This window comes from Eretmochelys imbricata, chromosome 1, assembly GCF_965152235.1.
Source record: "Eretmochelys imbricata isolate rEreImb1 chromosome 1, rEreImb1.hap1, whole genome shotgun sequence".
NCBI classification, from domain to species: domain Eukaryota; kingdom Metazoa; phylum Chordata; order Testudines; family Cheloniidae; genus Eretmochelys; species Eretmochelys imbricata.
In genome coordinates, this window is record NC_135572.1 from 6010383 (window position 1) to 6082471 (window position 72089).

At 45.4% G+C, this 72089-nt stretch overlaps 3 protein-coding genes across 3 annotated transcripts; 1 reads left to right on the top strand and 2 right to left on the bottom strand.

The window, feature by feature from the left end:
- Positions 1–7551: 7551 nt before the first annotated feature.
- LOC144278759 (olfactory receptor 52P1-like) lies at positions 7552–8490 on the bottom strand. Its single transcript, XM_077840098.1, has one exon. The coding sequence runs from the start codon at positions 8488–8490 to the stop codon at positions 7552–7554; it is 939 nt and encodes a 312-aa protein (XP_077696224.1).
- A 24130-nt stretch (positions 8491–32620) lies between these two features.
- LOC144278768 (olfactory receptor 52P1-like) lies at positions 32621–33529 on the top strand. The gene has a single exon (XM_077840107.1). It carries the CDS (start codon positions 32621–32623, stop codon positions 33527–33529), a length of 909 nt encoding a protein of 302 aa, XP_077696233.1.
- A 16018-nt stretch (positions 33530–49547) lies between these two features.
- LOC144278774 (olfactory receptor 52P1-like) lies at positions 49548–51015 on the bottom strand. Its single transcript, XM_077840121.1, has 2 exons — positions 50972–51015; positions 49548–50550 (listed from the first exon to the last, which is right to left on the bottom strand). Exon 2 carries the CDS (start codon positions 50502–50504, stop codon positions 49548–49550), a length of 957 nt encoding a protein of 318 aa, XP_077696247.1. The 5' UTR covers positions 50505–50550; positions 50972–51015.
- Positions 51016–72089: the final 21074 nt, after the last annotated feature.

The window sequence follows — 72089 nt, forward strand, 5'->3', positions numbered from 1 at the left end:
GACCAACCCCTGGGGCACTCCACTTGATACCGGCTGCCAACTAGACATGGAGCCATTGATCACTACCCGTTGAGCCCGACAACCTAGCCAGCTTTCTATCCACCTTATAGTCCATTCATCCAGTCCATACTTCTTTAACTTGCTGGTAAGAATACTGTGGGAGACCGTATCAAAAGCTTTGCTAAAGTCAAGGAACAACACATCCACCGCTTTCCCCTCATCCACAGAGCCAATTATCTTGTCACAGAAGGCAATTAGATTAGTCAGGCATGACTTGCCCTTGGTGAATCTATTCTGACTGTTCCTGATCACTTTCCTCTCCTCTAATTACTTCAGAATTGATTCCTTGAGGACCTGCTCCATGATTTTTGCGGGGATTGAGGTGAGGCTGACTGGCCTGTAGTTCCCAGGATCCTCCTTCTTCCCTTTTTTAAAGATGGGCACTACATTAGCCTTATTCCAGTCGTACGGGACTTCCCCGGATCACCATGAGTTTTCAAAGATAATGGCCAATGGCTCTGCAATCACATCCGCCAACTCCTTTAGCACTCTCGGATGCAGAGCATCCGGCCCCATGGACTTGTGCTCGTCCAGCTTTTCTAAATTGTCCTGAACCACTTCTTTCTCCACAGAGGGCTGGCCACCTCCTCCCCATGCTGTGCTGCCCAGTGCAGCAGTCTGGGAGCTGACCTTGTCCGTGAATACAGAGGCAAAAAAAGCAGTGAGTACATTACCTTTTTCCACATTCCTTGTCACTAGGTTGCCTCCCTCATTCAGTAAGGGGCCCACACTTTTCTTGACTTTCTTCTTGTTGCTAACATACCTGAAGGAACCCTTCTTGTTACTCTTAACATCTCTTGCTAGCTGCAACTCCAGGTGTGATTTGGCCTTCCTGATTTCACTCCTGCATGCCCAAGCAATATATTTATACTCTTCCCTGGTCATTTGTCCAATCTTCCACTTCTTGTAAGCTTCTTTTTTGTGTTTAAGATCAGCAAGGATTTCACTGTGAAGCCATGCTGGTCGCCTGCCATATTTACTATTCTTTCTACACATCTGGATGGTTTGTCCCTGTAACCTCAGTAAAGATTCTTTAAAATACAGCCAGGTCTCCTGGACTCCTTTCCCCCTCATGTTATTCTCCCAAGGGATCCTGCCCATCAGTTCCCTGAGGTTGTCAAAGTCTGCTTTTCTGAAGTCCAGGGTCTGTACTCTGCTGCTCTCCTTTCTTCCCTGTGTCAGGATCCTGAACTCGACCATCCCATGGTCACTGCCTCCTTGGTTTCCATCCACGTTTGCTTCCCCTACTAATGCTTCCAGTTTGTGTGCAGCAGGTCAAGAAGAGCACTGCCCCTAGTTGGTTCCTCCAGCATTTGCACCAGGAAATTGTCCCCTACCCTTTCCAAAATCTTCCTGGATTGTCTGTGCCCTGCTGTATTGCTTTCCCAGCAGATATCAGGGTGATTGAAGTCTCCCATGAAAACCAGGGCCTGCGATCTAGTAACTTCTGTTAGTTGCCGGAAGAAAGCCTTGTCCACCTCATCCCCCTGGTCCGGTCGTCTGTAGCACGACATCACCCTTGTTGCTCACACTTCTAAACTTAATCCAGAGACTCTCAGGTTTTTCTGCAGTTTCATACCAGAGGTCTGAGCAGTCATACTGCTCTCTTACATATAATGCCACTCCCTGACCTTTTCTGCCCTGCCTGTCCTTCCTGAACAGTTTATATCCATCCATGACAGTACTCCAATCATGTGAGTTTTTCCCACCAAGTCTCTGTTATTCCAATCACATCATAATTCCTTGACTGTGCCAGGACTTCCAGTTGTCCCTGCTTGTTTCCCAGGCTTCTTGCATTTGTGTATAGGCACTTGAGATAAGTTGATGTTTGTCCTGCTTTCTTAGTATGAGGCAGGAGCCCTCCCCTCTCACGCTCTCCTCCTCGTGCTTCCTCCCGGTATCCCACGTCCCCACTTACCTCAGGACTTTGGTCTCCTTCCCCTGGTGAACCTAGTTTAAAGCCTTCCTCCCTAGGTTAGCCATCCTGCTTGCGAAGATGCTCTTCCCTCTCTTTGTTAGGTGGAGCCCGTCTCTGCCTAGCACTCCTCCTTCTTGGAACACCATCCCATGGTCAAAGAATGCAAAGTCTTTTCTCCAACACCACCTGTGTAGCCATTCGTTGACTTCCATGATTCAACGGTCTCTACCCAGGCTTAGGAAGGGGTAGCGATCCGAGGGCTTGATAAGTCTCGGCAGTCTCTCTGTCACATCGTGAATCCTAGCTTCTGGCAAGCAGCAGTTTTCTCTGTTTAACCGGTCGGGGCGGCAGATAGATGACTCAGTCCCCCTGAGGAGAGAGTCCCCAACCACCACCACCCGCCTCCTCCCCTTCGGAGCGGTGGTCGTGGAACCCCCATCCCCAGGACTGTGCATCTCATGCCTTCCAATCGGCGGAGTCTCCTTCTGTTCCCTTCCCTCAGATGTATCATCTAGTCCTGTGGAGAGAACCTGAACATTAGTACCTGTGGAGAGAACATGAAAATGGTTGCTTACCTGTATCTGCACTGCTGGTATATGGACGCTCCCCTTTCTTCTTCTGGAGGTCACATGCTGCCAAATTTATTCACCGTCCTCCTGTCCCCTCTGCGCAGCCTGCTCTGAATCTTCAGAACGTTGTGCCCATAGAAGCATATCCTGCCGTCTGTCCAGGAAATCTTGTTTCTCTTATGGAACACAGGGTCGATACTTGTTTCTCCAGACCTTGAACCTTCTCTTCTAATGTGGAGACCAGCTTGCACTTTGTACAGATAAAGTTGCTTCTGTCCTGTGGAAGGAAGACAAACATGGCACATCCAGTGCAGGTCACAACAGCTGAATGCTCCCCATCCATATTACCTTCCTTCTCCGAGCTTCCTCAGGAGTTGTAGAAACTACTCAGAGAAGCAGGCAAGATGTAAGCCTCAGTGGGCTTTCTTCCGAGGCAAACTCCCTCTGTTAGCCTCTCTGCTGTTCGCCGTTCGAACCATCTGAACAGGAATTCTCCAGCACAGTGACTTGAACCGTGTTGATTGTCTGAATCACCAAGGGATTTACCTGATAAAATTGGAACTACCAATGTATTGGAAATAATTTACACAAATATTTGTTTTTAAGATCAGTTCCTTGTGTCTTACTGTGTCCTTATATCTGTCTCAGTAGCTTCCTTTTTTTGTGTTTTTTTCCTCTAGTTCGCTCAAGCTTTCCAATTCAGCAATTTCACTGCACTGTTAGGGAGTAGAGCCAGAGCCTATGCAGTGGGTATCCGTGTTACGGGAGGGTTCACAACAAGAATGGGCCACACAGTGGCCAGAATCTGCTGTCACATTCTGCCTTCACAGGGTCACTCCAGATTGAAAGTGGCTTCCCTGAGAGCAAAATCAGGGCCCATGCATTTTCAAATCCCCACCTTTCATGACAGATCTGAAAATGCCACATAAACTGGGGGTTTCCTTCAGGATCTCTCAGCACAGTAGCAGAAAGGCACTCTCTGTAGCAGGACCCGATGCTGTAATTATCACAGCTCAGAGCCGAAAGTTAAACACTAAGGGTTAAATCTTGGCCCCCGTTGGGATCACCCTAAATCCACATGTAGAAACTTAAATAAACTGTCTGAGTTGCATGGACCATGAGCCTCCAGTGACTTCAACTGGAGTCATCCCATGGTCTCTAAGGATGGGTGAGCTCGTTTGTACTATAGGAGAGCTGACAGGAGAGGAAAGTTTCTGAAATCTCAAACTCACAGGCTTAAAGTCTCAAAACAATTAGGATAACATTTTATTTAAGGGAGAGAGAGGGGTCTGCTCTCTCCATGCCCCTGCATATCCAGTTCTGGAGAAGATGAGAAGCACCAAAAGGCAGTAAAAATAAAAACATGTTTCTGGCTTAGAGGAAACCAGGAGGGGTTGGAAATCACATCAAGAGAGGTCCAGGAATGTACTGTGTGTGTATGTGGGGGTGCTGTGTCCACATCACAGTGGTGAATGGGCAAGATACGGTCTGGACACCCTGCCTAATGCACAGACCGAAGAGGCATAACAAGGCCTCAGGAGACAGGGGGGTGTCTCAGACTGTAACATAACAGGGACCATGCTGTAGCAGATTGTCTGTGACAGCATCCCCCATCCAGACCATCCCTCCTCTCATGAGCAATCCCACTACAGACTCATGGGAACATGAGCAATTGCCAGCATGGAAAAACAGCTCAGGAAAATGTTTTTGTGTTTCTAATGGGCTGCAATATGTTAAAGCTTTGTGTCATTTTGAGGAAGAGTTACTCATGCTGGCTCCTTTTAGTCTCTACGTCTTCTCTCCCTCCTGCCAGGTCTGTCTCTCTCTCTTTCCCTACACAGGCTAAGCTGCTGCTGGGAGCCCCGGAAAGGCAGTTCAGGCTGATCTCACCCTTTTCCCAGTGCTGGCACTGAGATTAACCTCGTATGAGGACATATTTCTGTGAGCTGTTGCTGTGGGGTCTGGCACCTTGTTTTGATCCTGAATGAGGGGTATCACTGTGTGGCAGGGGTGGGAGCTGTGCAATCTGGGAACATACATGGACAGGTGAGCAGTGTGAGAGGTTGAGGGAGCATACAAGGTGTGTACTTGGACAATCAGGGAGCAATGGAGATTGTGGAGGCAGGCAGGTGGTGTACACAAAGAAGGAGGCAGTAATGGGATTTGTTGGGGTAGGCAGAGGGGCTTACACAGAAAAGTGGGCAGTGCAAAGGGTTGGGGGGCAGGCCCGGGGGTGTACACAGAGAAGCAGGCAGCGCTGGAGGTTGTGGGGTCAGGGAGTGGGGTGGAAACGGACAGCCAGGAAGAGCTACTGAAATTCAGTTTTTCTTTGTGATTATTGGCATTTCACCAGTGGAAAGAACCATTGATCTTTGCTCCTCAGTTGGTTCAATCTCCCATCATACTGTGCCCCCCTGTCGATACTCTCCTTCCCCATCCCAGGCTACCCCGATTCCAGCAGCACCCTGGTCACCAGTGTCTTCTCCAGGCTCCACAGTCATCCCTGGCTCACACAATCTCCAAGCTGCCCCACGCTCCGCACAGCTCTTCCTCTGCAGGGAGTGAGGTGTCTCCTGTCACACCTGCTCCCTTGGCTGGGGGTTGAGGGGGAGATCAGTGAGTGTGTCTCTCCAGTGAGAAATCTCACACAGAGAGTGGCAAATGCCAAGGTACCTGTGCTATCGCTCTTGGTGCACCTATACAGCTTTGGGGACTGCTACACAGGAACAACTCACAAGCTGAGAAGTTTGCACATTGTATAATGAGAGTGGATCACTCTGGGACATGTGAGGACCTAGATAAATACAGCTGCCATGTCCAGGATACACTGGCAGCTGCCTGAAACAATGGGCCACCAGGACAGAGATGTTAAACTCAGGATGCTCTGGGAACAGTTTCTAGCCAGCTCTGTAAGTCATTTATGGTGAGGGTTGTACATACATTCTGCTGTACGGAGATTTTATGGGGTCAAATCATTACTTTTCTCACCTAAAATGTTCATCCATGTAGTGACTCATGGGATCCCTCATCCTTGTGAAATATACACCTAGTGTAACATTACCAAGACGCCACAGTCACATGAAAATTTCTCCCCTTAGGATAAATTCAACATGGTCATGAAAGGAAAAAAATGCCTTCTGTAAGCTCAGGCACGAGCTTGCAGGCAAAATGCCTCCAGCTGACTCCTGAGGACATGTATAACACAGGCTGGAGAATTTTCCCAAAATTATTCCTAGAGCAGATCTTTTAGAGAAACATCCAACCTTGATTTAAAAAAATTCAGTGATGAAGAATCCACCAAGACCCTTCGTAAATTGTTCCAGTGGTTAATTACTCTCACCGATAAAAAAATGTATACCTTATTGTGACAGATTTATGTTACCAATTTGCTTGGGTGATTAGGCTGAGGCCAAAGGATCTTTAGGGGAGGAGATGAAGGAGCAGACCAAGCGACTAAGTTTAAAGCTTTATTAACCAAATAACAGTGGTAAGTTCTGGGTGTGCCCCACGTCACTCAGAGGGAGGAAGAAAGTGCCCTAACCCACTTTCATGCTTACACATGCACAACCCAAGGCTGGCCAAGCCTGGGTATAATGTAAGAAGAAGAAGAGGGAAAGGGTAGAGGAGAGTTCTGCCCTGTGCACAGGTTGTCTAGGGTTCGCTGTAAATTTCCGACTTGCTTCAGCTTTTGGGAGGGATTTAAGCCCTGGGTTCTTCCGGGAGCATTTTTGTCCAGGGACCTTTGTCCCCCGTGCTCTCAGTACCAGTCTGAACCAGCCTTCCGCGACTCCCTTAGTTTCCCCAAAACACACTGGTTTCAGGGTCGCAAGACTGTTGTTTTTTAACTTACTAACCTTTGCAATTTTACTAGTTTTGCAACCCCTTCAGTTCTGTCTGGCTTAGTTTTCCTCTCTCTCGGCTGGCCAGGGTTGAGATACAGGCTTCTGGCTGTTTGGCAGCAGAGAGCTTGTTTGTGTGCACTGGCCTTGGGCTGCAGTTTTGTTCCTTATTTTTGGACCTAGCTGGATCATTGTTTTAACCCATTCCTTTCTCCCTTCCTCCCCATTTGGTGGTGGCAGTGTACCCTCCAAGGGCAAAGAAATTGTGTTTTGGAGAAGTTTTAACCTAAGCTGGTAGAAATAAGCTAAGGGGTTCTTTCATGCGGGTCCCCACATCTATACCCTAGAGTTCAGAGTCGGGAGGGAACCCTGACACCCTATTTTACCTGTTTCACAAACTCCAACATGAAATCTCAACACCTACTTTTGCCATCTTTGACAATGGGAACAGGTAGTGTGTATTTTGAAAGTTCCAGCTGAAAAGCGACTCCAAAATCAACTGTGAAAATTGGTAAGTTATTTGACTCAAAGTTGATGTCATAGTTTAACACAACAATCCAGTTCTCAAAAACACAGAGTTCCATAACTCTCTCCAACAAGCTCTAGTAGAATCTCCTCAATTCCTGCAACAGTTTTCCCATATTAGCACTTTCAAACAGAAACATTTGATATATTCTCCAGGCTTCCTGAAGGATTGGAAGTAGAAAAATCAGCTAAATTTGGATCACTGCAAATATGATAAAGAAGTTCAGCATTGTAATTTGTTTCTTTGTCTTTGGCTATCTGAAAGTGTAGCTTCAGTTCATCAAACAGATCAAGAATCTTGTTCACACAGCGTCTAATGGAAAGCCACCCTGTGTCGGAAATCTGCAGTATCTTCTGGTGGTCTGGAAGTCACAGAAAGGCCGAGTAACAGGGTGTGTGGGGGTGGGGGCTGACAGATAATGCTGAAAGAGGTAAGGTGATGGTCAGAGAGAGGGAACTCAGCAGTGGAGAGAGCAGTCCTTGGGGATGGAGTGATAAGACAATAGGTGTGAAGAACTTCTCAGACTGTGAACTTCCATATTGCTGAGCTCATCCAAATTGGGACAGAGTACCCTTGATTAACAAGGAGACATCTTTCCCTCTCTTGTCAGACTGGTTTAAAGTCAATGGCCTCAGGCAATTACATTCTGCAGATGTATTTGCCTACTTTTTCACGAAGCTCTTTGGTTTTAACCCCATAAATGATAGGGTTGAGCATGGGGGGGATGAGGATATAGAAGTTGCCCAAGATGATGTGAATGTGGGGAGCAATGGCCTGACTGAATCGATGGGTCACATTGGAGAAGAGGAAGGGAGTATAAGACATCAGAATCACACAGATGTGGGCTGTGCAGGTGCTGAGAGCTTTCTGGTGGGCTTCCTTAGAGGAGATTCTCAGGACAGCCCTCATGATCAGACTGTAGGACAGGGCAATGAGGGTCAGATCTAACCCAATGACTAGAAACGCCATCGCCAAGCCGTACATATTGTTGACTGTGATGTCCCCACACGATATCTTTGCCACAGCTATAGATTCGCAGTACATGTGGGGGATAATGCGGTTGGCACAGAATGGCAGCCTGCTCAGGAGCAGTGGCAGGGGCATCATGAAGAGAACAGCTCTTGTCAAACCCACTAGCCCTAGCTTAGCTATTCGTGTGTTGGTGAGGATGGTGGCGTATCTCAGAGGGTTACATATGGCAACATAGCGATCGATGGCCATTGTCACAAGGATGGCTGAGTGCATAACAGAAGCTGCATGAAGGAAGAACATCTGGATGAGGCAGCCACCCACAGTAATTCCTTTTAAATTGACCCAAAATATACTCAGTGCCTTCGGCACAACAGAGGTAGACATGCTGATGTCTGTGAGCGCCAGCATGCAGAACAGCAGGAACATCGGCTTGTGCAGGGTCTGCTCTTTGCCTACAACAAACAGAACCATGAAATTTCCCAACAGGCTGATAATGTAGAACATAGAGAAAGGGATGGAAATCCAGACATGGGCAGCTTCCAGGCCAGGGATGCCTGTTAGGATGAATGTTGAAGCATCAGAGGGGGTGAGATTGAAAACTGCCATGAGGTAGTTGATGCATTGATCTGGCTCAGAAATCTCAAGGTGCCTGTGAAGGGAGAGAGGCACATTGAGGGGGGTTAAACACTTTATAACACATAGTACAGTAAATATATTCTAGTTATCACCAATCTAGAAAGGGGGGTGAGCAGTGAGGTGGCAATATTTACAGATGGCACCCAATTATTCAGGTCATAGCCAATTACAGAAAGTCCTCAGAAGGAGATAACCAATCCAGGTGAATGGGCACAGTAACTACACATTCATTTCTACATCAATAACTGCAATGTGTCTGCCCATTGGAGGAAAAACCTTGAACTACTCAAATACCTTACAAGATTCTAATTTAACTGTATGAACTCAGTAAAGAGACCTGTGCATCATAACACATAGCTCTGTAAAACCCTACTCACCATGCAAGCATGGCCAGATATTAGGCAAAAACCTTGGGATCCAGGAAAAGTGGAATGGGGAATCATACAGAAAACTTAGTCAGACAATGTTTCACCCTCCTTTAGATTTCTCTGTGCAATACTGAGCACCCTTCTCAAACCTGACATTGAGGAACTAGAGTGGTTCAGGGAAGGGCAGTGAGAATGATCAAGGGCCCGGGGCTCATATGGACTGGGACTGGCACTGTTATCTTAGAAAGGAAATGAATAAGAGGGGAAATGAGGAAAGCGAATAAATTACTGACTGGTGGAGAGTAGATCGAGAATGTGTTCTCCCTCTCATAACACATGAACAAGAAGACATTCAATTAAGCTGAATTGTGGCAAATTCAAAACAGATAAGAAAAGAGTGCTTTCTTCACTCAATCCTAATTAGACTGAGGAACTCATTGCCACAAGAGGTAGTTGAGGCCATGAGGTAAGCAAGCATAAGGAAGGGTTTGGAGGGATAGCTCAGCGGTTTGACCAGTGGCCTGCTAAATCCAGGGTTGTGAGTTCAATGCTTGAGGGGGGCATTTAGGGATATGGGGCAAAAATTGGGGATTGGTCCTGCCTTGAGCAGGGGTTTGGACTAGATGACCTCCTGAGGTCCCTTCCAACCCTGATATTCTATGATTTACATGGATAGTGAGACTATGCAGTTACAATAATTACAGCTAAATAACCATTTTGGAAAGCCCATATGCCAATGTGTTTCAGGAGAAAAGCCAGTCTCTAGCTGTCAGGTATTAGGGTGACATCCTCATCATGGTCAAGTCACCCCCATCCATCTACTGCTGGGTTTCTTACACCTTCTTCTGTAGCTCCTGATGTTGTCACTGTCAGAGAGAGAGGACACTGGACTTCATGGGTTTGATTCATGATGCAATTCGTATGTTGGAAAGGAGCCAAGTTTCCCTGATGGAAACAGACATTATCATGCTGGGCTATGACTTTATGCTTAACTGAATGGGGATGAAGGGCACATGAGCCTTGATATTTAGGGCTACAAGCCTGCATCCCCTGTTGCTTTTTGTGAGACATTTTCTTACTGGCATCCAGCTTTGTCTGAGACATAAGTTACAGGTGTTAACTGACAAGTGTAAGCAGAAACACGTGTCAGCAACTCAGGTGTTTACCCTTCTCACGACTGAATATTTATGAAGTTTACAGGTGATACTAAAATTGGGGGATTGTAAATAATAATAATGAAGAGGGAAGGTCACTTATTCAGAGCAATCTAGATTGTTTAGTAAACCCGGTCAAAGCAAACAGCATGTGTTCTAATATAGCTATGTAGATATCTACATCTAAGAACAAAGAATGTAGGTGATGCTTACATGATGGGGGACTATCGTGGGAAATGCAATGATACTGAACAAGAATTGGGGGCATGAAGGGATAATTAGCTAAACATGAGTTCCCAGTGTGACCCTGTGGCCAAAAGAGCCAATGTGATCCTGGGATGATAACCAGAGGAATGTCAAGGAAAGGTAGAGAAGTTATTTTACCATTCTATTTGGCACTGGTGCGACTACTGATGGAATCCTATGTACAGTTTTGGAGTCTGGGATTAAAGATGGATGCTGATATTCTGAAGATGGTTCAGAGAAGAGTCACAAGAATTAGTAAAAAATTAGAAAATGTACCTTATTGTGATAGACTCTAGGAGTCAATGTATGTAGTTGAACAAAGATAGTTAATGGGTGCCTTGATAACAGTCTGTAAGTACCTACACTGATACAGAGGTGTAACAGTATCCAATGGCTGTGAGATGAAGTTAAAGAAATTCTGAAAGGAAATATGGAGTATATTTTTAAAATGCTGAGAGTAAGTATTAGACCAATTTATGAAGGTTCATGGGGGATTCTCCATCACTGAGGATTTTTAAATCAAGGTTGGATGTTTCTCTAAAAGATCTGCTCTAGGAACAATTTTGGTGAAATTCTCTGTGCTGTACCAGAAGTCAAATTAGATGATACAATGAGTCAGCTGGAGGCATTTTCCTTGCAAGCTCATGTCTGAGCTTACTGAAGGCTTTTTTTCTATTCATAACCATGGTGAATTTTACACTCTGGATAGAAATTCTCATGCATTTTTTGAGCCTTGAAAATGTTACACTAGGCTGAGGGATCCCCCTATGAGACACTTCATGGATGGAGATTTTGGAGGAAAAAAATGATTTGACCCCATAAAATCATACAAGCCTTCCCATTCATAACTAACAGAGCTGGCTAGCAAATCATCCCAGAGCATCCTGGGTTTAACATCTGTCTCACACTGGCCCACTGTTTCAGTCAGCTACCAGTGGTTCCTGCATGTGGCAGCTGTATTGATCTAGGCCCTCACATGTCCCAGGGTTGCCCGCTCTCATTATATAATGTGCATATTTCTCAGTTTGTGAGTTGTTCCTGTGCAGCAGTTCCCGAGGCCACACATATTGTGTATGGGTGTAGCAAGAACAGCAGTACAGGTGCCCTGGCATTTACCAGTCAGGTGTGTGAGATTTCTCATCGGCGAGATTAGCCCCAGCCCCTTTGATTACCCCCAACCAATGCAGCAGGTGTGATGGGAGGCACCTCGCCCCCTGGAGAGGAAGAGCTGTGGCGAGCTTGGGGAGGCTCAGAGGTGGTGAGAGCGAGGGATGGCTGGGGAGCATGGAGAAGACACTGGCGACCAGGGTGCTCTTGGAATCAGGCAGCCTGGGATGCGGAAGGAGAGTGCAGACAGGAGGTCAGAGACTGAAGGAGCTGAAGAGCAAATATCAGTGGTTTTTTTTTTTCCACCAGTGAAATGCCTGAAGTTACGTAATTAACGTTCAAGAACAACAGTTGCAAACACCCAGGCTGCAGTTCTGTGGCTTGCCACGGGAAAGAGATCTGAGACCTGCCCAAGCACACTCAAGGCAAGGGATGGTCCCTTGGACCAACAATTACAAAGAAAAAAATCACTTTCACCAGTGTTACCCACTACCCCCAGCACTACTCACCTGTGCCTTTCTACGCCCTGATGGCACTGACAACCCTTAGTGTTGCCTGTTTCTCTGTGTACGCCCCCTGCCTGCCCCCCCACAACCTCTAGTGCTGCCTTCCTGTGTACATCCCACTCCCTACCCCACAATCCCCACTGCTGCCCGCCTGTTCACGTACCCTGCCTGCCTGCCTGCCCCACAACTCCCAGCACTGCCCGCCTCTCCATGTAGCCCCCCCCCCCCCCAGCTTCCAGCCCTGCCACACAGTGACACCCCTCGCCCAGGTCCAAAACCAGGTGCCAGACCCCAGAAAGGTTTTTCAGGCTGGTTTCCCCCCTTTCCCCTTTGCAGGCAGACACTGAGTCTAACCTAGTCTGAGGAAGTATTTCTGTGAGCTGTCACTGTGGGTGAAGGAAACCCCAGCAGCAACAACAGCTCAGCCTGTGCAGGAAAGGAGAGAGGGACAGACCGGGTGGGAGGGAGAGAGGACGTGGAGACTAAAAAGGAGCCAGTGTGAGTAACTCTTCCTTAAAATGACACAAAGATTTAATGTACTGCAGCCCATTAGAAACCTGGACATACCTTCCTGAGGCTGCTTTTCCACGTTGGCAGCTGCTGACGTCACAACAAGCCTGTGGTTGCTCACAGGAGGATGAATGGTCTGGCTGGGAGGTGGTGTCAGGACAATCTACTACAGTGTGATCCACATTTTGTTACTGTCTGAGACACCCCCTTTCCCCAGGAGGCCTCATTACGCCTCTTTGGTCTGTGCATTAGGCATTCTGTCCATTCCCTAATTCACCCAGTTTCAGGTCTCCGTGCTACTGTGACCTGGATGCTACATTGTCCCTGCGCCCCGCCTTTTCCCTGCACACACACACTGTGCATTCCTGGGACTCCTCCAATGAGATTTGCAACACCGCCTGGTTTCCTCTAAGCCAGAGACATGTTTTTATTTTTATAGCCTTTTGGTGCTTCTCGTTCTCTCCAGACCCAGAGATCCAGGGGCACGGAGAGAGAAGACCCCTCTCCCTCCCTGAAAAAAATCCTTATCCTACCTGTTTTAAAACTTTAAGCCTGTGAGTTTGAGATTTCAGCAACTCTCCTCTCCTGTCAGTTCTTCCTTGGTCCAAAGGAGCTCACTCATCCTTAGAGGCCACAGGACAAGTCCAGTTGAAGTCACTGGAGGCTCATTGTCTGTGTAAATGAGGCCTTTTACTTAAGTCATTACATGTGGATTTAGTGTGATCTCAATGGGGCCAATGTTGCACTTTTAGTAGTTAACTTTCGGCTCCCAGCTGTGAATATCACAGCTTTGGGTCCTGCTACAGAGAGTGCTATTCTGTTAGGGTGCTGAAAGACTTTGAAGGAAATCTCTAGTTTATGTGGCATTCTGAGACTGGGCATGAAAGAGGGGGATTTCAAAACACGTGGGCCCTGATTTTGCTCTCAGGGAGGCCAGTGTCAATCTGGAGTGACCCACTGAAGGCTGAATGTGAGAGCAGAATCTGGCCAGTGTGCCACCCATTCTTGTTGTGAACCCTCTGGTAACACAAATACCCACTGCAGAGGCTTTGGCTGCACTACCTAACAGCGAAGTGAAGTTACTGAATTGGGAAACTTGAGCGAACCAGACGAAAAACCACACCACCCAAAAAAGGGAAGCTACTGAGACAGATAGAAGGACAAAGTGAGAGACAAGGAACTGATCTTAAAAACAAATATTTATCTAAACTATTTCTAATACATTTATAGTTCCAATTTTACCAGGTAAATCCCTGGGTGTTTCTGACAGTACTAAAATGCTGTGGTGAATTCCTGGTGAATTCCTGCCCAGATGGTTTTTGACATGCACCCTGGAATTCTTCCTGAGACCTTAGCACTAACTTTCATGCAGAAACAGGTAACTCACCAAAATCCCACTCAGCAAAGAGAGGGAGTCTCCTTAAAGCGACAGGAAGGCAGAGCACTGAGAATCAGTGTATGAATCTCACATGTCTGGCATTCGCCATGCTGGACAGCAACCTTTATGATTCCCCTGTACAGTCACTGCAGACTCTCAGGCTAGCATGGCCCCTGGACAATTCCCTCAGCTCCATGAGCAGCAGAAAAAGTAGAAAATACATCCTGGAGAACTTCAGGTTGAGAGCCTCCCCCAGGAGTGACGAAATAATTTGCAGATAGCAGGGGCTCAGATTGTCATGGCAAGCTGAGTCTTGCAGACCGTTCAGCCATGCAGTGAACTATGGCTTTCTTTTCTGTGTGTAATGTACTGCCATCTGCACTATGTGTGGAAATCCTGCCACTAGATACACTACCAAAATAATTTTCAATTGATCAGAGCAGCACAGTGCTCCCTACAGCCCATGCAGTTGTAATATCCAGTCCATTAGCCTCTGAAAAGTCACTGCCACGCTGTGGAGGCCAAATAACGTGATCTTGAATTGATGCAGGCTGAAGGGCGTGGAAAAGGCTTTCTTCTCCTAGGAGTCTGGCATCAAAGGTATTTCCCAGTATCCCTTTGTGAGATCCAAATTGGATATATATTTGGCAGCTCCCACAAGTATTAATAGTTCATCTACTATCTGCATTGGGTAATCATAAAATTTTAATACAGTGTTCATCTTTCAGAAATCGACGCAGAAACAGATTGTGTTATACTGCATCAGAATTAGTACAGTGGGACTTCTCCACTCCCGTTGTGATTCTTTCACCACTCCCAGGGCTGGAGTTCATCTCACATGGTATCCCACATTTTATGAGGAAACAGCCATGGAGTTTGCCTGATCTGTTGCCCTGGGGCCATTTCAATATGGTGGTATTTTAGGTAGGTGTACCCTGCTGGGGTGAGAACCTGGTGGTAAAAGAAGCAAACAACTACTACATCTGGATCTTCTGTTTGGGCTACAGTCCTTGCCCCGTGCTTGTGTCATAGGTGCCTGGGAACGTAATTTGGGCTCCAAAGGATATGAGTGTGACAGGTTGTCACACACAGGGTGCAGTCTGGGATCCAAGGGAACTGCTGTACCCGTCTAACCACCCAGCTGGGCTGGCCCTTTTTTCACACTTCTTCGCTGGTGATTGTATCTCTACAGGCCCTGTTATCACCCAACATGACAGCAGACGGTGCCACACACCCAACTGAGTTACCAGAGGGCTTTCCTAAACCACTCAAGTACAAACAACATACATCAACCAATTTCCCAGTTCCAAAGGCTCACCTCCACTCCCCCGACTGGAGTATAAACCCAAATGTATACTGTCTTTCAATGCACAGGGATCTGTAGAATGTAAGCTCCTTAGTACTGTTCACCCTCCCCTCGATGTGGGAAGGACATGCAACAAGCCTGTGTTAACCAAGCTGAGATTTTCCCCAGATACTTCACTCAAAGGCACACTTGTTTAGATAATGAAAAAAAGAAGTTTAACTGGAAAAAGACGGATGTTAAGCGATTATAAGTGATAGCAAAAAGATCAACGCAGATTACCTAGCAAATAAAAAAAAAACTACAGGCTACAAAAATTGGATACAAGAGAGATTAGATATGAATTAGGACGTTCTCACCCTGGCTCATCATACAAACAGTCCACCAGGTTTCCCTACAAAGGCTGTAAATGCTTTTAGCCTGGGACCAGCACTTCCCCCAGTTCAGTCTTTGTTCTGGAGTGGTAAGGAAAACCTCTGACAAGGGAAACCTTAAAAATTTCATCTTTATAAGAACATAAGAATGGCCATCCTGGATCAGAACAATGGTCCATCTAGCCCAGTATCCTGTCTTGTGACAGTGGCCAATGCCAGGTGCTTCATTGGGAATGAACGGAACAAGTAATCAGCAAGTGATCCATCCACTGTCTCCCTTTCCTAGCTTCTGGCAAATAGAGGCTAGGAACACTTCAGAGCATGGTTTTGCATCCATGCCTGTCCTGGCTAATAGTTCCATGAATTTATCTAATTCTTTTTTGAATCCTGTTATATTTTTAGCCTTCAGAACATCCTCTGTCAAGGAGTTCCACACAGTCACTGTGCATTGTGTGAAGAAATACCTCCTTTTGTTCATTTTAAAGCTGCTGCCTATTAATTTCATTTGGTTCTTGTATTATGAGAAAAAGTAATTAACATTTTCTTATTTTCCTTCTCCACACCAGACATGATTATGACCTCTATCATATTCCCCCTTAGTTGTCTCTTTTTCCAAGCTAAAAAGTCCCAGTCTTATTCATCTCTCCTCGTACGGAAGCTGTTCTCTACCCCTAATCATTTCTGTTGCCCTTCTCTGTAACTTTTCCAATTCCAATATATCTTTGTTGAAATGGGGCAACCAGATACGGATGCAGTATTGAAGATGTGGACATACCATGGATTTACATGGAGGCAAGATGATATTTTCTGTCTTATTATTTTCCTTTTCCTCGTGATATTGGGATGTTCTGGTACCACTTAATAGCGGGATTTGTTTGCATGAGTACTCAGTAGTTAGCACCTCTTAGGAATGTGTATTTCTGCAATATAAGCCCTGTTCTTGCCAAATTCTGTGAGGAGGTAGAAGGTGGAATAATCAAAATGAGCCCCAGAAAGGAGTAGATGTGATTCAGAATATCACTTGGAGGTATTTGAAATTAAGGGGAGTAGATATGGATAAATGAGATGGGAGACACACTGATGAATTGATCAAAGAAATGCAAAGGATGGAAGAAGAAATGTTTAAGGAGCAGTGTAATGCTCCCTCACTCTCCCACTCAGAGGGAGGCCACTCAGGCTGGTCCTGTCTGGCCAGGACCAAAGTCCGCAGGACAGCCAAGAGCCCACAACAGGGCTGGGTGATCAACAGTCACCGTCAGGCTTTAGCCTGGGTTTGGGTGGCTCAAGCTGTCAGCTATTAAACAGAGTCTATAACTGAGCTGGGGCCTGGGATTGAGGAGTCTCAGGCAGCCAGCAACAAACAGTCTATCAGGGCTGGCTTTAGCCTGGGCAGGTCTCCGGCAGCCAGAAAAGCAGCAGTCTGTAAGGGAGCTGGTAAGGGAGGCTCCTCTTCAGAGCTGGAGCTTCTCTGAACAGTGTAGGGAGTCAGCCACCTCTCAGTGGGGTGGCAGGGGGACACAGGACCACCCTACTCCACCACGTCCCGGCCCACGGCCCTGGCAGGGGCATGGTTGGCTGCCCCTACGTCGGCGGGGATCCAGCTGCAACATGCCTACTGAGCCACACCTGGCTCGGCAGCCGGCTGCTCTGTGGCTGCCCCGGGCCACTTCCTGCCTCCCCGGGGTTCGGTACCTGTGGCCTCCAGGCCTCCTCCGGCTCCTCGGGGTACACGGCGGCAGGCACTCCAGGCCAGTCCTCTTCGGCATCTGGGGATCGGGAACAGCCAGGTGAAGATTCCTCTTGGGGACACAGCAGAACAGGCAGAGCGTCCTTCTCCACAAGCTCTCCCTGAACTGTGTTTCAGGGCTGGCCTTTTATACTTCTGGCCACGCCCTAGTACTTCTGGCAAGGGGGCAGGGTGATCTAGGCTCCGCCCTCCAAGGGGAGTGTAATGGTCCCTTGCTCTCCCGCTCGGAGGGAGGTCACTCAGCCTCACTAGAAGCAGAAAAAGGTTGCAGCTATGCAACCTGAGGATTCAGAGAAACCTGCTCTATAGGGAAGCCCTGATGACAAGTTGCTCCGACTGGATATGGGTCCTCAGGAGTGGGAGATGGTAACTAGATTAAGATGGGATTCAAATGGGAGGCCTAGGACAACTGTCATTGTGGGAGATAATGGACCCAAAGATGGATAGTGGGGCTGGTGTAAATATTGTAAATAGAAGTTGTGATTTGAGTCGATATATATCATAGAACCATAGAATCATAGAATAACAGGGTTGGAAGGGACCTCAGGAGGTCATCTAGTCCAACCCCCTGCTCAAAGCAGGACCAATCCCCAATTTTTGCCCCAGATCCCTAAATGGCCCCCTCAAGGATTGAATCCACAACCCTGGGTTTAGCAGGCTAATGCTTGTATGTGTCAGAGATTATTACAGCAGTCTCCTTTACTGGGGAAGGAGTGACAGGCAAAATGTATCCTTCAAAATAAATAGCTATACCCAGAGAGAGAGGGGGGATTTTTGTTGTAAAGTACAAATGCTTCAGATAGATCAGGCGGCTGAGCCACTAATATTGGGGACTCCTATTTTGAAGAGGAATTGGTTAGTTTGGGGTTTAACTAAAGGAGTTCTCTGGCATGTGCCTAGCTGGATGGAAAGTGTCCTGACAGCAGGGTACATTCCAAGAATAAGTGCCACAGAAGCAGTGGAGGAGATTATACTGGATCAATGGGATGTGTGAATAAAGGAGTGTCCTGATGTATGGAGTAAGAATAAAGCATGATGTAGTAAAATCAAAGCATGTGTTAAAATTGTGGGGGATGAAGTGCCACCCCAAAGACAATATAAATATCCTGTGCAAGGAGAGGCAGGAATCTGGCCTGTATTAAAATCCTCGGGAGGTTGGAGATTGACGGTGGATTTTAGACAAATTTATAAAGCGACCCCCCCATGGTCCCAGTAGTAGCAGATCTACCTCAGGTGACGGCAGGAACACAGGGGGCCCCTAACACAGGGGTTCTCTGTCAGAGATTTGGCAAATAATTTTTTTCGCCATCCCATTGCGTCCCGATTCTTGGGCCCATTTTGCTTTTACTTTTAAGGGACAACAGTACGTGCTTAAAAGAATTCCCCAGGACCTACAGTGTGTTACGACTATTGGGCACAAACATGAGGTGCAAATGCTGGATCAATTATCCAAAGAGGATCGGGAGAATGTCATCTCAGACGTAGATGACAGATTAGTAGGGGGTGGGAGGACGACTCTGAAGAGGAGGTGACTGAGGAGTGGACTAGAAAAGGGTTGAGACTCATCCAGGAAATGGATTCAAGGGTAATGAAGAGAAAGCCCAACTAGTGCAGAGGAGAGTGAATTATTTGGGGTGGTCCTAGGGGAACAAGGAATTCAGGTACCTCAACAAAAGGTGAAATTGTTAATGCATTTACCAAGGCCAGAGGATTCCCATGTGTTGAGGGTGATGTTAGGAGAGTTTAACTATTGAAGGAAACACATCTGGAATTTTGCCTCTATGACTGGACCCTTGTGGTGTTTACTAAAAAAGAAAATGGAATGGGAGTGGGGGCCTGAACAAGAAAAAGCTTTCTGTCATTTAAAAGAAGCCTTGATGCCCAGCTTTAAAATTCCCAGAAATAAACGAGTCACTTATGATTAAGTTGGCAGCGCCCCAATGAAGTCTAGCAGCGATAGTGATGCAGGACGTTAACAGAAAGTTAATCCTGGTAGCATATGGTTCTAGAAGATTAACCCCTCTGGAGCAGCATTTTGGGATCTGTGAAAGAGAATGTTTAGCTGCTGTGTGGACCATTGAAGCTTTTGCTTTGACTACTGGCACAGTCTCTATTATAATACACACATCTCACTCTCCCCTAAAGTATATTTTATCAGGGAAACTGCAGAGGAAAGGAGGCCCAATGGACCTTGATGTTAACTAGCAGAGATGTTACTTATCAGAATAACAAACAAGCAGTGATGTTACCATATACCCTGCTGATGGAAGGAGAGGAACATGAATACCCACTTCCAGAAAATGAACTGAAGTTAATTGAAGAAGCACCCCTGGAAGATGAAGAGTTAAGCCTTGGAGAAAAAGAGGTTTGGTTTAAAGATGGTAGTTCATACCATGAGAAATCTAAGAAATATATGGGATATGCGGCTGCACAAACTGATGGGGAAACTATTTCTGATTCTGTGAGTACGACCTCATCTCAGGGAACAGAGGTCAGAGCTCTTAGTGATCTGCTTAAACAGAAAAATAAGGTTGCAGACTGTCTTTATGTTTATATGGATTCGGACTTTATGGTACACGGACTGTTATACCAGATTGGGATTTGGAAAAAAAAATAATTGGGAAACAGCTGAGGAAAAAAATTTGGTCCAAAAGAAGGATTGGAAATCTATCCATGATTGGTTGAAAAAATACCCAGGAAAATTAAGAGTAAGACATATTAAAGGTTATCAAAAGTGAGAAGGGAATGAAAAGTATTGGAATGATAAAGCAGATGCTTTTGGTAAATTAGCAGCAAAGGAACCTTGGAGAGCTATAGTAGTTACTAGGGCTCAGGCCATAAAACAGGAGGTTAAACCTGAGGAAAGATGAGGGAACTGGAATATTACAAGGTGGCTATGCGGTCAATAAGAAAACAGGAGAGGTAAAGTGGGTACCTGACAAACTTCAAAGAGAAGAGATTATTAACCTCAGTCACTCTATGACCCACCAAAGAATAGAGAATACTCCCTTTAAAGGAAAACAAATTGGAATATGGCATAACATGCAACAGGATATAGAAAACTTGGTTAACAACTGCATAAGGTGTGCAGCAGAGGGGAATAGACCACCAAATTCGGGACCCTTCTTGCACCAAAGAATTGTGAGGCAATAAAGTAGAATACAGGTTGATTATATTGATAAATTGCCTAAGATCCAAAGGGGGAATCAGTATTTATTACTGATAGGGGATTACTTTTCTGGATGGGTGGAGGCAATTCCCATCAGAAGTCATACTATAGGGAACACTGCCCAAAAGTTGTGCAAAGTAGTGTTTAGTAGTTATGGAACTCCAAATATAATTGATTCAGATAATGGGCCACATTTTGTAGAAGGATTAATTAAACGGTTATTAAAAAGTTTAGGAATAAAGCAACAACTACATATCACCTATCATAGAATTATAGAATCATAGAATCATAGAACTGGAAGGGACCTCGAGAGGTCATCTAGTCCAGTCCCCTGCACTAAAGGCAGGACTAAGACAGGTATTTGTCCAACATGCTCTTAAAAAACCCCAATGATGGACATTCCACAACCTCCCTAGGCAATGTATTACAGTGCTTAACCACTCTGACAGTTAGGAAGTTTTTCCTAATATCCAACCTAAAAAACCCTTGCTGCAATTTAAGTCCATTGCTTCTTAGAATCATAGAATATTCGGGTTGGAAGAGACCTCAGGAGGTCATCTAGTCCAATCCCCTGCTCAAAGAAGGACCAACACCAACTAAATCATCCCAGCCATGGTTTTGTCAATCCAAGCCTTAAAAACCCCTAAGGAAGGAGATTCCACCACCTCCCTAGGTAACCCATTCCAGAGCTTCATCACCCTCCTAGTGAAATAGTGTTTCCTAATATCCAACCTAGACCTCCCCCACTGCAACTTGAGATAATTACTCCTTGTTCTGTCATCTGCCACCAGTGAGAACAGCCCAGCTCCATCCTCATTGGAACCCCCCTTCAGGTACTTGAAGGCTGCTATCAAATCCCCCCTCACTCGTCTCTTCTGCAGACTAGATAACCCCAGTTCCTCAGCCTCTCCTCATAAGTCACGTGCCCCAGCCCCATAATCATTTTTGTTGCCCTCCGCTGGACTCTCTCCAATTTGTCCACATCCCTTCTGTAGTGGGGGGGACCAAAACTGGATGCAATACTCCAGGTGTGGCCTCACCAGTGCTGAGTAGAGGGGAATAATCACTTCCCTCAATCTGCTGGCAATGCTCCTACTAATACAGCCCAATATGCCGTTGGCCTTCTTGGCTACAAGGGCAAACTGCTGACTCATATCCAGCTTCTCGTCTACTGTAATCCCCAGGTCCTTTTCTGCAGAACTGCTGCTTAGCCATTCAATCCCTAGTCTGTAGCGATGCATCGGATTCTTCCTTCCTAAGTGCAGGACTCTGCACTTGTCCTTGTTGAACCTCATCAGATTTCTTTTGGCACAATCCTCCAATTTGTCTTGTCTTATCCTCAGAGGTTAAGAAGAACAACTTTTCTCTCTCCTCCTCGTAACAACCTTTTATGTATTTGAAAACTGTAATCATTTTCCCTCTCAGTCTTCTCTTCTCCAGACTAAAAAAACTCAGTTTTTTTCAATCTTCCCTCATAGGTCATGTTTTCTAGTCCTTTAATCATTTTTGCTGCTCTTCTCTGGACTTTCTCCAATTTATTCACATCTTTCTTGAAATATGATGCCCAGAACTGGACACAATACTCCAGTTGAGGCTGAATCAGCGCGTCGTAGAGCAGAAGAATTACTTCTCATTTCTTGCTTACCATGCTCCTGCTAATACATCCCAGAATGATGTTTGCTTTTTTTGCAACAGCGTTACACTGTTGACTTGTATTTAACTTGTGCTCCACTATGAGCCCCAGATCCCTTTCCGCAGTGCTCCTTCCTAGGCAGTCATTTCCTTTTTGTATGTGTGCAACTAATTGTTCCTTCCTAAGTGGATTACTTTGCTTCTGTCCTTATTGAATTTCATCCTATTTACTTCAGACTATTTCTCCAGTTTGTCCAGATCATTTTGAATTTTAATCCTATCCTCCAAAGCATTTGCAACACCTCCCAGCTTGGTATCATCCGCAAACTTTATAAGTGTACTCTCTATGCCATTATCTAAATCATTGATGAAGATATTGAACAGAACTGGACCCAGAACTAATCCCTGCAGGATCCCACTAATTATGCACTTCCAGCATGACTGAACCACTGATAAATACTCTCTGGGAACGATTTTCCAACCAGTTATGCACCCACCTTATAGTAACTCCATCTAGGTTATATTTCCGTAGTTTGTTTATGAGAGGGTCACGCGAGACAGTATCAAAAGTCTTACTTAATTAAAGATATACCGCATCTACTGCTTCCCCCTTCCCACCTCCCCCCAAGGCTTGTTACCCTGTCAAAGAAAGCTACCAGGTTGGTTTGACAGGATTTGTTCTTGACAAATCGATGCTGACTGTTATTTATCACTTTATTATCTTCCAGGTGTTTGCAAATGGATTGCTTAATTATTTGCTCCATTATCTTTCTGGGTACATAAGTTAAGCTGACTGGTCTGTAAGTCCCCGGTTTGTCCTTATTTCCCTCGTTATAGATGGGCACTATATTTGCTCTTTTCCAATCTTCTGGACTCTCTCCTGTTTTCCATGACTTGTCAAAGATAATCGCTAATGATTCAGTTATCTTCTCAGTCAGCTCCATGAGTATTCTAGGATGCATTTCATCAGGCCTTAGTGCCTTGAAGACATCTAATTTGTCTAAGTAATTTTAACTTGTTCTTTCCCTATTTTAGCCTCTGGTCCTACCTTATTTTCACTGGCATTCACTAGTTTAGATGTCCAACCATCACCAGCCTTCTTGGTGAAAACCAAAACAAAGAATTAGTATGCTTGCTCAGTAAATGTACCCCAGCAAAGCACAATTCTTTCTCGAAGCTTTTTAGGTTGCTTCCAAAAGACGTTACGGCTACCTGAAAGTGGATTTAAATGCTTGCACACCAGAAGCTTTTAGACTAAAAACTGGTATTTTCCCTCCAGACTGGCTGGTGGTTTATACTTTGAAAAGAACAACAGAAGGGTATAAAAAAGATGAATTCTCGGCAGGCCCTTTTTAACAACTGGGATTGCTGACCGAAAACATGTCTAGCTGTGTGAAGAGAAACCTGGGCCTTTTAAAATTACTTAGAAAATCGTCCCTGCAGGAAATGAAGGATATACTGTGTTAGGCCTTTGATGATTTAATAGAGGCCATCTCAGAAATAGCACTCAATACCTGTGAGAAAGAATCAAGTGTGCATGTTGAAAAAGGTTCATTGCCCTCAAGGAAGAGTCCTAGCTCAGTGGTTACATTTACATTAACACATGAGCGCCTAGTGGCAAGGAGTGGCTCAGTCAGGGGCACGAGCCTCTGCTGTCTCCTTGGTCACACAAAGGGTTAAGGTGAGCTACCCTAACATTTATAGCCTGAGATAAACAACTTACGTACCACCTTCTGTGTTTCAGGACATCTATTTGTTACCTCCCCTTGTTCCTGATATCTTGGACAAAACATCCCTATTCATTATTTTGTCAAACCATCTTATCTTGTATTAGATTGGGGAGGATCTCTAATAGCTGGAATATATTTAGGTAAATATCTAGGGCCTAGTAAACTAGCAACAATTTTCCCAAGTTCATGTACTGGACAGTGAACTTGTGAGCATCTGCTTTAATATATGGCCTGATTTTGGATCACAGCCTCTGGTTCAGGCCTCAGGCCTTGCACCAGGTCCTGTGCGCTGATGGTGCTGAATTGGTGTGGCCATACTGAATGAATGGTGAGGACATGACTTGACATGACTGTGATGCTCTGTACCTTAGGGGGACACCCTAAACCCCCCTGTTCATCATTATAAATGATTGTGTAATATCCAATGCAAAGTTCGTCATGTTAGGTGTCTTTGGAAGGCTCATGATGCACTGAGCATGGCTGTTATAGTGATGTTGTAATCATTGTTACAGTAATGTTATAGTAAGGTTGCAGGTTAAAGATCATATATATAGTTATGAAGCTGAAAATGCATCCTCATGGCTTAAAGCAAGACCATGCAAAAACTCTCCTAGAACAGAGAGACACTTCACACCGCATCAGGACATGGATGGGAGAAACCCAGCCCAGCCTCACAGGAACAATGGACACTGGCTCAGGCAGGCAGCAACAAAAAGAATCTGTTAGACCCGGAGGGAGTCACCCCCTTCCTTTGGGCAGTTCGGGACTGTGATGAGGTAACGCTCACCTGACTCTGAAGGGGGGAGGGAGGACAAAGCCAAGAGGAAAGAAAGGGCGTGATAAAAGGGAGAGACATTTTGCCATGCTCTCTCTCTCTTCCACCTACATTTACAGACACCACCACCACCACCACCAAACAATTGAAACACTGATCAAAGGGGAGAGCCTGACTGAAAAGCCAGCCTGTGGTGAGAAGCATCTCAGTATTTAGGGACATTGAAAGTGTTGAGTTTGTGCGTTTGGTTTGCAGTGTGTCAGAGACTCCCCCTGGGAGAACAAGCCTGGTACATATCAATTTCTTTGTTAAATTGATGAACATATATAAGCTTGCAGTGTCTCGTGAGAATAACTGGTCACTGCAAGATGGAGTTGTTCCTAGGGTTGCTTCTGGGGCCGGAGATATTGGCTAGTGTCATTTGCTTGCAAGTAGGTGGGAGCAGCTTACAAGCCATAGGCTGTGCGTGAACAGCCCAGGAGTGGGGGTTCTTCCACAAAGCAGGGTAAGGCTGGCTCCCAGAGTCAAGAATTGGAGTGGCCAAGCAGATCACAGGTCCAGATTAACACCAGAGGGGAAGTCACAATGACTGAACAGCGAAAGACAATTCTGGGAGTAGAATCCTTCTGTTAGCATCAGCCAGATGCCAGAGGTGAAACTGACTGGCTCCATGGTGCGTATATGATTAGTACTGATCTTTGAGGCAGCAAATATGTCCACTTGAAAGCAAACAGCATGTGTAAAACATCTTAAGTGGAGCATGGGCTAACAAGTACATCTCAACCCTGTTGAAGGACATCACGCTGGGGGCTGAAGTGAATGATTGATAAGGGGTGAATGTGGGGTAATGTTCAGATGGCACCAGTCTGAAGTCTCCTCCTAAAATATTAATTAGGCAAAAATTAGTAACCACATACCCACTGGGGATGCTTTTAAGACACGTGACCCTGTTGAGGAAAAAGAGTATAAAATCTAGCAATTTAAATTACCATTGGGGGATTCCTTAATTGACACTTGAAGAAATTGCTAGACAGAGTAGCCAAAACTCTATTTCGTGGGCTCAAGTAGAACTGTGAGCCAGAAGGGTTTCCAGGCAGCCAAGGCCTTGCCTCAAGGGGATCCAAGACAGACCAGAGGGCTGAGGAGATGAGTCCAGGAGAGAAGAAGTCATCCATAGAATTGGTAACCACTTTTTCTGTTCTCCAAGGTCACACAGGACGTCTGTGGCCGAGTGAGGAATTCACCACAACTAATGAGTTCCAGCCCAGAGCACGATCCACTAGACCACTGCGGGAGCTTGTCAAAGGCACAAAGGCAGTAGGCATCAGGGTCCCTGAAATGCACATGCACACTGGGCACCTAACTCACATCTGTGCCTCTGAATATCTCCCTCCACCCTCCCTATCCTAATTATAGCCTGTTCAGTTAATCTAGCAGTCCACAAGCTTCAGGGGACATGCTGATCACTGACGGAGCTCAGGAGACTCCTTCTGCCTGTGACACGATACTGCACTATGGGGGTTTATGACTAATCAGGGGCAATCTGTGCTGCAATTGTTCAGAGAGACCCTATGAGATGGGAGGGGCTATTACTCTGTGTTTGAAACAAGAATGTGCGAGAGCCTTTCCATTGCATATTGCATTATCAGGGATTCAGCACAGGGCTCGTCAGCTGGGAGAGGAAGAGAAGATGCTCAGATTCTATGACGATGAGCAGTAGCATGGAAATGATGATATATAAATGAGTACATCTAACCCTTTGCTCTTCCTTTTCTCCACAGTGTTTCAGTAGTGCTGGACAACTCTGTAAAGTCTGCAAGACTCAGTTTGTCCTGACAATCTGACCCTCTGTTCTTGGAAAAACATTTCTTCACTCCCAGGGGAGTCTCTCATGCTGAAGTTCTCCAGGGTCTATTTTCTGCTCTTCCCAATGCTCATTGAGCCGAGCAAATTGTCTGGGACTCCCGGCCGACCTGAGAGTCCGCAGGGAGTCTACAGGGGAATCATAAAGGTCACTCTCCAGCACAGCGAGCACATATCAGACACTGGAGACTCATATACTGATTCTCAGGGCTCTGCCTTCCTGTCACAGGAAGGAGACTTCCTCCCTCGGTTGAACAGGATTGCAGTGAGTTGCCTGTTTCTGCATGAAAGTTAGTGGTAAGGGCTCAGGAATGGTGCCAGGGTTCATGTCTAGAACCATCTGGGCAGGAATTCACCAGGACAATGACTTTAGTATTGTCAGAAACACCAAGGGATTTACTGGTAAAATTGGAAGTACAAATGTATTGGAAATAGTTTAGACAAATATTTATTTTTAAGATCACTTCCTTATCTCTTACTAAAAAGAAAAGGAGTACTAATGGCACCTTAGAGACTAACCAATTTATTTGAGCATAAGCTTTCGTGAGCTACAGCTCACTTCATCTGATGCATTCAGTGGAAAATACAGTGAGGAGATTTATATACACACAGAACATGAAAAAATGGGTGTTATCATACACACTGTATGTAGACTGATCACTTAAGATGAGCTATTACCAGCGGGGGGGTGGGGGGGGAAGAAAACCTTTTGTAGTGATAATCAAGGTGGGCTATTTCCAGCAGTTAACAGGAACGTCCAAGAAGCAGTGGGGGGTGGGGGAAATAAACATGGGGAAATAGTTTTACTTTGTGTAATGACACATCCACTCCCAGTCTCTATTCAAGCCTAAGTTAATTGTAACCAGTCTGCAAATTAATTCCAATTCAGCAGTCTCTCATTGGACTCTGTTTTTGAAGTCTTTTTGTTGTAATATTGCGACCTTTAGGTCTGTAATCGAGTGACCAGAGAGATTGAAGTGTTCTCCGACTGGTTTATGAATGTCATAATTCTTGACATCTGATTTGTGTCCATTTATTCTTTTACATAGAGACTGTCCAGTTTGACCAATGTACATGGCAGAGGGGCATTGCTGGCAAATGATGGCATATATCACATTGGTAGATGTGCAGGTGAACGACCTCTGATAGTGTGGCTGATGTGATTAGGCCCTGTGATGGTGTCCCCTGAATAGATATGTGGGCACAGTTGACAATGGGCTTTGTTGCAAGGATAGGTTCCTGGGTTAGTGGTTCTGTTGTGTGGTGTGTGGTTGCTGGTGAGTATTTGCTTCAGCTTGGGGGACTGTCTGTGAGCAAGGACTGGCCTGTCTCCCAAGATCTGTGAGAGTGATGGGTCGTCCTTTAGGATAGGTTGTAGATCCTTAATAATGCGTTGGAGGGGTTTTAGTTGGGGGCTGAAGGTGACGGCTAGTGGCGTTCTGTTATTTTCTTTGTTGGGCCTGTCCTGTAGTAGGTAACTTCTGGGTACTCTTCTGGCTCTGTCAATTTGTTTCTTCACTTCAGCAGGTGGGTATTGTAGTTGTAAGAATGCTTGATAGAGATCTTGTAGGTGATTGTCTCTGTCTGATGGATTGGAGCAAATGCGTTTGTATCGTAGAGCTTGGCTGTAGACGATGGATCGTGCGGTGTGGTCTGGGTGAAAGCTGGAGGCATGTAGGTAGGAATAGCGGTTAGTAGGTTTCCGGTATAGGGTGGTGTTTATGTGACCATTGCTTATTAGCACGGTAGTGTCCAGGAAGTGGATCTCTTGTGTGGACTGGTCCAGGCTGAGGTTGATGGTGGGATGGAAATCATTGAAATTATGGTGGAATTCCTCAAGGGCTTCTTTTCCATGGGTCCAGATGATGAAGATGTCATCAACGTAGCACAAGTAGAGTAGGGGCATTAGGGGACGAGAGCTGAGGAAGCGTTGTTTTCACCTCCCCGCTCTCCTGCTGGTAATAGCTCATCTTCAGTAATCACTCTCCTTACAGTGTGTATGATAACACCCATTTTTTCATGTTCTGTGTGTATATAAATCTCCTCACTGTATTTTCCACTGAATGCATTCGATGAAGTGAGCTGTAGCTCACGAAAGCTTATGCTCAAATAAATTGGTTAGTCTCTAAGGTGCCACTAGTACTCCTTTTCTTTTTGCGAATACAGACTAACATGGCTGCTACTCTGAACCTTATCTCTTACTGTGTCCTTATATCTGTCTCAGTAGCTTCCGTTGTTGGGAGGTGTGGTTTTTCCTCTGGTTTGCTGAATTGTTCCAATTCAGCAACTTCACTGCCCTGTTAAGAGGTAAAAGCCAAAGCCTTTCCAGTGGGTATCTCTTCTTACCAGAGAGTTCCCAACAAGAATGTGTTGCCCACTGTCCAGATACTGCTCTCACATTCTGCCTTCAGTGGGTCACTCCAGATTGACACTGGCCTCCCTGAGAGCAAAATGAGACCCCACATGTTTTGAAATCCCCATCCTTCGTGCCTGGTATCAGAATGCCACATAAACAAGGGGATTCTTAGTTTCAGCACCCTAACAGAACAGCGCTCTCTGTAGCAGGACCTGAAACCATGATTTTCACAGCAGGAAGCCGAAAATAAAACACTGAGGGTGAAATCTTGGTCCCATTGAGAACAATGGCAAAACTCTGAACACGGCCAGGAGTTCACCCTAAATCCACATGGAGGGATTTAAACGAATGGCCTGATTTCCACTGGCCAGGAGCCTCCAGTGACTTCAACTGGACTCGTCCTGTGGCCTCTAAGAATGGGTTAGGTCATTTGGACCAAAGAACTGACAGGAGAGTTGCTGAAATCTCAAATTCACAGACTTTGAGGTTCAAAACAATTAGGATAACAATATGTTTGCGGGGTGTGGGGATAGAGGTCTGCTCTCTCTGTACCCCTGCATTTCTGGTTCTGGAGAGCATAAGAAGCACAAAAAGGCAGCTAAAATAAAAGCATATTTCTTTCTTAGAGGAAAGCAGGTGGTGTTTCAAATCTCACTGCGGGAGGCCCAGGAATGCATAGTGTGTCTCTGTGTACTGTGGAGGAGGAACATGCAGTATCCGGATCACAGTGGCATGAAGTCCTGAAACTGGGTGAAATATGGCATGGACATCCTGCCTAATGCACAGACCAAAGAGGTGTAATGAGACCTCATGGGGAAGGGGTTTGTCTCAGACTGTACTGGAATGTGGATCATAATGTAGCAAATTGTCTCTGACACATCCCCCATACAGATCATCCCTCCTCCCTTGAGCAATCCCACTACAGCATCCTGGCAATGTCAGCAATTGCCAACATGGAAAAGCAGCCTCAGGAAGGTATGTCTAGGTTTCTAACAGGCTGCAATACGTTAAAGCTTGCTTAGTTGTGAGGAAGAGTTACTCACGCTGGCTCTTTTTAGTCTCCACATCCTGGCTCCCTCCCGCTGGTTCTGTCCCTCTCTCCTTCCCTGCACAGGCTGAGCTCCTGCTGGGGTTCCCTTCACCCCCAGAAAGGCAGTTCAGGCTGATCTCCCCTTTTTCCCTGCAGCAAGAAGACACTGAGTTTAACCTAGTCTGAGGAAGTATTTCTGTGAAATGTCGCTGTGGGGTCTGGCACCGGGTTCTGGTCCTGGGTGAGGGGTATCACGGTGTGGCAGGGCTGGACGTTCTGTACGTGGGGTGCCTACATGGACAGGCGGCCAGTACTGGGCGTTCTGGAGGCAGGGAGTGGGGTGTGTATTGACAGGCGGGCAGCATTGAGGATTGTGGATGAGGCAGGTGGTGTACACTGATAAGCTGGCAGTGCTAGGGCTTCTGGGGGCAGGCAGGGGGTGTACATGGACTGGCGGATAGGCTCTGGGTGTTGTGGGGGCAGGGATTAGCATGCACACAGAGAGGCAGGCAGGGCTGGGGGTTGTGGAGGCAGGGAGTGGGGTCTACACAGAGAAGCAGGCAGTGCTGGAGGTTGTGGGGGTAGGGAAGGAGGTGTACACCGAGAAGCAGGGAGAATTGAGGGTTGCGGGATAAACAGGGGTGTACAGGGACAGTCGATCAGGGCTGGAGGTTGTGGGGGCAGGGAGCAGGGTGCACACCAGGGATGGGCAAACTACGACCCGCAGGCCAGATCCAACCAATGGGATTGCCACACCCGTGGTGCCGCGTGCCCCACACCGCTTCTAGAGACAGCCGGCACCACGTCCTTGTGACCCCTGGGTCAGGGGGTCAGAGGGCTCCAAGAGCTGCCCTCACCTGCAGGCACCGGCCCCCGCAGCTCCCATTGGCAAGGAACAGGGAACCCTGGCCCCAATCTGTGCTGCTGTCACCTTGGAGCTGCTCCAGGTGAGTGGCGCCAGCCAAGAGCTGACACCCCAAACCCTTCCTACACCCCACAAGCTAACTCTTTGTCCTGAGCTGCCTGCTGCACCCTGCAACCCTCCTGCACTCAAACCCCCTGCCCTGAGCCCCCATCTCCCTGCCCTGAGCTCCCTCCCATACCCCGCACTCCTGCCCACACCCCACACCCCTGCCCCACCTGTACATTCACGGCCATGCAAGAAATTTCCCAACGCAGATGAGGCCCTCCGGCCAAAACTTTTGCCCACCCCAGTGTACATGGACAGGAAAGCAGGGCTGGAGGTTGAGGAGCAGACAAGAGGGCATACATGGAGAGGTTCGAAGCGCTGCTGAAATTATATTTTCTTAGTGATTATTGATCCACGGCCAGTGCTGGGACCTTTCCTGACTCCCTGTCTGTATGGGCTGGACACCATAGCTACATTACAACACACTTTCTTTGCTTTCACCTAGTTTACCAAGCACTCGAGATTGCGCTAAATCAGTGACCCATCTTCTTCATTATTTACGATCCCCAATTTTTGTGTCATCTGAAAAATTTATCAAAATTCAGGAATGAGAAGGGTTAGCAGCTGAGTTGCTGACACCTTTCTCTGCTTACACCTGTCAGTTAACACCTGTAAATTATGTCTCAGACAGAGCTTGGTGCCTGCAAGAAAATGTCTCACCAAAATTAACAAGGGAAGCAACAGAGGTGCTGGCCTGTAGACCTAAATACCAAGACCGTTGTGCCCCTATTGCCCATTGTGTTGAACACAAATTCATATCCCACCATGATAATGTCTGTTTTCATGGGGGAAACTTGTCTCCTTTCCAACACAGGAATAGCATAGTGGATCAGACCAATGGTCCATCTAGTCCAGTGTCTTCTTTCTGACAGTGACAGCCCCAGGTGCTGCAGAAGAAGGTGTAAGAAACCGAGCAGGGGTGGATGGGGTGGGAGATGACCTGACTGGCATGAGGGTGTCACCCTAATGCCCAACAGCTAGAGATGGGCTTGTGCCCTGAAAGACATGGGTGTATAAGCTTTCCAAAATGTTTATTTACCTATAAGTTTTGTAACTGGATCATCTCATTATCCATGTAAATGTCCAAATCATTCCTGATCCTTACTTAGCCCATGGCCTCAACTACCTCTTGTGGCAATGAGTTCCTCAGTCTAATTATACACTGAGTGAAGAAAGCATTCTTTTTTTATCTGTTTTGAATTTGTCACAATTCAGTTGCATTGAATGTCCTCTTGACGTTGTGTTATGAGACACGGAGAACACATTTTCCATGTACTGTCTACCAGTTGGTAATAGACTTTTCTCATATCCCCTCTTATTCATCTCCCACTACACACGATAGTTTGGCCAGGCCCTTGATCATTCTTGCTGCCCTTCCCTGAACTGCTCTGGTTCTGCACTATTCTGTTTGAGAAAGATGCTCAGTAGTGCACAGAGAAGTCTAGGGAAAGATGAGACATTGATTGACTGATCTCATGGCATTGAATGATTCCCCATCCCACTCTTCCTGGAACCCAAGGTTTTGCTTAGTTTCTGTCTGTGCTTGCACTGTGAGCAGGGTTTCACAGAGCTGTGCACAATGACGCCCAGGTTCCTGTCCTGAGTTCATACCGTTAAATTAGAACCTTATTAGCTGTTTGAGGAGACAAGCTTTCCACTCCAATGGACAGACAGGTTGATGTTATTGACATCCAAGTTCATCTGTAAATGTTGCCACCTCATTGCTCATCCCCCTTTCTAGATTGGTAATAACTATAAAATATTTACTATTCTATTTGTTAAGAAGTGTGTAACCCCACCACACACACACCTCACGCTGTGCTTCCCTCTCCCCACAGGCACCCTGAGCATTTCTGAGCCAGATTGATTCATCGACCACCTCATGGCAGCTTTCAATTTCACCCTCTCTGACCCTTCAACATTCATCCTAATGGGCATCCCTGGCCTGGAAGCTGCTTACATTTGGATTTCCATCCCTTTCTCTATGTTCTACATTATCAGCCTGTTGGGAAATTTCATGGTTCTGTTTGTTGTAGGCAAAGAGCAGACCCTGCACAAGCCGATGTACCTGCTGCTTTGCATGCTGGCACTCACAGACGTCAGCACGTCTACCTCCGTCATGCCAAAGGCACTGTGTATATTTTGGTTCAATTTTAAAGGGATTACAGTGCATGGTTGCCTCACCCAGATGTTCTTCCTTCACACGGTTTCTGCTATGCACTCAGCCAGCCTTGTGACAATGGCCTTTGATCACTATCTTGCCATATGTAACCCTCTGAGATACGCCACCATCCTCACCAACATACGAATAGCTAATCTAGGGCTCATGTGTTTGATAAGAGCTGTTCTCTTCGTTCTGCCCACGCCCCTGCTCCTGAGCAGGCTTCCATTCTGTGCCAACCACATCATCCCCCACACATACTGCGAACCTATAGCTGTGGCAAAGATATCATGTGGGGACATCACAGTCTATAGGATCCATGGCTTGGTGATAGCACTTATAGTCATCGGGTTAGACTTGACGCTCATTGCCCTGTCCTACAGTCTGATCATGAGGGCTGTCCTCAGAATCTCCTCCAAGAAAGCTCACCAGAAAGCCCTCAACACCTGCACAGCCCACATCTGTGTTATGCTATTGTCTTATACTCCCTTCCTCTTCTCCAACCTGACACACCGATTCGGTCAGGGAATTGCTCCCCACATTCAGATCATCATGGCCAACCTCTATTTCCTCATCCCCCCCCATGCTCAACCCTATCATTTATGCGGTGAAAACCAAAGAGCTTCGTGACAAAGTGGGCAAATACACCTGCAGAATGTGATTGCCGGGGGCCACTGATTTTAAACCTGTGTGATGAGAGGAAGAAAGGACATCTCTTCTTTAATCAAGGGCGCTCTGTCCCAGTTTGGCTGAGCTCAGCATTGTCGAAGTTCAGAGTCTGAGAAGTTTCTCACACCTAATGTCTTATCACTCCATCACCAAGCACTGCTCTCTCCATTGCTGAGGTCCCTCTCTCTGACCATCACCATCCATTAGTGCCTGTGTGAACAGGATTCTTGATCAGATCCCCTTTTGCCCCTCCTGACTGGTTTTTTGGCCTTGCCTTGCGATTGGGGTTGAGGCAATCTTAAAGTGTGCGTTCCAGTAACGTTTTAACTGCTCTTATCTGTTCCCATCTTATCACCCCCACTGGCTACGCAACATACACAATGTCTTTGATTTTTGGCTATGCTATCACATGCATTCTTCCTAACATGTGTGAACAAAGGACAAACATGCAAGCATAACCCAAAAATACTACCTCAGGTGGAAATACAGGCCTGGGTCCTACATTGGCACTCGCGCGCCTAAGAATCATATGTACAGTGATCTGGTGAACAAAATTAGTCTGATTTTCAGGAAGTCTGGAGGACAAAACCAAATATTTTAATTGGAAAGTGATAATACAGGAAAGCTGCTGCAGGAATTAAAGACATTTTATAAGAGCTTGTGTTTTCAAGAATGGGACTGTTCTGTTAAACTATGACATCACCTTTGAGTCACATTACTTACCACTTTGTGCAGTCAATTTTCATCTGGAACCCTCAAAATACACACTAACCAGTCACATTGTTAAAGACGTCAAAAGTAGGTGTCGAGATTTCATGTTGGAGTTTGTGAAACACATGAAACTGAGACTGCCAGGTGATTGAATCTCTTTCAGTACGAAGTCCTTCTACTACTCTTAGCCCTGCATGACCTAGATTTGCTGATATTCCATTTTTACCATGTTTTGTGGAGACCTTGCACTGTTGGAGGAGCAGGGAAGAGTTTTGCTCATGATTCACTGGCCTTATACACAGGATAACCAAGTTGAGCAGTCTTGGGTTGAAGTTCTTGAATGCACGGATGCCGCTGAGAACAAAGACCTCAGTGAACTTGGTTTGTTGGCTCTTTTGTTGTTGTCGCTACCTTTTAGCGATGCTGCAGTTGAAAGACTGTCTTCTCAGATGAACTTGATAAAAACAAAACTGTGCCACAAGATGAACTTTTAGAAAATATTCTTCCTGTTAGGGCATATATAAAACAATACCAAATCTGTCGTGAGTAATTTGCACCAAGAAAAGTAATTATTACACAGGTCATTGAGGATTTGTATGACCAGCAGCAGAAGCATTTTACTTCCAATGAAGATTGTGAGGAGGAAATGTTGCCTTTTAGAGACTAACAGTAGCCAACTAATTCAACGCAAAATATAGACATTGACCACCAGAATTGGATTCAATTTGAAATCAATAATATTATACTGTTCGTGTTGTTTTTGCACTACATACATTTTGGGATCATTTGTGGCTATTTTAAACCCTGTCATTCACTGTTTTTTGTTTGAAACATCTTTTCAAACCTCAATCTGGATACAATTACCAGTATTGGGGGTTTGATTTTGATTGTCATCTCATAGCTTTGTTGCTAATGTGGACAAATTCCTGATGGGGCTTGTAGGGTTGTATTTTTTTTTTTAAAAAAAAGCAAATCTATACTAGGTATCTAATCAAAGCTTTCATTTGTTACTTAATATATAAACCAATGTGTTAATTAAAAAAAAAACACTTATGTTTCAATAAATAGATTGGGCTACTTTTGGGTTAGTTTTTAAGTGACCTTCCGCTATTAATGCTGTCAAAATTTGGCAGCCACCCCATGCCAGAGAAGCAGCCCAGAAGAGTCCAAGCTGGGCTAAAGCCAGAGCACGATTGCTGAGGCAGAGCTGAGGAGCTGAAGCAGACCAGACCCAGGAGCTGGGGCAGCACAGACCAGCTGCATCTATGGGGAGTCAGCGCTGAGCTAGAACAGGGAGCTACAGAGACAGAGCCAGGATAGTGGACGCCAAATATGCCCCAAGTAACACAGCAGCTGAGTGCAATGAGCTGCTGGGCACAGCGAGGTGGGACATTGGGCAGAGGGCCCAGCACAGGGAAAGGTTTCTAGACAGGAGGACTTTGAAGGCTGGAGTCAGAAGCGGGGAGGTGAACCCGAAGGGAGGGCAGATGCTGGGAAGAAGGGTCCTGCCACCTAGAGCCTGAGGGAGTGTGGCCACTACCGGAACAGGTGTCTTATCTGTGGTATCACGCAGCACAGCCAGGGCCTGGGAGAGAGGCCTGTGATGTATGAGAAACAGAGTGTGACCTAATCTTACACCCCAGAGACAGCTGTTTGTGGAGTCTCCTATTTGTTCCTTATTTTTCGTACAGTTGCAGTTTTATCCATTCTATGTGGTTTGAACGTAACTAAGTGATCAGCGTGTCAGGGAAGCCACTGGTGCAGATAAAGTGCCCCAGAGTGGGGACACCCTCGCCACTCTCCTAAGTGATCACGATGAGACTGGGGATCAAACCCAGGGCCAGCCTTTGACATGGGCAGTCTGGGTGATGGTCCAGGGTGATGTACTGAAGGAGGCAGTCTTTGATACCTCCCACATGACCTGACCTGCCAACTGAAAACAAGCCGTGCTTATGGAGCCACCCACCTATGCGCAACAGCCAGGGCCTGTCAAGAGCCGATGCTTACCTGAAAGTCAGTGTCCAGTATTGGTCACCAGTATTTCTACCATTGCTAGAACATATTGAATATGTTAAAGACATTTCAGCAGGGCAGCACAAGAACTCCCCAACCTAGCATCGGTCTTCACTACAGAGGATGTGAGGGAGATTCCCAAACCTGAGATATTCTCTTTAGGTAACAAATCTCAGGAACTTTCCCAGACTGAGTTGTCATTAGAAGAGGATTTGAAACAGATGAATAAATTAAACACTAACGAGACACCAGGACCAGTTAGTACACTGGGATCACAATTGTTCAACAAATTTATAAACGATCTGGAAAAAGGCGTAAAAAGTGAGTTGGGAAAGTTTCCAGATGATACTAAACTACTCGAGATAGTTAAGTCAAAAGCAGACTACGAAGAGTTACAAAGGGATCCACAGAACTGGGTGACAGGGCAACAAAATGGCAGATTACATTCAATGTTGAGAAATCCAAACTAATGCACATTAGAAAACATAATCTCAACTATACCTGTAAAATGATGGGGTCTAAATTAACTGTTTCAACTCAAGGAAGAGATCTTGGAATCATTGTGGATAATTCTCTGAAAACATCCACTCAATGCCCAGCAGCAGTCTAAAAAGCTAACAGAATGTTGGGAATCATTAGGAAAAGGATAGATCATAAGACAGAATATATCATATTGCCTCTGTATAAATCCATGATATGCCCACATCTTGAATACCGCTTGTGGATCTGATCACCCCATCTCTAAATAAGATACATTGGAATAGGGAAGGGCAATGAGGTGTTGTGTGTAGTGCTTCCTTTTCTTTGTTTTAAACCTGTTGTCTATTAATTTCCTTGAGTGACTCCTGGTTCACTCAATCCTTCAGTAAGCCTTGTTTACTCCACAGCAGCTCCGGCTGACTCTCCCTGTATGCGCATGCTTGAGTAAAGCTGGCTTCAGGCTTGTTCTGAACCAAACACAACGCGTGGTGATTTTTCCAAGACATCTTGGTGCTATGACTCAGATAGATGGTGACCCCCGAGAGCTGGAGATCTGCGAACTGTTCCCCACCAGACCCCGGGCCCATCCAAAAAGCTAAGAGACCTTTTGAAATCTCTATATTAGGTTTCTGGTGGAGGACTGCCCGTAGGCTCTGGGCTTGGGTGAGTTGTACGTTCCATCCGGACTTTTGCTGCCAGACATGCCTAGTGCCCTTGGGGTGGGTTAAAGTCCCATCCAGGTTTGGTTTCCCCAGGAAGAGCCACTGAGGGTGGCTGGGCAGGTCGTGGATAGACCTGGGCAGGTCATGGGTAGATCTGGTTCTGTGTGCCAGTGTGAATTGAGTTGGAAGACCAGTGTGAGTCACAGGAAGACCCACAGAGAGCCCTGTGAAGCTGTGGGCTCATGACCGGCAAGGGGCTTGTCTAGGTCTAGGAGTGTGTGATCCCATCCCTTCCGTCCTCAGATGGTCTGTTTCCGTACCCTCTTTCCTCCCCTGTCTCTGGTTCCCGCCTAAAGGCGGTTTGACAAGCCACTGACAGGTCTGATCACCTCGCCCCAAGCGACATAGTATGTTTTGCCAGCCAACGCTCTTGGCTAAAGGGGGGCTGTAAGCAGGGGTGAAAGTAACTTAAAGGACTTACCGGTATTCCGGAGTCCTGATGAGGGGGCGGGGCCTCAACCGGAAGAGGTGGAGCCTTTAAATCCCCAGGCACTTTAAATCAGGATTTAAAAGGCCTGGGGCTAGGGCTGTGGGAGCAGCAGCTGGGAGCCCTGGGCCCTTTAAATAACCCCCTGAGCTCCCAGCTGCAGAGGCAACTGAGAGCCCTGGGGTTCGGGGGTAATTTAAAGGGGGCTATTTAAAGGGCCTGGGGCCACCGCTACCGCTACCCAACTTTTTGTGGGCCTGGTGCCAAACATATTTGAGGGCCTCCCTGGGGAAAGAAGAGACCAGGGGCAAGAGCACAGCAGGGTATGGTGGTGGTGGGGGGGGAAGGATTGGTCCCCAGCTGGAGCGGGGCAAGATGATTACAGTGAGGCATGGGGGGAGAATTAGTCCCTGCTGACTGGAGCAAGGCAGGGGCTGGGGGGCAAAAACACAGTGGGGTGGGAGCTAGGGTTGGTCCTTGGAACAAGAGAGGGGCTGGGGGTAAACTGTAAGGGCAGCAGGGCTGGGGAGGGGGTAAACAGGATTGCACACACACACCCCTGACCACATAGAGTGGGTACCTACCTTCTCCCTGGTTCTAGCCCATTCTCTTTGTCTCTCTCTCCACCAAGCTGAGGGTGGGGGTGCACTGAGAACAGGGCTGGGGATGCAGGGTCTGGGCGGGAGTTAGGGTGCAGGAGCAGGCTGGGGGTTGGGGTGCAGGGTCTGTCCAGGAGCTAGAATGAGGGAGGGGGCTCGGGTTGGGGCACGAGGTTGGGGTGTGGAGCGCTTACCTGGGGCAGCTCCCATTCGGTGTGAGGGGTGCCGGTGGGTATGTGGGGTGGGGGAGGGTGCAGGAGCTCCCGTTTGGTGCTCAGGGTGGGGGTGGGGATGTGGAGGGGTGCAGGAGTCAGGGCAGAGGGCTGGGGGTGTGGGCTGGGGTCTCTCCCAGCTCCCTGCCCTGAGCAGCTCACGGCAGGGGGCTGGAGGGGGTATGCCCTGATTCCACCCCCTTCCCCAAGCCCCCGCCCCCGCCTCTTCTCAGCAGCAGGGAGAGAGAGTCGGGGGCGGGAATGCAGCACACTGGGGAAAGAGGCGGGGCAGGAGGGAGGGGGGAGCTGCCTGCCAGCGGAGTCTGCCCTGCAGCAGCAGGACAGAGCCCTGGGAGAAGGCAGCAGCAAGCTGCTGCCCCCATAGCAGAGAGCGGGGGGCGGAAAAGAGAGACCAGGGTCCCTTCCGAGCGTGGGCCCTCTAAATAGCCGCTGGAGCCCCACCGCCGCTCCCCCAGGGCTCCAGCAGCTGGCTCTGGTGGAAATTTAAAGGCGCCGGAGCTCCAGCCGCTGCTGGGAACCCCAGGCCCTTTAAATTGCCGCCTGGGGAAGCCGGTCCGCCCCGGTATGGAGCACTGGCTCTTGCCAGTATGCCGTACTGGGGCATACCGGCTTACTTGCACCTCTGGCTGTAAGAGAGTCGTGGAGGCCCTAAACAGAACCTTTCCTGTGTGAGTGAGATGAGAGAATTGAGTTAAGTACTGGGGGCTGGGCGATCCAAGGGGATTCCCCTCTCGCCAGGTGCAGTACTGGTGGCTGGAGGATCCAAGAGGATTCCCCTCTTGCCAGGTACAGATGGGGGTCAGTGAGTCAAAAAGGATCACCGTCCAGCAAAAGTCACACACGAGTTCACTTGCAAGTTTCTGGAAAAATTGGAATTGGTATACAAGGGATAGGAATAATTTAAAGTTGTGGTTTCCCTTAGAGGGAAAGTTTCGACCTTGACAAGATTGTGCACCTCAGAAGTGCGCTTCTGGCCAATGTCAGTGTGAGGCATATTTCTATTGTCATAAATAAAAAAAAAATGGCATTGTGAATCTCAAAGCGTCTCAAGGACTCCTAGGAGAAACTTACAACACAATTAAAAGAGATAAAAATAAAATTGGCAAAGAATTTAAATCCGACTAAGCTGGCAAGAAATATTAAGCAACAGAAGCCCCTTATGGTCACACCTCAGACAGTGTCTCCCCATACTGAGGAAATGTTCCCCTTGCGCCAATTCCCGGTCAATGGTCCTTCAGGTCATGAGACCTCGGGGTCTGCACATGCACCTTGGTCTCCTACGGAACTGTATAATGTACTTCAAAATTTTCCAAAAAAAATAAGAAAGGACCCTGTTAAATTCAAAAAGGAATTGCAAATTGTTATAAACTCTTATAACCCTACATGGGCGGATTTAAATCAGCTTCTACGAGGGGTCATGCCTAGGGAAACATTGAGTCGCCTTTGTGAAAAAGCTCAGTGGCCCAAGCAAAATCCAGACCATAACCAAAAAAAGTTAAATAAAATCAGGAAGAAGCTGTTAAATAAAATTCTCACAGTCTGCCCAAAGAAAGCTGACTGAAGCAAAAATTTGCACCTGTAAACAAAATAAAAATAAGAATTTGAATAAAACCCAAATACTCTCACCACCACATTAAAACTATGTTAATGACCTTCCAGCTCCAGAACATACAGGGACCCCGTAACAGCCGCCCATTGCAGGGGGAGAAGGGGAAGGCCAAACCAAGGTCCCCACAGTCCACCTCCCCTAGGGACCCAGTAATGGCGCATGTTACTATTTCAAGCAAATGGGCCATTGTATACAGTACATGTCCCTACCACCCTGGTTGATCCAAAAGGGTAGGGGCAGGCAACACTCTTATTCCCCACCCCGTCCCTTCACCTCTGTCCATTTCTATCCATCCTTTGTTTAACCATCATGCTTTCCTCCTAAGCCCTTGTTTACCTGCTAACCTTTTGGGAAAAGACTTGTTGTGTAAATTAAATTGTATAATCTGCTGTAGCCCAAATGGTGTGTATCTGGACGTGCCTGATCCCACTCACAATGAGGTCCTGGCAGTTTACAGGAGAAGACTGATCCCAGCCCTTCCTCATTGCAACAGGAACTGCTGACTAAGATCTCGCCCTCCTTGTAAGCCTTGTGAACCGATCATGCCAACCAGGTTGGGTGCATTGGGTCGGCCCAACCCGTTAAGATTCACCTAAACCCAGCAAGACCCCTTCCCGAGGTGCAGCAGTACCCTCTATCAAAACAGGCCAAGGGAAAATCCAACCTGTTCTTACCTCCTGCATTCAGCAAGGAGTCATTATTCCTACGGTCAGTGAGTGTAATTGCCCCATTTTACCATGCTGTTAATGCTACCTTTCCCGTTGTCCCTAGCCCTGCTACTATCCTTTCCTGCAAAGCACCAGTGCTGAGGGGTTGTTACCACCTCAAATAAGGAAAAGGTTGTATTAAGTCCAGACATAAAGGATTAAGGTTATTGTTAAATAAGATACATCTTATATCTGTCTGACAGATAAGACCTTGAAGTTTTTAAGGTCAGGCTTGACAAAGCCATGGCTAGGTTGATTTAATTGGGGATTGGTCCTGCTTTGAGCAGGGGGTTGGACGAAATGACCTCCTGTGGTCCCTTCCAACCCTGATATTCTATGATTCTATGATCTAAATATAAGGAATAAATGTGTGTGTATGTAAATAGGTCTGTATAAATAAATAAAAGGGGGGTTAGTCAAAAAGCCACCCTCCTTGCTAAATTGGTAGTGAAACAATGCCTGTGCCCATGAAAGGAAATAATGCAACAAGGGGGGGAGGAGGGGAAGGATCGGGCCCAGACAAGCAGGCAACCACAGTTTGAGAAAGTTAAAAGAGAAAAAGGGAGAGGTTAATTCTGTAGTTACTGGAGAAAATTAAGCAGTGAAACTTTGTACAAATGTTAAAAGAAGGTGTTATGAAAAGAAAATTCTTAGTTTCTTTGCAGCTTTTCCTTTGAAGAAAGGGCACATTTCTCTGGAAAAAATTCTGTAAATAATCCAGGCAAAAGGTTATTTAAGTGAAATCATTTAACTATAAACAAGTTAGTTAAATTTGCTAAAAAAAAAAAACCCCACTCCTGATGTGTACAATCTTTGTTTTATAAGTTTAAGATGAATTGGTGTTGTTTTAAAAATTGTAAAACCAAAAAATACTTTTGCCAGACAAAAGAAACTAGAGTTGTTTAATTTTGGTATTTAGCATTTAATCCTTAAAGTGACTTAATGCTTTACAAGCTTTAAAATGTTTTTAAATAAAGACCAAAGTTGTGGCTGCAGCAGGGCAGTCAAAGCCAGGAAAATGGGAAAAGATTTTAAATCTGTTCTGGTAACAAATAGCAGATAGAAGCTGTAGTCAGTGCCCCGCACTAAGTCTTAAGGTGGCTCTGTATAATCAATGGTCGCTTTGCCAAAGGTGAGCCAAAATGGGTTGTGTTTTTCCCTTTTCAAATCAATGTGTGTTTAAAAGCAGAAGTTAAAAGTTAGAAGTTAATTGAGTCCTTTTGAGACAAAGTCCCTAAGTGGCTAATAACGTTGAATCCAAAAGCAAGTCAAGAATGTCTGTTAATGCAAATCACCTAAATAATAAACATAGAAGTCATTGAAACCTAACCTGCCTATAAAACAAATACAGAAAAATATGGTGAAGGGCTAAAATCTGTATGCTGTTTATGTTACAACCTGATATATAGACGGTGTCAGCTCTTTTTATAGGCCCAAAATCCAGAGTTTGGTCAAGAAGACAGAGGCCTAGCAAATAGTGAACAATATTAGCTAAGAAGCAGAACAAACACAGGACAGCCTTGCTTTTTGCTAAAATAAGCTTGGTCAGCAAGAAGCCAGGTAGAAATTATAATTGGGGGTTTTATCTCAAAGTTGAGAACAAACCATGGGAATGAAAGGGGCCCTGTTTCTTCTGTAGAAGAGGCGTCTTCCTACACACCAGCCTTGAGTTTACGGAAGAGGTTCAAACATATCAGTAGATGAGATATGACAGCCTCCCTCCTAGACATTGCCAGTGCCTGCCTTAGAAACACAAATGAATAATTAAAAGACAACCTTTTTTGCTATATACTTTTCATTTGTCCCTTTGTTTTAACTCCTAGGTGTGTACCTGTCGGACAATCAAGGGAGCTACTTCATTATCTATGGATCCCAAATCAGAATTCAACATATATATATACTAACACACTTTATATATCGTTTAATGGAAAACACCTGTGTACTAATTAAGTGTCTTGTGTTAACCTGAAACCATGGGCGGAGACATTATGTAATATTTTGACCATCGGCTACTGTGCTTATCTCGTCTTGCTGCTAGACCTATCCAGGGGTTTGGGACTGCTTACCCTGTCATTTCCCTCTGCCCATGGAAAATCCATATAATCCATTGTAATCAATTGTTTGGCAGTGTCTCTGAGCCTAATAAACGAGGTGACACTCCGTCAGTGCTGTACGTAATAAACCCACGTGCTTGATTCTACACGGTGTCCATATTTGTTCCTTCATATGGGGAGTAATTCCTCAGTTCTGCCTGCAATCAGCAAGGATATTTGTAAAAAAAAAATGTATATTTTAAGCAATACTGCCAACAGTGTGTAATCTGCCAGCAACATAGTGCTGGTAAAGCAATGTCTAAATGTTGTAATTATAAGTGTCAGAGTAACAGCCGTGTTAGTCTGTCTTTGCAAAAAGAAAAGGAGGACTTGTGGCACCTTAGAGACTAACCAATTTATTTGAGCATGAGCTTTCGTGAGCTACAGCTCACTTCATCCGTAGCTCACGAAAGCTCATGCTCAAATAAATTGGTTAGTCTCTAAGGTGCCACAATTATGAGTGTGTTAGTTTTAGTTGATGTATTTTCCAACTGGGTTGAGGCCTTTCCCTGTAAAAAGGCAGATGCCAAAATTGTTGTAATACTTTGTTGAAGGATTTTGTACCACGATTTGGCATACCGGTGAGTAGCAACAGTGATAGTGGATCTAACGTTATGGAACAAGTTATGTGCAGCTTTACAGATCCAACACAATCTCCACCACCTGGAGTCTGCAGTCTGCCGGGACGGTAAAACGTCAAAATGGGATTTTGAAAAATAAACTGGCCAAAATCTGTGCTAAAACACATTTAAAGTGTCCAAATGCCCTCCCATTAGCATTAATGAATATAAGGGCCACTCCCAATCGAAAGACTGGACTCAGCCCTCATGAAATTCTAACAGGGCACCTGATGCGACTACTGGCTGCGCCCCCACTGGCCCTGGCTCAGATGGACATTCATTTAATGGCTGACACAGTGCTTAATTATTGTCAGTGTTAGGATACAGACATTCAGGACTGTCTGTAAAGGCCTAGACTCTAAGAATGTAGGTATATTCTTATCATTTAGCTAGTCATAGAGGTATAAAAGAAAGAATCAAAATCACTGTCTGCCGGCGTAAGGGCCTTCTCTTACTGTGACAGTCTGAGGCCCTGTGCTTAGGCTCAGGCCTTTGGCTAAGCAGCAGAGGCAGCCATAAGCTAGGAAGTGACCGGTCACCTCCTCACATCCCAAACTAGTCACATTGAAATAAGGCAAACTGGGGCTGTTAGAAAGGTGATCCGGCCTATCACCTCCAGAGAAAGGAAAGTGCTGAGAAAATGTAAAAGGAAACTTAGTTTGATAGCATCCTGTCTGGCAAGAACTCACTTATCAATAGCTGGGATGTGAAATCCTCATTTCTTTGTTGTTCTATCACTGAAGTCCCCATTTCCCTATTGTTTGCCTGTATAATCTCTGTCTGGTTCTGTGATTGTTTCTGTCTGCTGTATAATTAATTTTTCTGGGTGTAAACTAATTAAGGTGGTGGGATATAATTGGTTGGCTAATCATATTACAATAGGTTAGGATTGGTTAGTTAAATTTCAGGAAAATGATTGGTTAAGGTATAGCTAAGCAGAACTCAAGTTTTACTATATAGTCTGCAGTCAATCAGGAACTAAGGGGGGAAATGGGAACAGGGAATGGGGGTGGGGAAATTGAAATCATGTTTTGCTAAGGGGGGGAACGGGAACAGGGACACAGGTAAGGCTTGGTGGTGTCAGAGCTGGGAAGGGGAACACTAAGGAAGGAAACTGGAATCATGCTTGCTGGAAGTTCACCCCAATAAACATCGAACTGTTTGCACCTTTGGACTTTGGGTATTGTTGCTCTCTGTTCATGCGAGAAGGACCAGGGTAGAAAATGGGTAAAGGAATAAGCCCCCTAACAGTCAGGCACTAACAAAATGTGTTAGGTCTTTTTATATACAGCAGCCCTGCCACTCGCTGAAACCAGGAGACTGGATCTATATAGAGGTCCATCAGCAAGAAACTGTCCTGGCCCCATGCTGAAAGACCCTTATCAAGTCCTGTTAATTATCAACACAGTGAAGTGCCTAAAATTGACTACCTGCCCATGTTTCTCACTGTAATGGCTCTCCAACTGATGATCGATCTATCTTTCCTTCTGGCGTTGTTGCTCCTTCTGGACAGCAGGAGTGAAGGACAAGGTGAAAAGCCTGTAACTTCTCCCGTATCCATTGACAGAACTACTGTGCATTTGAACTTTGCTAAAAGAGCCAAACCATTACAGGGTGATGTGCTCATAACCTCTCCCCTGCATAATGCTAAATCACGGCTATTCCAAGAAAGAAGAAGGAACACTCGCTCTGCTGAAACCACCAAAGTCCAGGGATTCCTAACTACAAAAGACATTAAAAATTGGCCCTGGTAAAAAAGACAAAGTATTGTTAATTGGCAGGGAGAGAATTGTGGGGACCGCGCTTGGAAATGTGGAGTTGAGTGGTGGGGTGGGTTTTTTTCCAGGGGCTGGGCTCTGTGCTTACCTACAAGCACCATCAAAAATGCACTGCCCTCCCTAATTGACTTCTGGAGGATGAATACCAAAAACACCTTGCTGCCACAGACATTATTCTGACCATTCCCTCCACCTCTGTCACCACCCTTAAAATTTACCCAAATACAAATAATACTGTATAGTCTAATGAAACCCAATGGCCCAGGCCTTCGCATCTTAGTAATTTACTAAAATTTTGTTAAAAAAATTATTTTTTTTCAAGTTCAAAATAGTTCATATAAGCAAATAATAAAGTAAAAAACAAATGGGTTGGTAAAAAATAGAAATATATGATATCACTGCAACTGAGCCCCAAAAGTCAAAAATTAAAATTAATGGGGCCCATAGCGGGACAGATATAATGACCATTCGCAAAGTTTTTAGCATGATAGATAAAAAAGGTCCTTATTGTTATTTGACAGGTTTCAGAGTAACAGCCGTGTTAGTCTGTATTCGCAAAAAGAAAAGGAGTACTTGTGGCACCTTAGAGACTAACGAATTTATTTGGTCACCCAACTGGTAAATAATCAAACAAATACCCAAAAGGTTTGTTCTGCTGCTGAAAAAATTACCTGTACTGAAAATGTCCCAATAATTAATAATTTAAATTGCACCATATTGCAGTACACCCCGTCCTATGATATTAATGTTAAGGCCTCTCAAGAGTATATAAGGGTGTTCAGCCATCAAAATTGTATAATACTTCATCAAAGAAAGATGGGTTGAAGTTTCAATGGACTGTAATTAAAGCTACACTAGGAACTGTAAAATTTATACTACCCTTATCTAGTTTTCAGATTACCTCCATATATCCTAATTGTTCAAAGGGAGCTGCCATTTGGTTGGCACAGCAATGGACCTGGGTTTCCGCTAGAAAAAAAGGGACTTGGCTGGACACCTATGGGATGGTGCAAATAGTGTGGCTGCAATCTACAATATCCATAAAGGTCAGCAACATGAGGAAAATTTGGGACAGTTGAAAAAAGCCACAGGCCTTCTTGCTGGAGCACAGCTAGCCCAGGTTCAGGCTAGTGTTGGTGAATTGTATGTTATCTCCTCCCTTAGTTCAATGACCCAAAAGCTGTTAACAGAGATGGTACTGGGTATCACCAGCTCTGGAAAGGCATTGCAGTGGGATCAGGCTTGTTCAGAGGTTCAGGATTTTCTAAATGACCAGCTCACGGCCATTCAGAGGGATCTTGAACATCAAGCTTGGCCTACTGCCCTTACAAATACCTCAGGAGTGCCATCTAATCTGTGGCCGTGGAGACATACTTGGAGATTTTCTGAGTGGAAATGCAAACGTTCACAGTGCTCCTTCCAAGCATGCGGGCAGGTCGGAGGGGTATGGGCCCACCTACTGAATCCTGCCGGGTCCGTGGGGAGAATGCATGTAGGATTGGATAATTCACCAAGACATTTGGAAACTTGAACTACCTGGTATGCCCAACCAATTTGTAGTCAGTGCTCCTGAAATAACGCCCGGCATTTGGGGAAGGACTGGAAACAAATGGACACTCTGGCCATTAGAACCCCCTCAACTTCAGTGTATACATAAACTAAAACCAGGAGAGGTTGTCACGGTTCATAACAATATTTGTTGGGAGGGTATGGGACACGGGACTACCCTGACAGGACATCTACGTTTCCAAGCTAATAATAGCTGTGTGCACGTTAAGACCACTACCTTAAATGACATACATTTTAATCTCACCACAGCCGCAGGCAATCATATCATTTACTGGCCTGCGGATAAAACTCTACAATTAGCCCTTAGGTTCCAGATACGCTTTAACTGGACTGCTTTAGTGCCTGACCAATTCCAAAACTTGCTTTCAATCCTACCAAAGGTTCATAAAATTTCCAAATTACAGGGGCAAATTTAAATGCTCCAAAATATATATCAAGCTGAAAAAATGCCTTTTATACTGCCTATAGAATGTCTACTTTGTGTACCCAGGCTTTATGTACCCAGGCTAATGTGTTGTGTTTTGTGAATGTGGAGGACCCAAGTAGGCCTAAGCGTCTCAAGTAGGCCTAAAACTTTGGTCAAGCTAGCTGTGTATATAAAGCATAAGAAGAAAGTGTGGAAAATTCCATTAAGGGGCAATTGCAAAACAGCAGAGCTTAAGAAATGTAACCATAACCACTAGAAGTTAAAAAAAAAAAAACATTAACTGCAAAGAAAACACCTGTCAATAACAGAAAAAGCTTGTTTTTGCAAAACTTCAAGTAAGGCAAAGCTACTGTTAAAGCTTGCACTATATGCCAAATAAGGAAAATGCTGTTGAAGGAAGTGGGTTTGATAAATTGTTGTTTTCAGCAATATAAGCTCCTGTATTTTCTGTTTACAGCAGGGCAGCTCTGGCTGACTCTCCCTGTATGCGCATGCTTGAATAAAGGGACCTCAGGTTTGTTCTGATCCAAACACAATGCATGGTTAATTTTTCCATGACAACACCTACTTCTGACATCTTTGAGAACTGGAATGCTTACTGTGTATTTTGAAAGTTCACACTAAAAATGACTTAAAAATGGACTGCATACAGTGGTAAGTTATTGCACTCCAAAGCGTTGTCATAGTTTATCACAGCAGTCTGGTACCCGGGTATTTCAGAACCCGCGACAGGGGCACCTTAATTATTTCACTTCAGGTGGTGTCAGGAATAAATCAGTTGGAACACAGCAATTCTGTCTGATCAAGGAATAAATCCAAGTAAGCTTGTTCTTGTCTAACACTGCAATTTATTAGATTTAAGCACACACAGACATAAGCAGTAGGTCTAGAACATCCCAGATATTTACCTAACAGCTGGAACGGTATAGAGTAATTAACAGAGGGTCTGCAGTGGCCAGTTGCACTCCCACCAGGGATAAAGAGTGTCTGGAAAAATATCTCTCAAGATGGCTTCGGAGGACTGCTCCAAATTACACTGTATTAGCTAATTTTGTATAATTTCTACAAAACACATAGGTCATAGTGACCCCTACTGGATCACCAGTTTTCCTAACTTTCAATAAACTTGTAATATCAGAGGCATCTAGACTCAAGGTTATCATCCATTTATATTCTTTCATTCGCACATATTTATTTGTTTGTCCACTCCTCTCATTATGATTACCAGAAACTGCCAGCTAGATTTTGACCTTGCATCTAAAAGCCTGCTTTCCAACTAACCCTTAATTATGTGGTGTTTTATTTTATTAATTCATAGTGACTGAATGTACATCATATAGTTGCAATTGGCTTGATCACATTCTGGGATAAACACCCTTCAAATACAGGGTAACACAGTCCATTTCTCAAAAACACACAGTTTCATGACTCTCACCAATAAGCTCTAGTACAATATCCTTAATTCCTGCTGCAACTTTCCCATATTAAAACTTTCCAACTGAATTACCTGGTTTATCTTCCAGATTTTCTGAAGGATTGCAAGTAGAAAAAACAGGTAAATTTTGCTCTCCAAATCACTGTACATATGATAAAGAAGTTCAGCATTGTAGTTGCTTTCTTTGTCTTTGTCTCTCAGAAAGTGTAGCTTTGTTTCATTAAACTGATCAAGAACCCTGTACATGCAGGGTCTAATGGAAAGCCACCTTGCTTCAGAAAGCTGATGAATATTCTGGTGGTCTGGAAACCACAGAAAGGCCAGTGTGTGTGGAGATGGGGGCTGATAGGTGACACTGAAAGGGATTAGGTGATGGTCAGGGAGGGGGAACTCAGCAATGAGAGAGCAGTTCTTGGTGATGGAATGATAAGATGATTGGTGTGAAGAAGTTCTCAGGCTGTGAACTTCCACAATACTGAGCTCACCCAAACTGGGACAGAGCACCCTTGATTAATGAGGAGATATTATTTTCCTCTCTTGTCATGCAGGTTTAAAATCAGTGGCCTCCAGGCAACCATATTCTGCATGTGTATTTGCCCACTTTTTCATGAAGCTCTTTGGTTTTCACCGCATAAATGATAGGGTTGAACATGGGGGGGAGGAGGAAATAGAGGTTGGCCAAGATGATGTGAATATGGGGAGCGATGCTCTGACCGAACCGGTGTGTCAGAGTGGAGAAGAGTAAGGGAGAATAAGACATAAGAATCACACAGATGTGGGCTGTGCAGGTGTTGAGTGCTTTTTGGTTGACTTTCTTAGAGGAAATTCTGAGGACAGCCCTCATGATCAGACTGTAGGACAGGGCAATGAGGGTCAGGTCTAACCCGATGACTAGAAATGCCATCACCAAGCCGTACATATTGTTGACTGTGATGTCCCCACACGATATCTTCACCACAGCCATGTGGTCACAGTACGTGTGGGGGATAACGCGGTTCACACAGAATGGCAGCCTGCTCAGGAGCATGGGCAGGGGCAGGATGAAGAAAACAGCTCTCATCAAACCCACAAGCCCTAGCTTAGCTATTCGTATGTTGGTGAGGATGGTGGCATATCTCAGAGGGTTACATATGGCAATGTAACGATCAAAGGCCATTGTCACGAGGACTGCTGAGTGCATCATAGAAACTCCGTGAAGGAAGAATGTCTGGGTGAGGCAGCCACCCACAGTAATGTCTTTCAAATTAAACCAAAATATACACAGTACCTTTGGCACAACAGACGTAGACGTGCCAATGTCTGTGAGCGCCAGCATGCAGAGTAGCAGGTACATTGGCTTGTGCAGTGTCTGCTCTTTGCCTACAACAAACAAAACCATGAAATTTCCCAACAGGCCGATAATGTAGAATGTAGAGAAAGGGATGGAAATCCAGGCATGGGCGGCTTCCAAGCCAGGGATGCCTGTTAGGATGAATGTTAAAGGGTCAGAGGGGGTGAGGTTGAAAACTGCCATGAGGTAGTCGATTCTTTGATCGGGCTCAGAAATGTTCAATGTGCCTGTGAAGGGAGAGAAGCAGAGCAAGTCGGTTACACGCTTTATAACAAATATTGCGGTAAATGTTTTATAATTATTAAAAATCTAGGAAAGGAGGTGAGATGGCAATATTTACAGATGGCACCACATTATTTAGTTCATAGTCAAGTCCAGAGAAGTCTTCAGAGGGAGCCCATATCAATAACGGCAATGTGTCTGCCCCCTGGAGGGAAAAGCTTGAAATCCTCATAGACCTTAAAGTTTCTAATTTAACTTTATGAACTCAGGACAGTGACCTGGGTGTCCTGGTACACAGCTCTGTGAAACCCTGCTCAAAGTTCAATCATGGACAGAAATAAACCAAATCATTGGGATCCAGGAGGAGTGGATTGGGAAATCATACAGAAAATACAATGCCATGAGATCAGTCAGTCAATATTTCTCCCTCCTCTGGATTCCTCTGTGTAGTACTGGGCACCCTTCTCACACAGGATATTGCAGAACTAGAAGGAGCTCCGGGAAGGGCAACAAGAATGATCAAGGGCCCAGGGAAACTCTCATATGGAACAGGTTGAAAAGACTGGAACTGTTACCTTAGAAAGGAGATAAATTAGAGGGGACATGAGAAATGTCTATAAATTTTTGACTGGTAGTGAGTAGATAGGAAATATGTTCTCCCTGTCTCCTACCTCAAGATCAAGAGGACATTCAATTAAACTGAAAGGTGGAGAATTCAAAATAGATAAAAAAGAGTGCTTTCTTCATTTGATGCCTTATTAGACTGAGGAACTCATTGCCACAAGAGGTAGCTGAGGCCATGAGGTAATCAAGAATCAGAAAGGGTTTGGACATTTGCATGGACAGTAAGACTATCCAGTTACAGTAGTCACACACAAAAAGTTTTGGAAAGCCTATACGCTGAAGTGTTTCAGGGCACAAGTCAATCTGTAGCTGTTAAAAATTAGGGTGACACCCTCATGGTGTTAAGTTCATCCCCCCATCAACCCACTGCTTGTTTTTTTACACCTTCTATGGCAGCACCTGGGGCTCTCACTGTCAGAGAGAGGACACTGGACTAGATGGACCGTAGGTCTGATCCACGATGCAATTCCTATGTTGGGCTATGACTTTGTGCTCAACAGAATAGGCACTAGGGGCACAATGGGTCTTGGTATTTAGGGCTACAGGCCTGCACCTCCGTTACTTGACCTGTTTCTTTTGGTGAGACACTGTCTTGCAGGCATCCAGCTTTGTCTAACAGATAAGTTGCAGGTGTTAACTGACAATGTAAGCAGAGACAGGTGTCAGCAATTCAGCTGCTCACCCTTCTCATGCCTGAATATTGATGAAGTTTTCAAATGACACAACGATTGGGGGATTGTAAATAATGAAAAGGACAGGTCACTTATTCAGAGCAATCTGGATTGTTTGGTAAACTGGGATGAAGCAAACAAGATGTGTTCTAATATAGCCATGTAGATATCTATATATAGGAACAAAGATTGTGGGCGATGTTTACAGGATGGGGGACTATTGTGGGAAGTTTAATGTATCTGAACAAGATATGGGGGTGTGCAGGGATAATTAGCTAAACATGATCTCCCAGTGTGACCCTGGATGATAGCCAGAGGAATCTCAAGGAGAGGTAGAGAAGTTATTTTACCTTTCTATTTGGCACTGGTGCGACTGCTGCTGGAATCCTGTCTCCAGTTCTGATGTCCATGATTAAAGATGGATGTTGATACACTGAAGACGGTTCAGAGAAAAATCACAAGAATTATTAAAAGATTAGAAAACCTGCCTTATAGTGATAGACTTAAAGATCTCAGTCTATTTAGTTTAATAAAGATAGGTCAGGGGTGACTTGAAAACAGTCTGTAAGTACCTACATGGGGAACCGATACTTAATAATAGTCCTTTCAGCCTAGCACACGGAGGTGTAACAGGTAACAATGGCTGGAAGATGAAGTTAAAGAAATTCTGATTGGAAATAAGGTTTACATTTTTTAACAATAATAATTAACTACTGGAAAAATTTACCAAGGATCTTGGCAGATCCTTCATCACTGAGAATTTTTAAATCATTGTTGGATGTTTCTCTAATGGATCTTGTGTCGAAATATTTTGGGGGAAATTCTTAGGCCTGTGTTATTCAGACCAGATGATCACTACAGACCCTTCTGGCCTTGGAATCTATGAACATGTCCCGGGGAGTCCTCATTTTGCCTCCAAGTTTGTACGTGAGTTTACTGGAGGCATTTTTTCTATTCATGACAATGTTGAATTTAGCCTGAAAGGGAGAAATTCTCAAGTGACTGCGGCACCTCGGAAATGTTACACTAGATACATATTTCATGAGGCTGAAGGATTCCGCGAGACACTGCATGGATGAACATTTTAGGTGAAAAAAATAATGACTTCAGCCCTGAAATCTCTACATTGAGGAATGAATGTACAACTCTCACCATTAATGACAAACAGATCTAGCTAGCAAATGGTCCCAGATAATCCTCCATTTAATGTCTGTGTCCCAGTGGCTCTCTGTTTCAGTCAGCTTCAGTGGTTCCTGCATGTGACAGCTGTATTGATCTAGGCCCTCACATGTCCCACAGTTGTCCACTCTCATTATATAATGTGCAAACTTAGCTTGTAAGTTGTTCCTGTGTAGCTGTCCTTGAAGCACCATGTGGTGTGTATGGGTATAACCAGAGAAGCCTCACAGGTGCCTGCCTTGGCATTTGCCCCTAGTGAGATTTCTCACCAGTGAGACACAGTCTCTAATTACCCCCAAACCAAGCATGCCGGTGCAATGGGAGGCACCTCACCGCCTGCAGTGAAAGAGTTTTTGAAAGCGTGGGGTGGCTCAGAGGTTGCAGGATCCACGGATGACTGGAGAGCATGGAGAAGACACTGGCAAGCAGGATGCTGTTGGAATTGGGCAGCCTGGAAGGGGAAGGAGAGTATGGACAGGGACTCATAGAATGGTGGGAGATTGAAGCAGCTGAGGAGCAAAGTGTGACTGGTCTCCCCCGGGTTGCCAGCTGGAACTGGAGTTACACTGAGGCTTCGGACTCAACAGCGTGGGCTCCCTCTCTCAGTGTGCTGCTGGGACAAGCTGCAGACCCACTCCTCATTATACACCTCCACCAGCATTCACACATGCAGGCTGTCTGATCAGCCATTGCATGAACCAACCATAGAGAGGCTACAGTCAAAATAACCACCAGATCCCTCACTTAGGACCTCAGAGCTGTAGCAACCTGCCCTGGTCCAAACTCTGGCCAGAATGAATTTATTACCCGTTTCACCCCTCCCTCCATGTGCCATCTTACATGACCCCTCTCACATAAAATGTACCATAATTATGCTATCATCATATCATAATAATATCAGTGTGAAGAATATGCGGTGCAGTGTCACACTTTATACTATTGAAATGCCTGAAGTTACACAACAACAACAACAACAATTGGAAACAAAAACTGAGTACAAATTGTGACACACAGGCTGCAGTTCTGTGGCTTCCCAAGACAAAGAGACCTTGAGACCCCCACCAAACACAGTCAGGGCCAGGAAAGGTCCAGTGCTGGCCTGGGACCAACAATCAAAAGAAAAATTTAATTTCAGCCGTGTTGCTCACCTATTCCTGTACACCCCATGCCTGGCCCCATAACCATCAGCACTGCCCGCTTCTCTGTGTACACCTCACTCCCTCCTACCCCCACAACCCAAAGCACTGTCCATCTGCCTGTATACATCCCACACATGCCTCACAATCCCCAGTGCTGGCCACTTGTCCATGCAGGTCCCCCACCACCTCAACTTCCAGCCCTGCCCCGCAGTGATACCTCTCACCCAGGACCAAAACCAGGTTCCTGCCTGCAAAGGGGAAGCAAGGAGATCAGCCTGAACTGCCTTTCTGGGGGCAAACGAAACCCCAGCATCAGCTCTGCCTGTGCAGGGAAGGAGAGAGAAACAGGCTCTGGGTGAGGGAGAGAGGACGTGGAGACTAAAAGGAGCCAGTGTCAGTAACTCTTGCTCAAAATGACACAAATCTTTAATGTATTGCAGCCCGTTAGAAACCTGGACAAAACTTCCTGAAGCTGCTTTTCCATTTTGGCAATTGCTCATGTTGCCATGAGAGTGCAGTGGGATTGCTCATGGGAGGAGGGATGGTCCTGGTGAGGGATGGTGTTAGAAACCATCTGCTCCATTGTGGTCCAGGTTATGTTACAGTCTGAGACACCCCCCTGCTCAAGGAGGCCTCATTACACCTCTTTGGTCTGTGCATTAGGCAGGATGTTCATTCCCTATTTCACTCAATTTCCGGACTCTGTGCCACTGTGATCTGGATACTGCATGTCCTGCTGTTCCCCTCACCGCCACAAACACACACACTGTGCATTCCTGGACCTCCCACAGTGAGATTTCAAACACTGCCTGGTTTCCTCTAAGCCAGAAGCATGCTTTCATTTTTACTGCCTTTTGGTGCTTCTCATCTTCTCCAGACCCACTGATGCAGGGGCACGGAGAGAGCAGAGCCCTCCTTCCCCTTGCAAAAAAATTGTTATCCTATTTGTTCTGAAGCTTTAAGCCTGTGAGCCTGAGATTTCTGTAACTCTCCTGTCAGTTCTTCTTTGCTCCAAACGAGCTCGCCCATCCTTAGGGGTCACAGGACGACTCCAGCTGAAGTCACTGGAGGCTCGTGGTCGGAGTAAATCAGGCCATATATTTAAGCCCCTACATGTGGATTTAGGGTGAAATCCTGGCCTTGTTGGGAGTTTTGCCATTGATCTCAATGGGACCAAGATTTCATCCTTAGTGTTTAACTTTCTGCTCCAAACTACAAAAATCATGGCTTTGGGTCCTTCTACTGAGAGCACTATTTTGTAGGGCACTGAAAGCATCTGAAGGAAACCCCCATTTCATGTGGTGTTCTGAGACCGGGCATGAAAGATGGGGATTACAAAACACAGGGGCCCTGATTTTCCCTCAGGGAGGCCAGTGTTAATATGGAGTAACCCACTGAAAGCAGAGTGCAAGACCAGAATCTGGCCAGTGTGCGACCCATTCTTGTTGTGATCCTTCTGGTAACATAGATACCCACTGCAGAGGTTTTGACTGCACTTTCTAACAAGGCAGTGAAGTTACTGAATTGGAAATCTGGAGCGAACCAGAGAAAAATCACACATCCCCCAAAAAGGAAGCTACTGAGACAGATAGAAGAACACAATAAGAGACAAGGAACTGATCTTAAAAACAAATATTTTTATAAACTATTTCCTATACATTTCTTGTTCCAATTTTAAAAGGTAAATCCCTTGGTTTTGCTGACAATATTAATGAGTTCAAGTCACCGTGCTGGTGAATTCCTACCCTGATGGTTCTTGACTTGAACCCTGGCACCCTTCCTGAGCCCTCAGCACTAACTTTAATGCAGAAACAGGCAACTCACCGAAATCCACTCAGCAGGGAGAGGAAATCTCCTTACTGCAACAGTAAGGCAGAGCCCTGAGAATCAGTGTATGAATCTCAGGTGTCTGACACTTGCCGTGCTGGACAGCGACTTTTATCCTACCCCTGAACAGTCGCTGCAAACTCCCAGATTGGCCAGAATTCACAGACAATTCCCTCAGTTCCATGAGCAGTGGGATGAGCAGAAAATAGACCCTGGAGAACTCCAGCTGGAGAGCCTCCCCCGGGAGTGAAGAAATTATTTGCTGATACCAGGGGCTCAGATTTTTCAGGGCACACTGAATCTTGCAGACTGTTCAGGCTAGCAATTAATGATGCCTTTCATTTCTCTGTGCAATGTGCTGCCATCTGCATTATGTGTGGGAAAGCTGCCACAAGATACGGGACCAAAAACCATTTTCAATTGATCCTAGCAGTGTACTACTGTATACCACCCATGCAACAGTCCATTAGTCTCTGAAATTCACTGCCACCCTATGAAGGCCAAATGACCTGATCCTGAATTGATACAAGCCAAAGAGCATGGAAAACACTTTATTTTCCCAGGAGTCATGCATCAAAGGTATTTGCCAGTATCCCTTTGTGAGGTCTAATGTGTGCGCATATATATATATATATATATATATATATATATATCTGTCAGCTCCAAACTGTTCTAATAGTTCATCTACTCTATGCATTGGGTACGCATGAAATTTCAAAGCTGCACTGATATTTCAGAAATTGTTGCAGAAACTGGTTGTGCTCTCCTGTCTTTCCACTAGTACAATGTGGCATCAATCACTGTGTGATTCCTTCACCACTCCCAGGGCCAAAATGACCTGGAGCTCATCTCAAATGGTATCCCATATTTTATGAGGGAAGAACCACAGAGTTTCCTGATCTGTTGCCCTGGGGCCATTTCTGTATGGTGCTATTTTAGACAGATGTGCCCAGCTGGGGTGAGAACACTGTGGTGAAGGTATCAAACAACTGCTACATCTGTATCTTTTGTTTGAGCTACGGTCCCTCCCCCATGCTTGCATCACAGGTGCCTGGGGGGCCTAGTTTGAGTTCCAGTGGTTCACTGTGTGTCGTGTGAAGAAATACTTCCTTTTCTTGATGCTGCCTATAAATTTTATTTGGTGACCCCTAGTTCTTGTGTTATTAGGAAGAGTGACTAACACTTCCTTATTTACCTTCTCCACACCGGTCATGTTTTTATAGACCTGTATTGTATCCCCCCTCAGTCATCTCTTTTCCAAGCTGAAAAGTCCTAGTCTTATTAATCTCTCCTCATTAGGAAGCTGTGGAAAAAGCTGAAGAACTCAATGCTTTTTTTGGCTCGGTCTTCACAGACAAGATCGGCTCCCAGACTGCTGCAGTGGTCAGCACAATATGGGAAGGAGGTGAGCAGCCCTCAGAGGTGAAAGAACAGGTTAAGGACTATTTAGAAAATCTGTACAGGCACAAGTCCATGGGTCTGGATCTAAATCATCTGAGGTTGCTGAGGGAGTCTGCTTATGTGAATGCAGAGTCATTGGCCATTATCTTTGAGGACTCAGGATCGGGGGAGGTCCCGGATGATTGGAAAAAAGCAAATACAGTGCACATCTTTTAAAAAGAGGAATAAGAAGAATCTGGGGAACTACAGACCAGTCAGCCTCACCTCAGTCCCTGGAAAAATCATGGAGCAAGTCCTCAAGGACTCCATTTTGAAGCACTTGGAGGAGAGGAAGGTGATCGGGAACAGTCAACATGGATTCACCAAGGGCAAGTCATGCTACGCCAACCTGATTGCCTTCTATGATGAGATAACTGGCTCTGTGGAAATGAGGGATTTGTTGGACATGATATACCTTGACTTTAGAACAGCTTTTGATACTGTCTCCCACAGTATTCTTGCTAGCAAGTTTAAAAAGTATGGATTAGATGAATGGACTAAAAAAGTGGATAGAAAGCTGGATAGATCGTCGGGCTCGATGTCTAATTGGCAGCCAGTATCAAGTGGAGTGCCCCAGGAGTCGGTCCTGGGGCCGGTTTTGATCAATATCTTAATTAATTATCTGGATGAAGGGATGGATTGCAACCTCAGCAAGTTTGAGGATGAGACTAAGCTGGTGGGAGAGGTAGATATACTGAAGGGGGCTAGGGCACATGACTTATGAGGAGAGGCTGAATGAACTGGGCTTGTTTAGTCCGCAGAAGAGAAGAGTGAGGGGGGCTTTGATAGCAGCCTTCAACTACCTGAAGGTGGGTTCCAAAGAACATGGAGCTCGGCTGTTCTCAGTGGTGGCAGATGACAGAACAAGAAGCAATGGTCTCAAGTTGCAGTGGAGGAGGTCTAGGTTGGATAGCAGGAAACACTGTTTCACTAGGAGGGTGGTGAAGCACTGGAATGCATTACCTAGGGAGGTGGTGGAATCTCCATCCTTAGACATTTTTAATCCTTGACAAAGTTGAGGATTGGTCCTGCTTTGAGCAGGGGAGCTAGAAGACCTCCTGAGGTCTCCTCCAACCCTATTCTTCTATGACTCTATGTCATAAATATAAAGGGAATGGTAAACCCCTTTAAAATCCCTCCTGGCCAGAGGAAAACTCCTCTCACCTGTAAAGGGTTAAGAAGCTAAAGGTAACCTCGCTGGCACCTGACCAAAATGACCAATGAGGAGACAAGATACTTTCAAAAGCTGGGAGGAGGGAGAGAAACAAAGGGTCTGTGGGTCTGTCTATATGCTGCTTTTGCCAGGGATAGACCAGGGATGGAGTCTTAGAACTTTTAGTAAGTAATCTAGCTAGGTATGTGTTAGATTATGATTTCTTTAAATGGCTGAGAAAAGAATTGTGCTGAATAGAATAACTATTTCTGTCTGTGTATCTTTTTTGTAACTTAAGGTTTTGCCTAGAGGGATTCTCTATGTTTTGAACCTAATTACCCTGTAAGGTATCTACCATCCTGATTTTACAGAGGTGATTTCATTTTACTTCTATTAAAAGTCTTCTTGTAAGAAAACTGAATGATTTTTCATTGTTCTCAGATCCAAGGGTTTGGGTCTGTGGTCACCTATGCAAATTGGTGAGGCTTTTTATCCAACATTTCCCAGGAAAGGGGGGGTGCAAGTGTTGGGAGGATTGTTCATTGTTCTTAAGATCCAAAGGTCTGGGTCTGTAGTCACCTAGGCAAATTGGCAAGTTTTACCAAACCTTGTCCAGGAAGTGGGGTGCAAGGTTTTGGGAAGTATTTGGGGGGAAAGACGTTTCCAAACAGCTCTTCCCCAGTAACCAGTATTTGTTTGGTGGTGGTAGCGGCCAATCCAAGGACAAAGGGTGGAATATTTTGTACCTTGGGGAAGTTTTGACCTAAGCTGGTAAAGATAAGCTTAGGAGGTTTTCATGAAGGTCCCCACATCTGTACCCTAGCATTCCGAGTCGGGGAGGAACCTTGACACTCTATGATTCCATACCTCTAACCATTTTTGTTATCCTTTTCTGAACCTTTTCCAAATCCAGTAGATCTTTTTTTAAGATGGGGTGATCATATCTGATTGCAGTATTCAAGAGGTAGGCTTACCATGGATTTATATAGAGGCAATATCATATTTTCTCTCCTATTATCTATCCTTTTCCTAAAGATTACAAACTGTGTGTTCGCTTTTTTGACTGCGGCTGCACATTGAGTGGACATTTTCAGAGAACTATCCACAATGACTCCAAAATCTCTTTCTTGAGTGGTAACAACTAAATTAGACCCCATCATTTTATTGGTATACTTGAGATTATGTTTTCCAATGTCCATTACTTTGCATTTCTTAACATTGAATTTCATCTGCCATTTTGTTGCCCTGTCACATAGTTTTGTGGGATCCCTTTGTAACTCTTTGCAGTCTGCTTTGGCCTTAACTATCTTGAGTAGTTTTGTATCATCTGCAAACTATGCCACCTCACTGTTTACCCCTTTCTCCAGATCATTTAGACCTCATCATTTTATAGGTATATTTGTTGAGCAGTAGTTATCCCAGTATACCATCTGGTCCTGGTGACTTATTACTGTTTAACTTATCCATTTGTTGCAAAACCTCTTCTAATGACACCTTAATCTGGGACAGTTCCTCAGATTTGTCACATAAAAAGAATGACTCAGGTTTGAGAATGTCCCTCACATCCTCCGCCATGAGGACTGATACAAAGAATTCATTGCATTGCTCTGCAGTAGCCTTATCGTCTTTGAGTTCTCCTTTAGCAACTCAGTCATACAGTTTTCAGAGTAACAGCCGTGTTAGTCTGTATTCGCAAAAAGAAAAGGAGTACTTGTGGCACCTTAGAGACTAACCAATTTAGTGAGAGAACCTGGATTTGTGCTGGAAATGGCCTAACCTGACGATTACTTTAGATAAGCTATTACCAGCAGGACAGTGGGGTGGGAGGAGGTATTGTTTCATATTCTCTGTGTATATATAAAGTCTGCTGCAGTTTCCACGGTATGCATCTGATGAAGTGAGCTGTAGCTCACGAAAGCTCATGCTCAAATAAATTGGTTAGTCTCTAAGGTGCCACAAGTACTCCTTTTCTTTTTGCAGTCATACAGTGGCATCATTAGTTGTTTAGCAGGCTTCTGGCTTCTGATGTACTAAAAAAAAATTTGCTCTTACTTTTTGAGTCTTTGGCTAATTGTTCTTCAATTTTTTTTTTTTGGCCTTCCTAATTGTATTTTTAAACTTCATTTGCCAGAGTTATGCTACTTTCTATTTTCCTCAATAGCATTTAGCTTCCACTTTTTAAAGGATGCCTTTTTGCCACAAACTTCTTCTTTTACTTGTTGTTTAGCCAAGGTAGCACTTTTTAGGTCCTTTTACTCTGTTTTGTAGTTTGGGGTATACATTTAAATTGAGACTCTATTGTGTTGTCTTTTATAAGTTGCAATGCAGCTTGCAGGCATTTCACTCTTGTGGGTTCCAGGACTAGGTGTTCCAAGAAGCAGTCATTTACGACGTCAAGAAACTTTCTCTCTTCATCCCCTCCTGAGGTGACATGTACCCAGTCGATGTGGGGATAGTTTAAATCCCGCACTATTATTGAGATTTTTTAATTGTTATAGCCTTTCTAATCTCCCTGAGCATTTCACAGTCACTGTCACCATTCTGGTCAGGCAGGCAGTAGTATATCCCTACTGCTACATTTGTTATTGTTCAAGCATGGAATTACTATCCATAGGGATTCTATGGTACAGTTTGGTTCATTTACAATTTTTACTTCATTTGATTCTGTGCTCTCTTTCATGTATAGTGCCACTCCCCCGCCAGAACAATCTATTCTGGCCTTCCGATGTATTTTGTATCCTGTATTACTGTGTCCCATTGATTATCCTCATTCCACCAAGTTTCTGTGCTGCCTATTATATCAATATCCTCATTTAATACCAGCTACTCAAGTTACCTATCTTATTAGTTAGACTTCCAGCATTTTAATATAAGCACTCTAAGAAATGGTCACTTTTTAATTGTCTGTCATTACATAGTGTAATTTAATGGGACTCTTTTTCATTTGACTGCTTCTCATCAGATCCTACCTGTATTTTATCATCTTCCATCCTCTCCTCCTTACAAAGACATAGAGAGTCTCTGTTACTAGATGCATGGCATCTTTCCTTGAAACTGACTGGGAATTATTAACATCTGTTTGTCACAGCTTTACTGACAATAGCCCCAAGATTTCACTCTGTGAAATGATTTCTGAAAAGTCCTGGAAAGACAGAGCTCTGTCCTGGGCTCCAGCAAAGAATGAAGCTGAGGTGCAGGACAAGGAGGAGCGCAAGAGAGTTATACTTAAAATTACCTCAGAATCCCCAGTCCAGTACAGTCGCCCAGCACAGCATCCACCTGAGATGGGAAGTGGATGGTCCAAGTGCTATGAAAAATCATCAAGCTCTATTCTAACAATCCGCCTCACTGGCTCAAAGTCTCTGCTGAGGGTCTCAGACCCAGGGGTGCTTCTCCAGGTTTCTCCAATTCTTTAACGGGTGTTTCTTTACTGGTGAGGAGTAAAACATGGAGCAAGACAATTGGGCTCCCTCCGCGGTAGCTCTGCCTAAGCTGCATAAGGTGAATTGCCAGTGGGGGTCAGCAGTGACAGTTCTAACTGTCTCTTTGACACATGGGTGAAACCGTTGTTGCCACCAGGGTTTAGGTATAATGTGGAAATGACACTTCCACCATTCCTGGCCTGCAGCAGCCCCTGTTGGCACAATTTCCTTTGCCCGCTCATCACATGTCCGGTCGCTGTGTATGGGATTGTGGGTTTGGCTGGGGTTCGTGGTTAGGTTCCCAGTTCTGGAAGCAAGATGCACAGGAATGAAGGTGGCAGCTGGGGAGGGATTTGATGCTTTGTTGAGGTTCTTACACCTTGATGAGGTTCTGAGCCATGCTCATCCCGGACATTGATTCCAAGTTCTGAATAACAAGACTCCACTTGGCCCCATTTGATGTTCCTCAGTGAGCTGGTCTGATTTTCTGGAAGTTGCATCTTGTGCACCACAATCCCAGCTTGAATTTAGAAAAAACAACCCTGTAAAGTCTTTGCCGTTTCTGTTTGCAGTGGGACTTCCCCCATCATGAACCAAGTGGAACATGTGCAGTGTTGTACCTTGACTGACCCCGTTCCTAATACACATACCACTATTGATATCTTTTTTGCATTTGGCCTTCAGTCGTTGGCAGGCAACCTGAGACAATTGCTGTGCCCTGGTGCTTCCTAGTGGGGTGGTACCATGTAAGTCCAAAGATGATCACTGAAGCAGTGACCTTGTGAACTATTCCACTGTTAAAGATGGCGGGTGGGGGAAGTTTTTACAATGAAGATATCCACACGCTAGTGCAAGTGGCATCCAAGCCCTACAGAGGGGCAGTAGAGCCAAGAGAGATCAGAGGCCAGCATCTGATCCCTCTGAAGCATCTGGTGCCGTTCACCGTCAGATACAGGCTAATGGGCTAGACAGACTCTGATCTGACCAGCGCCTAACACACATACCCACTATTGATATCATTTCTGCATTTGGCCTTCAGTCGTTTGCAGGCAGCCTGAGACAATTGCTGTGCCCCTGTGCATCCTACTGGGGTGTTACCACAGAAGCCCAGCAGTGGTCATTGAAACAGTGACCTTGTGAAATATTCCACTGTTAAAGATGGCGGGGGGAGAGTTTGTATAGTGAAGATATCCACATTCTACTGCGAGTGGTACCCAAGCACAACAGAGGGGCAGCAAAGCCCACAGACTCTAAGTGGAAGGGCCCTTTTCCTCAGCATCCACACTCCCATTGGGTTCATGTTCCCCCCCCCCCTTCCATGGACCCATCTTGCTCACCGCAGCTGCTCATCACTCTTGGATGCCGTGTTACTTGTGGCACGGATGGTGTGCACTATCTTGGCTCTTGCCCAGCAGGTCCCTGCTGTAGATCATCCCTAGCTCCCCCTTGGCACAGCTGGTTTGTGCTGTCCCAGCTCCCATCTCTGGTCTTCTCCAGCTCCAGCTCCCCAGCTGTGCCTCAGTGCTGCTACTCTTCCTCCGTCCCAGCTCTGCTCTTCTGGCTCAGCTGCTGCTCTGCCTCTGGCCCAGCTATGCATTCTGGGCAGCTTCCCTGGCCCCTGTGGTTCTGGCTGGGGTGGCCAGATTTCTACTCCAAAGTCACTTAAAAACTAACCTAAAAGTAGCCCGATCTATTTCTTGAAACAAAGGTTTTTTTGTTTTTTTTTTAAATTCATACATTGGTCTTTATATCAAATAACAAATGAAAATGTTCTTGAGATCCCTAGTACAGATTTGATTTTAAAAAAAGCTACATGCCCCAGTAGGAGTTCATCCACATTAGCAGCACACCTATGAGTTGACAATCAAATTCAAAATCAAACCCCCAGAACTGGCACTTGTGTCCCTATTGAGGGTTGGCAGGTGTTTCAAACAAAAAATGGCAAACGGTGGCATTAAAAATAGCCCAAAAGTATCCCAAAAATAATGTAGTGACAAAACAACAATACCGTTATTGTATTATTCATTTCTAATTGCATTCAGTGATGTAAGTCAATGTCCATATTTTGTGTTGAATTGTCTTGTTACTGTTAGTCGTAATTTGGTTTATCCTCCAGGTTTCCTGAAGGACTGGACATAAAAACATCAGCTACATTTTGCTCACCGGATCATTGTACACAGGATAAAGAAGCTCATCTTTGTAGAGTTTCTTTCTTTTCTCTTTGCTTATCTGAATGTGTAGCTTCTGTTGGTCAAACTGATCAAGAACCTTGTCCTCACAGGGACTAATGGAAAGCCACCTTGCATCAGAAAGCTGCAGTATCTTCGGGTAGTCTAGAAGTTACAGAAATGCCAAATGACAGGGTGTGTGGAGGTGGGTGCTGATGGGTGACAATGAAAGAGATCAGGTGATGGTCAGAGAAAGGGAACTCCGCAAGGGAGATGTTAGTATATAGACTTCTTTGTCAGCCTGAGATCGAATTTTGGGTTTGACTTTTTGATACTCTCATATCTTATGTAACCCTTCTGCCCATCAGAGTTGGCAGCAACAAGGGCCGGGTTCAGTATCTAGGGGTTCCATTCCAATAACACAATGCAAAACTGGCTCAAGCCCCCACCCAGTGACCCTGGACAAATATATACCACTCCCGCTGGGTGCCTCCAAGAGGCAATACTTCCCCTCTCGCAAGCACAGAGTCCGAGTGTAGCAAAAAGCCTTTTAATAACGGAGAGAAACAATGTGGCATTATGTTGGGGAAACACCACCAACAGGATTCATAACACAACCCATGAGCAAAAACCCACCCCAAGCAAATTGGGGCATGTCCTTTCCCTTTGATTCTTATATCCAGCAACCCAAAATCACCCAAAGTCCCAAAAGTCCAATGACCCCAAAGTCTCTGTCCCTGGTCAGGGCAGCCCCAGAGTTCAAAAGTTTATCTGCAGAGTTTTACCTCCCAACCTGGGTGGAGAAGGGGGGGGGAGGAAGAAGTAAGGGGCACCTTACATGATCTGAAGCTGACTGCCCTGCAGCTCCATAGGGCTTCACTCCGCTCCGCTCACCGCCCCATAAACTGCTTCACTCGGCTCCGCTCCGTGTCCCACAAGTAGCTCCTGCCGTCCCATGAACTGCTCTACCAGCCAGTCCACATGCTGCTCCAGCCATCCCACAAACTGCTCCACCATATATCTTCAGGCTCCCCCACTACTTAACACAACACTCAGTGATTTCAGCTCTTAGTCAGTTTAGCTCTTTTGTGGTTTCAGCTTGTAGTAGAGGAGCCTCAGTGCTGGTGAACCATTAGTCCAAAGTGAATTCAGCTCAGTAGCCTGTAACTAGACTCCTAATGGAATCAAAATTAGCTCTGATATTCTACATCGGAGAGAGGAGGAAGTATAATTAGCATGTAAGGCCCTCACCAGGGGTCCATCCCACCAAGTATTAATATCTGTCCCCAGCCTCTCTACCTTCACTGGGTTTTGGAACCCATGACCCTTGCCTAGTGAGTGCTGCTTAGTTGATGGTGAGTCCCTCCATCATAACAAAAGGCCAAGTACAGTTCCACTGTCCTTGATTCCCATAATCAGGGTAATAACAATTTAATCTTCCTGCCCCAATAACAGAGACACTGGGGATCCCACAGCAGCAAAAGTGACCATTTGGGCAGCTATGGCCTCACTCTAGGCGGGGTGGGTGTGCCTATGCAAATGAGATCAGCCCCTGAAGTTCTTCTCCACAGCTTGCCACACCTCACCACCAGATGTCAGGGTGGAGCTCATCCTGACTCCGCTTACACTTACATGTGTGAACAAAGGACAAAACACGTGTGTGTTGCTTCTGCCTGGCCAGATGGATGTGTTAGTATAATGGGAAGAGATAAGGGACAGAACTAAAAATGTTACAGGGTATGGTGGGAGTGTAATATATGAGTATACACTGAAAGGCTGCCTGACTCTTTTCTCAAGCCAAGGTGAAGCAACAAGTTAGGAGGGGCAAAAGAGGTTGGGGGGAGACATAATAACACTAAAATCCAAAGAAAAGACTGGCCTTGACCAGAACACAAACTCATTCCTTACTCCTCCCAAAGGGGTGGGATGAAGGCCCCAGACTCATAACCCTCCAAAATGGAACATGGCCATAAATTGTAAGGGGTGGGACTTGGGGTGTGTATGGCAGGTATATTTGGGAACTGCTAAGAAGGAGGAGGTGGAAAAGTGGGAATGGGGAATGGGGACACAGGCAACGTTCTGTGGCATTAGAGCAAGGAACTGGGACACGTGGAAAAGGCTCTGGGGAATAAGACCTGGGAATGGAAAACTGGGTGACAGACTCTACCAGCCTGTTGAGCTATGGATATGCTTGCTTATAACTAACCTCCATATACATCTCACTGCCTGCACTTTGGACTTATGGTCTTCTGCTTTCTGTTCACGTGACAAGAACCAGGGGATGGGAGAAAGAAAAACCCTCTACAGGAGAGAGCAGTGCTTGGTGATGGAGTAATAAGCCATTAAGTGTGAGGAACCACTCAGACTGTCAACTTCCACAATGATCAGATCAGACAAACTGGGAGAGAGCACTCTTCATAAACAAGGAGATGTCCTTTCCTCCTCTTGTCACACGGGTTGAAAGTCAGTCACCCCTGGTGATCACCTTCTGCAGGTGTATATGCCCACTTTCTCACGAAGGTCTTTGGTTTTGACCCCATAAATGATAGGATTGAGCATGGGGGGGGGGACAATGAAACCGTTGTTGGCCAAGAGGATGTGAAAATGGGGAGTGATGCCCTGACTGAACCGGTATGTCAGAGTGGAAAAGAAGAAGGGAGGATAAGAAACCAGTATCTCACCGATATGGGCTGTGCAGGTGTTGAGGGCTTTCTGGTGGGCTTCCTTGGAGGAGATTCTGATGACAGCCCTGATGATCAGAGCGTAGGACAGGGCAATGAGAATCAGGTCTAATCCAACAATTACAAATGCTGCCACGAAGCCGTACATCCTGCTGACTGTGATGTCCCCACATGACATCTTCACCAGAGACATGTGGTCGCAGTACATATGGGGGATAATGCGGTTGGCACAGAATGGCTGCCTGCTCAGGAGCAGGGGCGGGGCAGAACAAAGAGAACAGGTCTTATCAAACTCACTAGCCCTATCTTAGCTATGCGTGCATTGGTGAGGATGGTGGTGTATCTCAGAGGGTTACTTACAGCAACGTAGTGATCAAAGGCCATTGTAACAAGGATGGATGAGTGTACCATAAGATCAGCATAAAGGAAAAACATTTGGGTGAGGCAGCCTTTCAAATTAAACCAAAATATACACAGTGCCTTCAGCAGGACGGAGGTAGTAGTGCTGATTTCTGTGAATGACAAAATGCAGAGCAGCAGGTACATCGGCTTGTGCAGGTTCTGCTCTTTGCCTACAACAAAGAGAATTGTGAAATTTCGCAACAGGAAGATAATGTAGAAAATAGTGAAAGGGATGGAAATCCAGAGGTGAGCAGCTTCCAGGCCAGGGATGCCCGTTAGAATGAATGTTGAAGCATCAGAGGGGGTGAGGTTGAAAACTGCCATGATGGATCGATGTGTTGATTGGGCTCAGAAATGCTCAAGGTACCTGAGAAGGGAGGGAAGCACAGCAAGCAGGGATGGCGGTTACACACATTGTAACAAATAGAATGGTAAATATTTAATAGTTATTACCAATCTAGAAATGGGGGTAAGCAGTGAGGTGACAACATTTGCAGATGGCACCAGATTATTTATGTCACAGTCAAGTCCAGAAAAGTCCTCACAGGGAGCTAACCAACCAGGTGAATGGGCAGCATGATAGCAGATGAACTTTGATGTCAATAACTGAAACGTGTACGCCCATTGGAGGGAAAAGCATGAACTCCTCAAACACATTACCAGATTCTAATTTAACTGTATGAACTCAGGTCAGGAATCTGGGCTTCATGGTACACAGCTGTGTGAAACTCTGCTCACAGTGTAAGCATGGACAGAAACTAAGCAAACCACTGGGATCCAGGAGGAGTGGGATGGGGGAATCCTACAGAAAATACAATGCCATGAGATCAGTCAGTCAATGTTTCACCCTCCTGTGGACTCCTCTGTGTAGTACTGGGCACCCTTCTCTCACAGGATATTGCAGAACTAGAGGGGTTCAGGGAATAGCAACAAGAATAATCAAGGGCCCAGGGCAACTCTCATACAGAGAGAGGTTGAAAAGACTGGGATTGTTACCTTAAAAAGGAGATGACTAAGAGGGGATATGAGAAAAATCTATAAAAAATACTGACTGGTAGAGAGCAGATCGAGAATGTGTTCTACCTGTCTCCTAACACAAGATCAAGAGGACATTCAATAAACTGAAATGTGGCAAATTCAAAAGAGATACAAAATGAATGCTTTCTTCACTCAATGCCTAATTAGCCTGAGGAACTCATTGCCAAAAGAGATAGTTGAGGTCATGAGCTAAGTAAGAATCAGGAAGGGTTTGGACATTTACATGTCTAGTGAGACTGTCCAGTTACAATAGTTACAGCTAAATAAATATTTTGGAAAGTCTATATATCATTGTGTATATGGGCCCAAGCCAATCTCTAGCTGTTAAGCATTAGGGTGACACCTTCAGAACGGTCAAGTCATCCTCGCCCCAATAGACACCTATTGCTTGGTTTCTTATACCTTGTTTTGCAGCACCTACAGCTGTCACTGTCAGAGAGAGGACACTGGAGTAGATGGACCATAGGTCTGATCCACGATGCCATTCCTGTGTTGGAGAGGATCCCAGTTTCCTCCATGGAAACAGACATTATCATGCTGGGCTATTACTTTGTGCTTAACAGAATGGGCAGGAAGGGCACATGCGTCTTGATATTTAGGGCTATAGGCCTGCACCTCTCTTACTTCCCTTGTTTCTTTTGGTGAAACACTTTCTCGCAGGTACCCAGCTTTGTCTGAGACATAAGTTACAGGTGTTAACTGACAAGTGTAAGCAGAAACACGTGTCAGCAACTCAGCTGCTAGCCCTTCTCATGCCTGAATATTGATGAAGTTTGTGGATGACACAAAAATTGGGAGATTGTAAATAATGAAGGGGACAGGACAGTGATTCAGAGCAATCTGGATCGGTTGGTAAACGGGGTCAAAGCAAACAACATGTGTTCTAACATTGCTATGTACATATCTACGTCTAGGAATAAAGAATGTAGGTGATGCTTACGCAATGGGAGACTAACATGGATAGCACAATGACTCTGATTAAAATTTGGGGGTGTAAAGGGGTAATTAGCTAAACATGAGCTCCCAGTGTGACCACGAGGCCAAAAGAGCCAATGTGATCCTGGGATGATAACCAGGGCAATGTCAAGGAGATGTAGAGAAGTTATTTTACATTTGTAGTTGGCACTGGTGAGACTACTTCTGGAATCCTGTATCCAGTTCTAGTGTCACTATTTAAAATGGATGTTGATATACTGCAGAGGGTTCAGAGAAGAATCATGAGAATTAGTAAAAGATTAGAAAACCTGCCTTATAGTGATAGACTCAAATATCTCAATCAACTTAGTTTAACAAAGACGGTTAAGCGCTGACTTGATAGTCTGTAAGAACCTACACAGGGAACCAATATTTTATATTAGGCTTTTCAGCCTAGCATACAGAGGTGTAACAGGATCCAAGGGCTGGAAGCTGAAGTTAAAGAAATTCTGACTGGAAATAAGGAGTACATTTTTTAAACAGCGAGAGTAATTCAACATTGTAACAATTTACCAAGGGTCTTGGCGGAGTCTCCATCACTGAGAATTTTTAAATATTGTTTGGATGTTTCTCTAAAAATGATCTGCTCTAGGAATAATTTTGGGGAAAATCTCAGACCTCTGTTATACAGACTATATGATCACAATGGTTCCTTCTGGCCTTGGTTTGAACATATCCCCAGGAGTCAGCTGGAGGCATTTTGCCTGAAAGCTCGTGCCTCAGCTTACTGAAGGTGTTTTTTCTATTCATGACCATGTTGAAATTAGCCCTGTGGGGAGAAATACTCATGTAACTGCGGCACCTTGGAAATGTTAAACTAGGTGTGTATTTCATGAAGCTGAAGGATCCTGGGAGGCATTAAATGGATGAACATTTCCGGTGAGAAAAATAATGATTTGAGCTCAAAATATCTCCATGGTGAGGAGCTGAAAGTTAAACACCAAGGGTAAATGTGGTCCCACTGAGATCAATGGCAAAGCTTCAAAAATGGCCAGGAGTTCACCTAAATCCACATGTAGGGATTTAAATAAATGGCCTGATTTTTACTGGCTATGAGGCTCCAGCAACTTCAACTTCAAGACACTGGCCTTCTTGAGAGCAGAATCAGGGCCCACATGTTTTGGAATCCCCATCTTTCATACCCGGTCTCAGAACACCACATAAACTGTGGGTTTCCTTCAGATGCTTTCAGCACCCTAACAGAAGAGCAGGTCCAGCCAAGTCCACAGGCTGTCCCCTGCTGGGATAGTCCAAACAACAAATAAAGGTGATCAATCAACCGCAGCATTCATGTGAGAGATGAATGCTTCCCTCTCAGAGTGTCCCTGCAGCAGGCCCTCTCTTCCCTCAGGGAGGGATCTTTGGGCAGTTGTTCATGGGGAGATTCTGCCTTCCCTCAGCTCACCTCCCCTGGAGCTGCCAGTAACAGGTCTGCTCTCCTCCCTGGTCTGCCACAAAATGAGCTGCTCTCCTGCCTTTTTGCCTTCCTCAAGCACTTCTCTTCAGACTTGATTTTTCTTCCCCATTTTTCTGATAATTTACTTGCTGAACGTTTGGCTTCTTTGAACTCAATTTGAAATGAAGCTACAGTTTCAGTGGCTTTGGGAAGTAATCCTGCTGCTTCGTATAGGTCTGTGTCTTCGGATTGCAGCAGTTTTGAAACAGCATTTACCATTTCCAGAATCATTCTTTGGAGCACAATGAAAAAAACAAAACTAAGATTTTCCATTAATTTCTTTAATGCTGAAGGCTCATAAACTTCAATGGCATTTTTGCTCAGGAGAATTATTTCCATGGGTGCCTTCATTGGGTCTGAATACTGAATCTGAGAGGAAGGAGTGATTCCTACTGATTGTTGATCAATTGTGTAGTCAATTGTTTGACCAAGCTTTCATTTGTAATGAAATATGTTCAAGAGGCCAAATAAACAATGTCCGGTTACTGCTCGAACCCCATAATAAAATAGTACAGGGAAAGGGTTTTATCTGATACCAGTCTCTGGGAAGCCGTCTCTTGCAATGGTGTTACATCCGCCTTACACAGAATGCGCGCTCCCCAAAGTTACACCTTTCAACTTTTATCATTTATGTGAAGATTTCACAACTTACACATCTCTTTACAGGTCATTAAAATTGAACCCATCAGTTTGTCCCAGCTCCCTAATGTAAATGGGGAACTATTGTGGGGAACTTTCCTGTCTTCTGTATTACCCAAGGGGAATTGGCAAACCAAGGAGTCTGAGTCCGTCTCTCCAACTCCCTTTACCCAGAGGCCTGCCTGACCTCAAGGACTCCCCTTCCACTCTCCTGTGTGGCACTGTCCTGTGTGGGCAACATGACTGGGCCCAGGATTCCTGGGAGGCTGAACCCCGAGTCTCATTGTGGTCACTTGAGACGGGGGCTAGGGTGTCCCCACTCCTGGGTACTCTCTTCGCAATGGACGCTACCCTGACCCACTGATCACTACATTAAGTTCAAACCAAATATAATTTATTAAACATGAACTGTAAGAAAAATAAGGAAAAAATGGGAAAGGTTGAAGGAAACAAGGAACATCACTCAGTGGGCATGGGGACACTACAAACAGCTGTCTCTGGGGCCTAAGGAGAGTTTGCAGTCTGTTCCTCTCACTTCCCAGCCCCCCCGCCCAGGCCCCGGTTTTGCCGCAGTGATACCGCAGATCAGACACTTGCTCTGGCAGCGGACAAATGCCCTCAGGCTTTAGGTGGCAGGACCCTTCTCGCAAGCATCTGCCCTCTCACCATATTCATGTCCCTTTCTGAGTACAGCCTTCAAGGTAAATGACATGTCAGCCTATCTAGGGACTT

Excerpts from the sequence above, each read along its gene's own strand:
- LOC144278759 (XM_077840098.1), bottom strand. The coding sequence starts at position 8,490 with ATGGCAGTTTTCAATCTCACCCCCTCTGATGCTTCAACATTCATCCTA.
- LOC144278768 (XM_077840107.1), top strand. The coding sequence starts at position 32,621 with ATGGCAGCTTTCAATTTCACCCTCTCTGACCCTTCAACATTCATCCTA.
- LOC144278774 (XM_077840121.1), bottom strand. The coding sequence starts at position 50,504 with ATGGCAGTTTTCAACCTCACCCCCTCTGACCCTTTAACATTCATCCTA.